The 71166-nt window shown below is 37.5% G+C and overlaps 5 protein-coding genes and 5 non-coding genes across 15 annotated transcripts; 4 read left to right on the forward strand and 6 right to left on the reverse strand.

Annotated features, from left to right (window-relative positions):
- Positions 1-10322: 10322 nt before the first annotated feature.
- Positions 10323-10395, reverse strand: TRNAA-CGC. The gene has a single exon. It is a non-coding gene; the product is annotated as a tRNA-Ala (tRNA).
- A 156-nt stretch (positions 10396-10551) lies between these two features.
- TRNAA-UGC lies at positions 10552-10624 on the reverse strand. Its single transcript has one exon. It is a non-coding gene; the product is annotated as a tRNA-Ala (tRNA).
- Positions 10625-24212: 13588 nt separating this feature from the next.
- On the reverse strand, positions 24213-24285 carry TRNAA-CGC. The gene has a single exon. It is a non-coding gene; the product is annotated as a tRNA-Ala (tRNA).
- Positions 24286-24374: 89 nt separating this feature from the next.
- Positions 24375-24447, reverse strand: TRNAA-CGC. The gene has a single exon. It is a non-coding gene; the product is annotated as a tRNA-Ala (tRNA).
- A 373-nt stretch (positions 24448-24820) lies between these two features.
- On the reverse strand, positions 24821-24893 carry TRNAA-CGC. The gene has a single exon. It is a non-coding gene; the product is annotated as a tRNA-Ala (tRNA).
- Positions 24894-32619: 7726 nt separating this feature from the next.
- Positions 32620-37703, forward strand: LOC111439045 (tetratricopeptide repeat domain-containing protein PYG7, chloroplastic). 4 transcript variants are annotated; one of them, XM_023076784.1, is made up of 6 exons: positions 32620-32830; positions 34309-34395; positions 34745-34796; positions 35860-36122; positions 36846-36992; positions 37269-37703. In XM_023076784.1, the coding sequence occupies exons 1-6, from the start codon at positions 32720-32722 to the stop codon at positions 37548-37550; spliced, it is 942 nt and encodes a 313-aa protein (XP_022932552.1). In that variant the 5' UTR covers positions 32620-32719; the 3' UTR covers positions 37551-37703. The 4 variants fall into 4 exon arrangements, with proteins under 4 accessions (XP_022932552.1, XP_022932553.1, XP_022932554.1 ...); XM_023076785.1 differs by having other exon boundaries at positions 32627-32830; positions 34741-34796; XM_023076786.1 differs by lacking the exon at positions 32620-32830 and adding an exon at positions 34534-34641 and having other exon boundaries at positions 34307-34395; positions 34741-34796.
- Positions 37704-39658: 1955 nt separating this feature from the next.
- LOC111439040 (dihydrolipoyllysine-residue acetyltransferase component 5 of pyruvate dehydrogenase complex, chloroplastic-like) lies at positions 39659-45017 on the forward strand. Its single transcript, XM_023076780.1, has 6 exons — positions 39659-40665; positions 40822-41013; positions 41106-41193; positions 44306-44376; positions 44458-44541; positions 44626-45017. The coding sequence occupies exons 1-6, from the start codon at positions 39793-39795 to the stop codon at positions 44728-44730; spliced, it is 1413 nt and encodes a 470-aa protein (XP_022932548.1). The 5' UTR covers positions 39659-39792; the 3' UTR covers positions 44731-45017.
- A 4343-nt stretch (positions 45018-49360) lies between these two features.
- On the forward strand, positions 49361-50078 carry LOC111439032. The gene has a single exon (XM_023076769.1). It carries the CDS (start codon positions 49486-49488, stop codon positions 50014-50016), a length of 531 nt encoding a protein of 176 aa, XP_022932537.1. The 5' UTR covers positions 49361-49485; the 3' UTR covers positions 50017-50078.
- A 4451-nt stretch (positions 50079-54529) lies between these two features.
- LOC111439036 (histidinol-phosphate aminotransferase, chloroplastic-like) lies at positions 54530-64399 on the forward strand. The gene is made up of 10 exons (XM_023076773.1): positions 54530-54664; positions 54751-54984; positions 57478-57561; positions 58593-58747; positions 58850-58947; positions 59108-59216; positions 60963-61120; positions 61222-61364; positions 62841-62981; positions 64043-64399. The coding sequence occupies exons 2-10, from the start codon at positions 54757-54759 to the stop codon at positions 64172-64174; spliced, it is 1248 nt and encodes a 415-aa protein (XP_022932541.1). The 5' UTR covers positions 54530-54664; positions 54751-54756; the 3' UTR covers positions 64175-64399.
- Positions 64400-65946: 1547 nt separating this feature from the next.
- On the reverse strand, positions 65947-69724 carry LOC111439039 (ubiquitin-conjugating enzyme E2 28-like). 3 transcript variants are annotated; one of them, XM_023076778.1, is made up of 6 exons: positions 69557-69724; positions 69384-69434; positions 68563-68679; positions 67021-67148; positions 66369-66473; positions 65947-66289 (listed from the first exon to the last, which is right to left on the reverse strand). In XM_023076778.1, exons 3-6 carry the CDS (start codon positions 68630-68632, stop codon positions 66146-66148), a joined length of 447 nt encoding a protein of 148 aa, XP_022932546.1. In that variant the 5' UTR covers positions 68633-68679; positions 69384-69434; positions 69557-69724; the 3' UTR covers positions 65947-66145. The 3 variants fall into 3 exon arrangements, with proteins under 3 accessions (XP_022932546.1, XP_022932545.1, XP_022932547.1); XM_023076777.1 differs by lacking the exon at positions 69384-69434; XM_023076779.1 differs by lacking the exons at positions 69384-69434; positions 69557-69724 and adding an exon at positions 69303-69326.
- Positions 69725-71166: the final 1442 nt, after the last annotated feature.

Here is a 71166-nt window from a genome sequence, read left to right on the forward strand (position 1 = left end):
TTTGGACTCTTCTCAAGAAGTACTTATAGAAATTGCTTGGATCTTTATATAAACCTTAAGCCAAGAATGAATTAAAGTAATATGATAGAAAAACACGAAGAACCATGAGTTAAGGCTTCGAATCGACTAAATTGCTCGTGATTTAAGTAACATTAAAATAACCCACTAAATGAACTCTTCTGCCCATGACTTTTTAATACTGAGCATAATATGACATGTTAAGAGTTTATATAAAATTTGGTGGTCATTGGGTAAAGTTAATTAGCTAAAACAAGTAATGGTGTAAAATGAACATAATGTACCTAAGGAAATTTACCATTGGTTCATGATCTAGACGACTGCATAATGCTATGAAACTTTGTATTAAACCTAGATACGAGTTTCGATTACGTCGCTTGTAACGCATGAAGTCATGACATAGGTTCAGACTGTGTCGGTTGAAATGTATGAAGCCTTGGACATAGGTTCAGATTGTGACGCTTGGAACGTATGAAGCCTTGGACACAGAATGTCAGGTTCATAACTAGTACCATAAAGACTAGGGGGAGTGTCTTAGAGAAGAAGACAACAATCAAGGACTAGAAAAAGGATCCAGATTCAAGTCAGAAGATAAGAACCGAAAATAATAGTACTAAGACCCTTAGACCATAACTAAGGTTGAGACCTCATAATCTAAAGATCAAAGTTGTAAAGATAGATCAGGATAAAAACTCACAAGTCAAAAACATAATAATAGTATCAAGACCCTAGGATCAAAGTCGTAAAGATAGATCATGATAAGAACTCAAAAGTCAAAAACAGAACCTCGTACCTCTCGCATGCAAAGTGAACGCTCTACCATATGAGCTACACCCCCTTAATAGAATAAACGTCCCGAACGTTCATGGTGAGGTAAGAACCATTTTAGACTCTTCTTAAGAAGTACTTTTAGAATTTGCTTGGATTTTTGTATAAACCTTAAACCAAGTATTAATTAAAGGAATGTGAAAGAAAAACACCAAGAACCGTGAGTTAAGGCTCCGAACCGATCAAATTTCTTAGGATTTAAGTAAAGTTAAAATAACCTACTAAATGAACTCCGCTGCGTATGAATTTTTAATACTGAGCATAATACGACATGTTAAGAGTTTATATGAAATTTGGTAGGTGATTGGATAAGGTTAATTAGCTAAACCAAGTAACAGTGTAAAATGATCATAATGCACATAAGTAAATTTACCTATGGTTCATGATCTAGATAACCTCCAAATTCTATGAAACTTTTATTAGACCTAGAAGAGAATTTAGACTATGTCGTTTGGAACGCATGAAACCATAAATTTACCTATGGTGAATGACTAGTACCATAAATACTAGGTTCATGATCTAGATAACCTCCAAATTCTATGAAACTTTGTATTAAACCTAGAAGAGAGTTTAGACTACGTCGTTTGGAACGCATGAAACCATAAATTTACCTATGGTGCATGACTAGTACCATAAATACTAGGGGAGTTTCTTACGGAACTAGAAAAAGGATCAAGATTCAAGTTATAAGAACCCAGACCCAGAATAATAGTACCAAGACCCTTAGACCGATCATGATAAAATAAATTTACCTATGGTGCATGACTAGTACCATAAATACTAGGGGAGTTCTTACCGAACTAGAAAAAAGATCTAGATTCAAGTTATAAGAACCCAGACCCAGAATAATAGTACCAAGACCCTTAGACCGATCATGATAAAATAAATTTACCTATGGTGCATGACTAGTACCATAAATACTAGGGGAGTTCTTACAGAACTAGAAAAAAGATCTAGATTCAAGTTATAAGAACCCAGACCGTTAGACCGATCATGATAAACCCAGACCGTTAGACCGATCATGATAAAAACTCACAAGTCAAGAACAAAACTAAAAAGTGCACGTATTTACAAGCAATTGTGTGTGATAGGCTAGAATCAATTTCAAGGATTTGAACCTAAGATTTCAAAACAAACACAATGAGGGTGCAGGGAATTGAACCATGTGCCTCTTGCATGTAAAGCAAGAACATTACCATATAAGCTACACCCCCTTTATAAAATAAAGGTACCAAACGTCCATGACGAGGTAAGTAGCCATTTTGGACTTTTCTTAAGAAGTACTTGTAGAAATTGCTTCGATCTCTGTATAAACCTTAAATCAAGTATGAATTAAAGGAATATGAAAGAAAAACACCAAGAACCGTGAGTTAAGGCTCCGAACTCATTAAATTTCTTATGATTTAAGTAACGTTAAAATAACTCACTAAATGAAATCTGCTGCCTGTGAATTTTTAATACTGAGCATAATATGACATGTTAAGAGTTTAAATGAAATTTGGTAGTCATTGGATAAGGTTAATTAGCTAAACCAAGTAACGGTGTAAAATGAACATAATGCACCTAAGGAAATTTACCATTAGTTCATGATCTAGACGACTGCATAATGCTTTGAAACTTTGTATTAAACCTAGATACGAGTTTAGACTATGCTGCATGTAACGCAAGAAGTCATGGCATAGATTCAGTCTGTGTCAGTTGAAATGTATGAAGCCTTGGACGTAGGTTCAGACTGTGTCGTATGAAACCTTGGACACAGAATGTCAGGTTCATGACTAGTACCATAAATACGAAGGGGAGTGTCTTGGAGAATAATACAACGATCAAGGACTAGAACAACGATTAAGAACCAAATTCTTAAGAAAAGAACTTAGAACAATAGTACCAAGACCCTTAAATCGAATCTAAAGTTGAGACCTCATAATTTAAAGATCAAAGTCTTAAAAGATAGATCATGATAAGAATCAGAGTCCAAACAATTACAACAAGAAAAGAAATAGTGTTATTGGCTAGAATCTTTATACTTATTCACTAATTTCATCTTTTAATTATATATGTATGTATAAAATAAATGTAGTGTAAATTATAAAATTATAAATGTATAAAATTTATCCATCTTATCGAGTCATCCGATCCTTACAATAATAAGTATTTGAATCTAAGTTTTCAAAACAAACAAAATGGAGTTGCACGAAATTGAACCATGTGCTTCTCAATATAAAGAGAGCGCTCTTCCATATGAGCTACACCCCCTTTATAAAACAAATGTCCCGAATGTCCATGACGAGGTAAGTAGCCATCTTACACTGTTCTTAAAAAATACTTGTAGAAATTGCTTGGATCTTTGTCTTTGTATAAACCTTAAGCCAAGTATGAATTAAAGGAATAAAAATATCAAGAACCGTGAGTGAAAGCTCTGAACCGATCAAATTCTTGGAGATTTGCTTGTAATGCATACGTACGAAACCTTGGGCACAGGATGTTAGGTTCATTACTAGCACCGTAAATACTTGGGGGAGTGTCTTGGAGAACAAGACAACGATCAAGGACTAAAACAAGAATCAATGTCCAAGTTCTAAAGATAGGGACCCAGAACAATAGTATTAAGACCCTTAGATGAGAACTAGAGGGTCCAAGTACTTAACGAACAAGAAATTTATACCCATGAAAAATTTTACGCACCTTTTTTTCTATAGTTTAGAGTCATCCGGTCACCCAATCCTTACAATTCCAAGGATTTGAACCTAAGATTTCAAAACAAACACAATGGAGGTGCACAAAATTGAAACTTGTGTCTCTCGCATGTGAAGTGAGCGCTCTACCTTATGAGCTACACCCCCTTTATAGAATAAAAGTCTCGAACGTCCATGAAGAGGTAAGAAGCCATTCATAATCAATGCCGGTAGAAATTGCATATATTCTTTATATAAACCTTAAACCACAAGTATGAATTAAAGGAAAGAAAAACACCAAAACACTAAGAACTCACGTTGTAGATAAACCATGTAGATAAACCAAGTAATGATGTAAGATGACCATAATGCACAAGGTCCTTTGGTTCAGGATCTAAATCAAATCCAAATGTGAGTTTAACAAAGAATTGAACCCTGTGCCTCTCACATGCGAAGCAAGCGCTCTACCATATGAGCTACACGCCCTTTATAATGTAAAGGTCTCGAACATTCAAGATGAGGTAAATAGCCATTTAGAATTCTTCTTAAAAAGTACTCGTAGAAATTGCTTGGATATTTGTATAAACCTTAAAAAGTATGAATTAAATGAATGTGAAAGAAAACACCAAGAACCGTGAGTTAAGGCTCTGAACCGATCAAATTGCTCGTGATTTAAGTAACATTACAATAACCCACTAAATGAACTCCGTTGCCTATAAATTTTTAATACTAAGCATAATATGACATGGACAAGGTTAATTAGCTAAACAAAGTAACAGTGTAAAATGACCATAATGCACATAAGGAAATTTTCCTTTGGTTCGTAATCTAGATGACCTCCAAATGCTATGAAACTTTGTATTAAACCTAGATGCAAGTTCAAACTACGTCGCTTTGAACACATGAAACCATGACATAGATTCAAACTGTATCACTTGAAATGTATGAAATCTTGGATGTAGGTCACCACTGTGTCGCTTTGAACGTATGAAGCCTTGGACACAGGATGTTAGGTTCCAAATGATACGAAACTTTGTATTAAACCTAGATTCAAGTTCAAACTATGTCGCTTTGAACGCATAAAACCATGACATAGGTTCAGACAGTGTCACTTGAAATGTATGAAGTCTTGGACGTAGGTCACCACTGTGTCGCTTTGAACATATGAAGCCTTGGACACAGGATGTCAGGTTCATGATTATACCATAAATACTACGGGAGTGTCTTGGAGAACAAAAAAATAATCAAGGAAAAAAAAAAAATCAAGATCCAAATTATGAAGATAAGAATGCATAATAGCACAAAACTAAATAGAACTAAAAAGTCCAAGTACTTACAACCAGAACAAGAAAAGAAATAGTGTGATAGGCTACAATCTTAAAACAAATAACAATGGAGGTGCAGGAAATTGAATCATGTGCCTCTCGCATGCGAAGCGAGTGCTTTACCATATGAGCTACACTCCCTTTATAGAATAAAGGTCTTGAACGTTCATGATGAGTTAAGAAGCAGTTTTGGAAGAAGTACTTTTAGAATTTTTTTGGATCTTTGTATAAACCTTAAACCAAGTAGGAATTAAAGAAATGTGAAAGAAAAACACCAAGAACCGTGAGTCAAGGCTCCGAATTGATCAAATTGCTCGTGATTTAAGTAACATTAAAATAACCCACTAAATGAACTTCGCCGCCTATAAATTTTAATATTGAGCATAATATGACATGTTAAGAGTTTATATGAAATTTGGTAGTCATTGGACAAGGTTAATTAGCTAAACCAAGTAACGGTGTAAAATGATCATAATGTACATAAGGAAATTTACCTTTGGTTCCTAATCTAGATGACCTCCAAATACTATGAAACTTAGTATTAAACCTAGATTCAATTTTAGACTACGTCGCTTTGAACGCATGAAACCATGATATACGTTTAGACTGTGTCACTTGAAATGTATGAAGCCTTGGACGTAGGTTAACACTGTGTCGCTTTGAACGTATGAAGCTTTGGACACAGGATGTTAAGTTCTTGATTATACCATAAATACTACGGGGAGTGTCTTGGAGAACAAGAAAACAATCAAAGAATAAAAAAAGGATCAAGATCCAAATTCTGAAGATAAGAACCCATAACAATAATACCAAGACTCTTAGATCAGAACTAAGGTTGAGTCATAATCCGAGTGTCTAAGTACTTACCATAAGAAAAAGAGAAGAAATAATGGGATAGGCTAGAATCTTAAAACAAAAACTACCGTTTTAAAACAACAGAGATGTAGGGAATTGAAAAGAAATAATGGGATAGGCTAGAATCTTAAAACAAATATAATAGAGAGGTAGGGAATTGAACTCTCTCGCAAGCGAAACAAGCGCTCTACCATATGAGCTACACCCCTTTTGTAGAATAAATGTCCCAAACGTTCCTGATGAGGTAAGAAGCCATTTTGGAATCTTCTTAAGAAGTACTTTTAGAATTTTTTTGGATTTTTGTATAAACCTTAAACCAAGTATGAATTAAACGAATGTGTGAAAAATACCTAGAATCGTGATTTAAGGCTCTAAACTAATCGAATTTCTCAGGATTTAAGTAACGTTAAAATAACCCACTAAATGAACTCTGCTGCCTGTGAATTTTTAATACGGAGCATAATATGACATGTTAGAAGTTTATATAAAATTTAGTGGTCATTGGATAAGGTTAATTTGCTAAACCAATTAACCGTGTAAAATGACCATAATGCATATAAGGAAATTTACCAATGGTTCATGATCTAGATGACCTCCAAATTCAATGAAACTTTGTATTAAACCTAGATGTGAGTTTAGACTACGTAATTTGGAACACATGAAACCATTGCATAGGTTTAGACTATGTCACTTGAAATGTATGAAGTCTTGGACGTAGGTTAATATTGTGTTGTTTCGAACGTATAAAGCCTTGGACTTAGGATGTCAAGTTCATGACTAGTACCATAAATACTAGGGAGAGTCTCTGGGAGAATAAGACAACAATCAAAGACTAAAAAAAGGATCAAGATTCAAGTTCTAAAGATAAGAATCCAAAATAACAGTACCAAGACCCTTAGACCAGAACTAAGGTTGAGACCTCATACTCCAAGGATCAAAGTCTTAAACATAGATCATGATAAAAACATATGAAAAATTTGATGGTCATTGTATAAGGTTTAGCTAAACCAAACACCTAGAACCGTTATTTAAGGCTCCGAATCTATCAAATTTCTTCGGATTTAATTAATGTTAAAATAACCCACTAAATGTACTCTCCTGCCTATGAATTTTTTATATGAGCGTAATCTGATATGTTACGAGTTTATATGAAAAATTTGGTGGTCATTTTATAAGGTTAATTAGCTAAACCAATTACCAATTAACGGTGTAAAATGACCATAATGCATATAAAGAAATTTACCTATGGTTCATGATCTTGAGTATATATGGTATGTTACGAGTTTAAATGAAAATTTTGCAAGAAATGTATGAAGACTTGAACATAGGATGTCAAATAATTGTGTAATAAGCTAGAATCTTTGTACTAAGGATTCAAAACAACACAATGGAGGCACAGGGAATGCCTCTACCATATGAGCCCTGTGCCTCTCGCATGCGAAGCGAGTGCTCTACCATATGAGCTACACTCCCTTTATAAAATAAAGGTACCAAACGTCCATGACGAGGTAAGTAGTCATTTTAGACTCTTCTCAAGAAGTACTTGTAGAAATTGCTTGGATCTTTGTATAAACTTTAAACCAAGAATGAATTAAAGTAATATGAAAGAAAAACACGAAGAACTGTGAGTTAAGGCTTCGAACCGACTAAATTGCTCGTGATTTAAGTAACATTAAAATAACCCACTAAATGAACTCTGCTGCCTATGACTTTTTAATATTGAGCATAATATGACATGTTAAGAGTTTATATAAAATTTGGTGGTCATTGGGTAAAGTTAATTAGCTAAAACAAGTAACGGTGTAAAATGAACATAATGCACCTAAGGAAATTTACCATTGGTTCATGATCTAGACGACTGCATAATGCTATGAAACTTTGTATTAAACCTAGATACGAGTTTAGATTACGTCGCTTGTAACGCATGAAGTCATGGCATAGGTTCAGACCGTGTCGGTTGAAATGTATGAAGCCTTGGACGTAGGTTTAGACTGTGACGCTCGGAACGTATGAAGCTTTGGACACAGAATGTCATGTTCATGACTAGTACCATAAATACTAGGGGGAGTGTCTTAGAGAAGAAGACTACAATCAAGGACTAGAAAAAGGATCATGATTCAAGTTCTGAAGATAAGAACCCAAAATAATAGTACTAAGACCCTTAGACCATAACTAAGGTTAAGACCTCATAATCTAAAGATCAAAGTAGTAAAGATAGATCAGGATAAGAACTCATAAGTCAAAAACAGAATAATTTACCAAGACCCTTAGACCATAACTAAGGTTGAGACCTCATAATCTAAGGATCAAAGTCGTAAAGGTCGTAAAGATGGATCATGATAAGAAAAGTATTTACATCAAGAACAAGAAAAGAAATAGTGTGACGCTAGAATCTTAAAACAAAAACAATGGAGGTGCAGAGAGTTGAACCTTGTGCCTCTTGCATGCGAAGCAAGCGCTCTACCATATGAGCTCCACCCCCTTTATAAAATAAAGGTCCCGAACGTTCATGATGAGGTAAGAACCATTTTAGACTCTTCTTAAGAAGTACTTTTAGAATTTGTTTGGATTTTTGTATAAATCTTAAACCAAGTATTATTTCAAGAATTGTGAAAGAAAAACACCGAGAACTGTGAGTTAAGGTTCCAAACCGATCAAATTTCTCAGGATTTAAGTAATCTTAAAATAACGTACTAAATGAACTCCGCTGCATATGAATTTTTAATACTAAGCATAATACGACATGTTAAGAGTTTATATGAAATTTGGTAGGTGATTGGATAAGGTTAATTAGCTAAACCAAGTAACAGTGTAAAATGATCATAATGCACATAAGTAAATTTACCTATGGTTCATGATCTAGATAACCTCCAAGTTCTATGAAACTTTACATTAAGCCAAGAAGAGAGTTTAGACTACGTCGTTTGGAACACATGAAACCATTGCATAGGTTTAGACTGTGTCATTATGTGTGAAGCTTTGGACGTAGGTTAACATTGTGTCGCTTGGAACGTATGAAGCCTTGGACTCAAGGTGTCAGGTTCATGACTAGTACCATAAATACTAGGAGGAGTTTCTCCAGTTATAAGAACCCAGAACAATAGTACCAAGACCCTTAGATCAGAACTAAGGTTGAGACCTCATAATCCAAGAATCAGAACTCACAAGTCAAGACCCTTAGACCAGAACTAAGGTTGAGACCTCATAATCCAAGAATCAGAACTCACAAGTCAAGAACAAAACTAAAAAGTGCACGTATTTAAAACAAGAACAAGAAAAGAAAAGAAAAGCAATTCAGTGATAGGCTATAATCAATTTCAAAACAAACAACAAGGGAGGAGCAGTGCCTCTAGCATAGCGTTCTACCATATGAGCTACACCCCTTTATAAAATGAGGGTACCAAACGTCCATGATGAGGTAAGTAGCCATTTTGGACTCTTCTTAAGAAGTACTTGTAGAAATTTCTTCGATCTTTGTATAAACCTTAAACCAAGTATGAATTAAAGGAATGTGAAAGAAAAACACCAAGAACCATGAGTTAAGGCTCCAAATTGATTAAATTTCTTAGGATTTAAGTAACGTTAAAATAACCCACTAAATGAACTCCGCTGCCTATGAATTTTTAATACTGAACATAATATGACATGTTGAGAGTTTATATGAAATTTGGTAGTCATTGGATAAGGTTAATTAGCTAAACCAAGTAACGGTGTAAAATGAACATAATGCACCTTAGGAAATTTACCATTGGTTCATGATCTAGACGACTGCCTAATGCTATGAAACTTTGTATTAAACCTAAATACGAGTTTAGACTACGTCGCTTGTAACACATGAAGTCATGGCATAGGTTCAGACTGTGTCGTTTGAAATGTATGAAGCCTTGGACGTAGGTTCAGACTGTGTCGCTTGAAACATATGAAGCCTTGGATACAGAATGTCAGGTTCATGACTAGTACTATAAATACTAGGAGATGTGTCTTGTTGAACAATACAACTATCAAAGACTAGAACAAGGATTACGATCCATGTTCTTAAGAAAAGAACCTAGAACAATAGTACCAAAACCCTTAGATCGAAACTAAGGTTGAGACTTCATAATTTAAGGATCTAGATCATAATAAGAACTCAAAGTTAAAGATCAAAACTAAAGAGTCCAAATAATTACAACAAGAAAAAGAAAAGAAATAGGGTTATAGGCTAGAATCTTTATACTCATTTCACTCGTTTCATGTTTTAATTATATATGTATGTAAAAAATAAATATATTGTAAATTATAAAAGTATAAAATTTACCCATCTTATCCTTACAATATTTGAAAATAGAGTTGCACGAAATTGAACCACCATGTGCTTCTCCATGCAAATAGAGCACTCACATCTACCATATTAGCTACATCCCCTTTATAGAATAAAGATTTTGAACTGAACGTCCATGACAAGGTAAGTAGCGTTTAGAGTCATCCATATGAGATATGCACTCACCTCTACCATATTAGCTACATCTCCTTTATAGAATACAGATCTTGAACGTCCATGACGAGGTAAGTAGCGTTTTTAGAGTCATCCATATGAGATATACCCTCTTTATAGAACCGTGAGTTATCAAAATAAACACAACAATGGAGGTGCAGGGAATTGAACCCTGTGCCTCTTGCATGCGAAGCAAGTGCTCTACCATATGAACTACACCCCCTCTATAGAATAAAGATCTCGAATATCCATAACTAGGTAAGTAGCCATTTTGGACTCTTCATAATCAATTCCCGTGAACCTTAAACCAAGTATGAATTAAAGGAAAGAAAAACACCAAGACACCAAGAACCGTGAGTTATCAAAACAAACACAATAATGGAGGTGCAGGGAATTGAACCCTGTGCCTCTTGCATGCAAAGCAAGCGCTCTACCATATGAGCTACACCCCCTTTATAGAATAAATGTCTCGAACGTCCATGACGAGGTAAGTAGCCATTTTGGACTCTTCATAATCAATGCTTGTAAACCAAGTATGAATTAAAGGAAAGAAAAACACCAAGAACCATGAGTTATCAAAACAAACACAACAATGGAGGTGCAGGGAATTGAACCCTATGTCTCTTACATGCAAAGCGAGCACTCTACCATATGAGCTACGATCCCCTTAGATAATAAAGGTCCTGAACTTCCATAACGAGGTAAGTAGCCATTTTGGACTCTTATTAAGAAATACTTGTAGAAATTGCTTGGATCTTTGTATTAACCTTAAAACAAGTATGAATTAAACGAATATGAAAGGAAAATACCAAGAACCGTGAGTGAAAACTCCAAATCGATCAAATTTCTCGAGATTTAAGTAACGTTAAAATATCCCACTAAATGAACTCCGCTACCTATGAATTTTGAATACTGAGCAGAATATGACATGTTAAGATTATATATGAAATTTGGTTGTCATTGGATATGGTTAATTAGTTAAACCAAGTAACGGTGTAAAATGACCATAATGCTCCTTAGGAAATTTACCTTCGATTCATGATTTAGATAACCTCCGAATGCTATGAAATTTTGTATGAAACCTAGATGCGGGGTCAGACTACGTCGCTTGGAACGCATGAAGCCTTGGACGTAGCTTCAAACTGTGTTGTTTGGAGCGTATGATGCAGACTGTGTCATTTGGAACTTATGAAGCGTTGGACACAAGTTGTCAAGTTCATGACTAGTACCATAAATCCTAGGGGGAGTATCTTGGGGAACGAAACAAAAACAAAACAACCTAGAAAGTGACCAATAACAAGACAACGATAAAAAAATAGAACAAGGATCAAGATCCAAGTTTTGAAGACAAGGACCCAGAACAATAGTATTAAGACCCTTAGATCAGAACGAAGGTTGAGTTCTCAAAATCCAGGGGCCAAAGTTCGTCTAAGTACTTGCAAACCAAGAACAAAAGTATTTAGACCCATAGATCAAAAGTAAGGTTGACATCCAAGGACCAAAGTCCGCGTAAGTACTTACAACATTTACAAGGAAAGAAGGAGTGTGACAGGCTACTTCTGAGTATACATTCAGAACAATAATACTAAGACCCTTAGATTAGAACTAAGGTTGAGATCTCAGAATCCAAGAATTAAAGTCTGCCTAAATACTTACAACCAGAACAAGAAAAGAAAGAGTGTGGTAGGCTACTTACTAAATAGATAATCATACTTGTGGTACCTCTTGCATGCAAAGTGATAGCTGTAGCATGTGAGACTCGAATAAAGACTAAAACAAGGAAAGTGAAAATAATTAAAAAAAATTAAAAATATAAAATCGGCTAAAACTTAAATAAGAAAAACAAAAATAAACACCAAAATTAAATAAAAAATTAAGTACAATTATAAGACGATGTTGTTCAAAATATTACAAACCGGGAAACCATTATAAAACAAAAATATAAAAGCCTCAAAAATGTAAAAATGGGCTAGCAATCTAGAACAACCCCCACTGTGACCACACAACTCTTGAATGCTCCTTCACCTTGAGCAGCAGCCTATAAACACCTAAAAAAGAAAAGAGAAAGTGGTGAATATAATAATACAACCTACTCGTAGGCTCTCAATGCATCCTTAACTTAGTAAGTATCACGGACTTTACTCTCTGTTCTAGGAAGTTTGGGCTTAGGTTTCAACGTCTCTAAGCAACTGGATACCCCGACTTTCGAGTAGGTCTCTTAAATGAAGAATACACATAGGGGTCTGTGCGAGTTTTCCATTTTTTCTTTTCTTCGACTTAAGTGGCTTGTCTTGTTTATGTAGTGAATGATCAGTGTTCTAGGACTAGGTTGAGGCGAGAACTCATAAGTTGCAAAACGGTATGGTTGAATTTGAATCTAAACAACAATTTGAGCATCATCCATGGGGTTACCTGACAACTCTCCCATAGGACCATAAAGTCTCCAAAGTTTGGGGGAAACGATCCCCTGTGTGTCGGTTAGCTATTAAGTCAACCTACGCTCAGGGAAGGGTTTATAGCACAAGGAGACCCTTGGTCATTTACACTAGGTTGGGGCACATGTCGCATGAACCTAACAAGCAACACCTAGATCCAAGGTATGGAAACCGAAGTAGAGTTTCGACGATACAATACCGAAGTGGAAAGGGTAGTGAACAGACATGTGACACTGTTCACACTGCTATAGCTTAATGAGCTACCTTAATCATTCTTGGTTGTCGTGGAGGTCTACGAGGTTCTTAGGGACTTCTAGGTAGTTTAAATCTCATCTCTTGTTTCTAGGATGTGGAGGCCTACGAGGTTCTTAGGGACCTCTGATCGCCACTAATGATACTAGGGTGCAGGGTCTAATGGAACACATTTTGAATTTGGTCAACGTTTAAGTCGCACTAGCTATAGCGCCCTAATCTTAACTGAGTTCTCTCATGCATGCTTTTCTAGGTAGTTACACCTTTCGATCACCTAATTGCATAATCCATAATTTGAACTACACCTTGGTCATATCTAGGAGCTGAGAAGGCCTATTGGGTTCCTAAGGCGGTTAGGTAGCTTAACACGGTCTTCTAGCTCTAGGTTGTTCTCTTTTGACTCCTTGAATATTTCTTAGTCTTGAAGCACTAGGGTCTATATCCTCTGACTGTCGCTCACGATCATAAAGTGCTCAGTCTATTAGAGACAGCCTGACCTAGGTCATCATCTAGCCAACCTAACTCTAACGCCCTAGTTTTGTGCAGATAAACATGTTCTACCGAGAGAACACATAGTCAAACACCTGAAGCTAACACATACTTTATCATGCAAACATACAAGCAAATAAGCTCAACGGTGAGATAATATCCATTAATCCCTTGTAGATAAGATCGCAATAGCCTATCTTTCTCTCTAACACAATGAAAAGCATGTAAAGCAACATTCATAACAAATCTCATCATAGGGGCATTTTGATAATTTCTTACATCATGTTGGTCTTTAGATATTTGTTTGTAAATATAACCCAAACTCGTTCTCATTTGTAATAAACTTGAACATCACTAAGTTGTAATCGGATTGTGTTTTGATTTAACTGTGGTATAGTTTGCTTACCTTTGATTTATATTTTATTTTATTTTACTTTTATTTTATGTACTTTAGTCTCTGTCTTTATAGTCAATCTAATTTTCGAAACCTTAAAAATGAAGTCCACATTAGGAAATAGATTTAGCATGTTAGACTCTCATGCAAGGTTATGAAACCAATATGTTGTCTAGTTTTCAATAACAAACATGATATTAACGAAATCGTAAGACACATAACAAAAACGGTAAAATAGAAGAGAAAGAGAGAACTATTGTCGTGTGTTGATTTTCAGTCATGTGCGAACTCCTAAATCACGAGCTTGAAAATTCTTTCATGGTATCGAAAGGTTTTCTAGTTTTTAAAAAAGATTTATAAATCATAAAAACGAATTTTCACGTGAAATTGGTCTCCCTCAATTCGACTATAAAAAGAAGAATATATAGGAAAATATGTGCATTGTCAAGGTGCTATCCAAACATGGGTGAATACTATAGAAAATTTTGGGTAGCATCAAGACGTTGACGTTATGGACAAAAACGTAAGACACATGCTTTTTTGCATTGAAGAGTGTCGTGGCCCCTTAAGGGGCATTGAGCTTAACACTAACTTAGCATTGAGATATTGTAACACACAAGTCTTGACACGAGTAAATTTCTCGTTTAAAATTTTAAATTAAAGAATTTTTTTAAAATCTTAGAAGCCAAATTTTCAAATGTGGTAGAAGAGAAAAATGCTTTGTAACTAAAAATGGTATAAAATAAAATGGTAGAAAAATGAAAGAAAATTCAAAGTCAACCCTCAAGGGTTGAGGGTTATTTTGGTCATTTTAGTGCCGCTTTGTTAATTAGGTACATGAAAGTAACATAAACAAGAATGAATGAAGAAGGTAAAAGAAACAAGAGATAGAAAAAAGAAGAAAGAGGAAAAAAAATGGTTTAAAGTAGATAAGTGTCACCTGATCCTAGCCATTTGAGTTATTTTCGGTCAAAAATCATTAGGAGTAATAAATGAATACAATATATTTTACTATCATAAAATGACAAATATGATATTTATAGTAAGCGGTAATGGGAGTCAAGTATCATACAGGATATTTGCTTATAATAAACGGTCAAATATGATATGTGATAAATCATAATTCAAGGCTAAATATCCTTAACACCACCCTACAAACTGAGCATTGGACTTGAACGAACGTAAAACTTGTTTCTGAAAAAGTTCAAAAAGAAGTCTAGAAACACTATTTGTGAAGATATCAGCAACTTGGAGATGGGAAGGTACATGCTGTCTACTTTTCAGAAGAGAGTGGAAGAGACAACAGAGCTAATGGATTGCAGTTTCATGTATGTTGAGGTCTGAGTTAATCATAGAGTGACCAGAAACACTACTGTCGACTCTAGAGCCACCCACAACTCCATGACGAAGACCAAAGCAAAATGATTGAATATCCTTTGGCATCGAGATGCAGGAAAGATGAAGATCATCAATTTGACAGCTTTACTCGTCTTAGGAGTTGCGAAAAGAACTCCCATTAAGCTGGGGACTTGGGATTGGACGAACTGACTTTGTGATAGTCAAGATGGACTAATTTGACATCGTGTTAAGGACGAACTTCCTACTAGAACAAAAAGTTATTCCCATGCCCCTAGCAAAAAACTTGGTAATAACAGGATCGAACCCGATAATTATCTAGAAAAACACCCATTAGCCTAGAGGGATGAAAATGGTGTTAGCAGTACAGTTGAGAAAGGACCTAAGTCATGATGAGCATACACTTGCTACCATTACCGTATTTGGAGAGGAAAGCTTGAGTGAACGGGGTTGTAGTACATGATAATGAAAATGAAAAAATGTTGTGACCTCATGCACTATTGTGTGTTCATGCATCGGGGGATATCCCTTCTCCTTTTACGATAGTATGGACGCATATAGTACGAGGCAGGAAAACGATTATTATGTTTACCATAATGCTACCATAACGGCCACTACTCCTAATGGGTGTCTAGTATCAACAACCACTAGAGAATGCTCGCCCGATCAAAAAAAGGCCTAGGAGGTATGCGAATATACTGGTGGGTCCACATTCGCACATATAAACCATGGGTTGGAAAATTAAGTACACATCCAATTCCCCGCTTAGGATAGTCGCCGAAGAAAAATAGACTGATATGATAGGTCCCATTCATGATTCTATGTGTTTGCATTTAACCTCAACAAATGGGTCACTTACTAAATATTTTTTAAAATACTCAAGCCACCTGCTTGTTTCAGGTAAAGGCCAGGCATCCCTATACTACTGACCACGACATCGCAACTCGAGATCATTTTACATGCATAAAGTAGTCGCATTTATTTTCTTTGACTTAAAAACGTCTTATTCTAGCCTTTAGTTTATTATTGTGTTGTTTTAAAGATATTTTCAAACACGTAAGTCCATGACATTATTTTAATTACGTTATTTCTGCATAAAAATGATTACATTATGAAATTGATAGCAACCTACTTGGTGGAGTGAATGGGCAGTAAAAAGAAAAAAAAAACATAGAGCCATAGAGGTGCAAGAACTTGAATCCTGTGCCCCTGGCACGTAAAGCAAACACCTAACCATATGAGCTAAGTGTTTGCCAATTCTGCCCCTATGCCTGGGCTACACTCTATCAAGTGAGGGTGTCCTCATATAAAAAGTGAGTATAAACCCTATGCCTCGGGGGTGCCAAAAGTACCTTGATGCCTCTCACATACAAAAGTACCTTGATGCCTCTCACATACAAAAGAGCTTTACCAAATAAGCTATACTTAAATTCGATAGGTACGAACTTTTTATTATTAAATTCAATGATTTTATTAAAGATTTTAGGGTTGAATTTCAGGATGTGGTAGGAGAGAAAAATGTTAAAAATATACACCGGGACCAAAGAAAATATAAAATAAAATGATAAAAAAAATCAAAGTCAACCCGATAGGAATTAGACATTTTTGCACTTTCTCCTATTTAGAAATTTGTAAGACTCTAGATTTCTACTTAGCTAGAGTCATTACCATCATCATAGCATAATCATTTCTATGCATAAATTAGTATTTAAACTTCTTCATAAAACATAAACTCCATCTTAAAACACGGTCATGGACTTCCGTATTCGAAAACATGTTTAAAACGACACAATGAAAGACTAGATAAAATAAATAAATATTTAAATTAAAAATCTCATATTCTACCCTAAGTCTAAGAAAATAAATTCATCTACCCTATGCATGTGTCATAGCCTTGAATTGTGATGTCGTCATCAATCATACAATGATGTCTTACCTTTATGTGAAATATAAGTAGCATGTGGCTTGAGTATTTTAAGAAATACTCGGTAAGTGACCTCACTATTGAGGTTAAATGCAAACACATACAATTTCATGAATGGGACCAATCATAAGAGTCTATTTTCCTACGGCGGCTATCCTAACGAACAATTTAGATGTGTACTTAATTTTTTTACACATGGTTTACACATGTGAGTATGGGCCCACCAATCGATTTGCAATACCTCCTAATCCTCTTTCTAGTCGAGCGAGCATTCTGTGGTAGCTGCTGATGCCAGATGTCACAACCTTATTATGAAGTGAGTAGGTTGTGATCCTCACGCCATGACAAGCAAAGGGGCGTCCTTTAAGAGACGCCCATCCGGCCATATGCGGGCCAACGTAGAAGAATGCCATGATGCGATCGAGGAGGACGATGCATCATCCAACACACCACCACGCAAAGTGGGCATTGAAGACATGTTGAGACACAAGCATAACAGAGACATCAGTATAGACATGAAGGATAAGATAGGCTTGTTGAAGGGCCGGGTAGGGCCCCGGGCCTTAACCTCAAAAGTCGAGGTTTCAGAAGGAATTTGGTCATGCGGTTCGGGAGTTAAGTCCGTCCATATGAAATATGAATGCTCGCCAAGTTTGGTGTCAATCGGACATTGGACGGACAATGCACGACACCGTATGACACCTCACGAAAATCATGTCTACTCCTGGTAGAATGAAAATGGCTCAAAATGTACTATAGGGGTACCATGGTGTTAGCTCTCCACCACCCCTGGGCCCTGTGGCCTAAGTGAGCTACCCTGTGGCACATACGTGTGTCACAGTGTGGGCGAGCGTGCTGAGACGAGTGTCTCGGGGCGACTTCCTTTGAAATGGGTTTTTGAAGGACAGTACCGGACGGCACGGGTGTGCCGGTATTGCGCCCTAGCCCGCATGTTAAAGGTTGCTACATACACCCGCTATCCGGTACAGTATCTGTAAATGACTCGGCATGGGCACGGGAGGGTCTATGCCTCGATAGAACCCAGATGGATGGATGTTCGGGAAGCCCCGATGAGATGAACGACACGCGGGCCCATTCTCGATGGCATGACCGAACGAGTTATGATGAGCGACGACATCTCGAGACTCGGGATGGCGTCAAGACATATGGACCCTGTCGATGGGGATCGAGATGGCAAGATGAGATGCGACGTTGTATTGAGAGACCTTGGTCCGAGCAGAGGCAAGGTCGAGCAGAATGAGTTGGCCTAGCGTAGAGGCAAGTCGGATGTGTCGCAGATGATTGAACATACACGCACAGGCGGCGTGTGTGGTTGAACAAGCTTGGATTCTGCACAAGCGATGTTCGATTGGCGAAGACAAACCTCGCCTAAGGTCCGATGAAGCCACAAAGCCGGGGCGAAAAATATAATAGGGCTTAATTCCCCTTAAGACTGGTCGTGAGCGTGTATAGATCACGACACCGCATGGTCAAGAATGCAGGACCGTGACACCAGACACTCGTTAGGAATAGTGACCCAGTATTATGATAAACATAATGAGCGTTCCCCTGCCTAGTAGCATACACGTCCATAATATATTGAAGAAGAAGGGGTATCCCCCGATGCATAAGCGCACAATAATGCATGAGGTCCCAACATTTTTTCGTTTTCATGGCCATTTAATGCAACCCAACTAGCATCTTCCTTCATATTATATCATTTTGTCATATCATTTTTCATATCGTTTATCATATAATTATCATATCTTTCATGCATATGTCGAAGTTGTATTTCATGCTAGCTCGTCGTTTTGCATGTCAATCATATCATAAAATTTAGCATGTTAAGATTATATATGAAATTTGGTGGTTATTGGATTAAGTTAATTAGCTAAACCAAGCAACGATGTAAAATGACTACAATGCCCCTAAGGAAATTTACCATAAAGAAATTTATCGTAAGGTTCAAAACTATATTTTATTTTTCATGAAAAATTTATCAAGAACAGAACTAAAGAGGGTAAGTACATACAACAAGAACAAGAAAAGAGAGAGTGTGGCTAAGTACTTACCCTTTTGTTTTAAAAAGTAATAATTCCTTATGTATGTATAAAATAAATTGAACCCTGTGCCTCTCGCATGCGAAGCGAGCGCTCTACCATATGAGCTACACCCCCTTTATAGAATAAAGGTCCCGAACGTCCATGACGAGGTAAGTAGCCATTTTGGGCTCTTCATAATAAATACTTGTAGAAATTGCATGTATCTTTGTATAAACCTTAAACAAAGTATGAATTAAACAAATATGAAAGAAAAACACCATGAATGGTGAGTTAAAGCTCCAAAATGATAAAATTGCTTATGATTTAAGTAACGTTACTCCACTAAATGAATTTCGCTGCCTATTTATTTTTAATACTTAGCATAATATGATATGTTAAGAGTTTATATGAAATTTTGTGGTCATTGGATAAGGTTAATTAGCTAAACCAAGTAACGGTGTAAAATGACCATAATGCGCCAAAGGAAATTTACCTTTGGTTCATTATCTAAATGACCCTCAAATGCTATGAAACTTTGTATTAAACCTATGGAATTGAACCCTGTGTCTCTTGCATGCGAAGCGGTCACTCTACCATATGAGCGACACCCCCTTTATTAGAATAAAGGTTTCGAACGTCTATGACGAAGTAAGTAGTCAATTTGGACTCTTCTTAAGAAGTACTTGTAGAAATTGCTTGGATCTTTGTATAAAGTTTAAACCAAGATGAATTAAAGGTATGTGAAAGAAAAACATCAAGAACAATGAGTTAAGTCTCTGAACCGATCAAATTGTTCGAGATTTAAGTAACGTTAAAATAAATCACTAAATGAACTCTGCTGCCGATGAATTTTTAATACGGAGCATAATATGACATGTTAGAAGTTTATATGAAATTTGGTGGTCATTGGATAAGGTTAATTCGCTAAACCAGTTAACTGTGTAAAATGACCATAGTGCACATAAGGAAATTTACCAATGGTTCATGATCTAGATGACCTCCTAATTCTATGAAACTTTGTATTAAACCTAGATGTGAGTTTAGACTATGTCGTTTGGAACGCATGAAACCATTGCATAGGTTCAGACTGTGTCACTTGAAATGTATGAAGCCTTGGACGTAGGTTAATATTGTGTCGCTAGGAACGTATGAAGCCTTGGACTCAGGATGTCACATTCATGACTAGTACCATAAATAATAGGGGGAGTGTCTTGGAGAATAAGACAACAATCAACGACTAGAAAGAGGATCAAGATTCAAGTACTGAAGATAAGAACCCAAAATAACGGTACCAAGACCCTTAGACCAGAACTAAGGTGGAGACCTCATACTCCAAGGATCAAAGTCTTAAACATAGATGATGATAAGAACATACAAGTCAAGAACAGAACTAAAGAGTCCAAGTACTTATAACCCCTATGCCCTATGGCCTAACTAAGCTACCCTGTGGCACATACGTGTGTCACAGTGTGGTGAGCGTGCCGAGACGAGTGTCTCGGACGGCTTCCTTTGAAATGGATTTTTCAAGGACAGTACCGGGCGGCACGGGTGTGCAGGTATTGCACTCCAGTCCGCGTGTTGGAGGATGCTACATACACCCGCTATCCGGCACGATATCCATAAATGACATGACATGGACACGGGAAGGCCAATGCCTCGATAGAACCCAGATAGATGGATGTTCGGCAAGTCTCGATGAGATGAGCGACACGCAGGCCCGTTCTCGATAGCATTACCAAGTGAGTTTTGATGGCTGACAACACCCTGAGACTCGGGATGGTATCAAGACATATTGGCCATGTCGATGGAGATCGAGATGACAAGATGAGACGCGATGGTGCATTGAGAGTCCTTGCCCCGAGTAGAGGCAAGGTCGAGGCGAATGACTTGGCCTAGTGTAGAGGTAAGTTAGTTGTGTCGCATATGATTGAACATGCACACGCAAGCGGCGTGTGTAGTCGAACAAGCTTGGATTCTGTAGAACCAATGTTCGATTGGCGAAGAAAGACCTCGCCCAAGGTCTGACGAAACCACAAAGTCGGGACGAAAAATATATATGGAGCTTAATTCCCCTTAAGACTGGTCGTGAGCGTGTCTAGATCATGACGTCACATGGTCAAGGATGTAAGACCGTGACCGTAAGAACAAGAAAAGAAAATAAATTGTGTAATAGACTAGAATCTTTGTACTCATTCAATTTTTTAATTACTTATGTATGGATAAAAACAAACCCATCTTATGTGATCCTTACCATTTCAAGGATTAGAACCTAAGATTTGAAAACAACGCAATGGATCAAGGATTTAAATCTAAGATTTTAAAACCCTGTGCCTCTCGTATGCAAAGCGAGCACTCTACCATATGAGCTATACCCCTTTTATAAAATAAAGGTACCAAACGTCCTTGATTAGGAAAGTAGTCATTTTGGACTCTTCTCAAGAAGTACCTGTAGAAATTGCTTTGATCTTTGTATAAACCTTAAACCAAGTATGAATTAAAGGAATATGAAAGAAAAACACCTAGAACCGTGAGTTAAGGCTTCGAACCTACTAAATTGCTCGTGATTTAAGTAACATTAAAATAACCCACTAAATGAACTCCGCTGCCTATGACTTTTTAATACAGAGCATAATATGATATGTTAAAAGTTTATATAAAATTTGGTGGTCATTGGATAAGGTTAATTAGCTAAACCAAGCGTGTAAAATGAACATAATGCACCTAAGGAAATTTACCATTGGTTCATGATCTTGATGACTGCCAAATGCTAAGAAACCTTGCATTAAACCTAGATACGAATTTAGACTACGTTGCTTAGAACGCATTAAGCTATGGCATAGGTTTAGACTGTGTCAATTGAAATGTATGAAGCCTTGGACGTAGTTTCAGACGGTGTTGTTTGGAACGTATGAAGCCTTGAATACAGGATGTCGAGTTCATGACTAGTACCATAAATACTAGGGGGAATGTCTTGGAGAAGAAGACAACAATCAAGGACTAGAAAAAGGATCAAGATTCAAGTTCGGAAGATAAGAACCCAAAGTAATAGTACCAAGACCCTTAGACTATAACTAAGATTGAGACCTCATAATCCAAGGATCAAAGTGGTGCAGGGAATGGAACCCCGTGCCTCTCGACCTAGCTGGGCTTAGACAGGCTAGGGTGGGTGGTTGCCTGGGCTAGAATCTTAAAACAAATTATAATAGAGGTGCAGGGAATTGAACCCCGTGCCTCTCGCATGCGAAGCGAGCGCTTTACCATATGAGCTACACCCCCTTTATAAAATTAAGGTCCCGAACATTCATGATGAGGAAAGAAACCATTTTGGACTCTTTTTAAGAATTACTTTTAGAATTTGCTTGGATTTTTGTATAAACCTTAAACCAAATATGAATTAAAGGAATGTGAAAGAAAAACACCCAGAGCCGTGAGTTAAGGCTTCGAACCAATTAAATTGATTGTGATTTAAGTAACATTAATATAATCCACTAAATAAACTCCACTGCATATGAATTTTTAATACTCAGCATAATATGACATGTTAAGAGTTTATATGAAATTTGGTAGTATTGGATAAGGTTAATTAGCTAAACCAAGTAACGGTGTAAAATGACCATAATGCACATAAGGAAATTTAACTTTGGTTCATGATCTAGATGACCTCCAAATGCTATGAAACTTTGTATTAAACGTAGATACGAGTTTAGACTATGTCGCTTGTAACGCATGAAGTCATGGCATAGGTTCAGACTATGTCGGTTGAAATGTATGAAGCCTTGGGCGTAAGTTCAAACTGTCGCTTGAAACGTATGAAGCTTAGACACAGAATGTCAGGTTCATGATTAGTACCATAAATACTAGGTGGATTGTCTTAGAGAACAATACAACGATCAAGGACTAGAATAAGGATTAAGATCCAAGTTCTTAAGAAAAGAACCCAGAACAATAGTACCAAGACCCTTAGATCGAAACTAAGGTTGAGACCTCATCATTTAAGGATCAAAGTCCTAAAGATAGATCATGACAAGAATTCACAAATTAAAGATCAAAACTAAATAGTCTAAGTAATTACCACAAGAACAAGAAAAGAAATGGTGTTGTTGGCTATAATTTTTATACTCATTCACTCATTTCATCTTTTAATTATATATGTATGTATAAAATAAATGTATTCTAAATTATAAAATTATAAATGTATAAAATTTACCCATCTTATCGAGTCGTCTTATCCTTACAATAATAAGTATTTGAACCTAAGTTTTCAAAACAAACAAAATGGAGTTGCACGAAATTGAACCATGTGCTTCTCCATGCAAATAGAGAGTTCTACTATATGAGCTACACCCCCTTATAAAACAAATGTCCTAAACGTTCATGACGAGGTAAGTAGCCATCTTGCCCTCTTCTTAAGAAATATTTATAGAAATTGCTTGGATCTTTGTATAAACCTTAAACCAAGTATGAATTAAAGGAATAAAAATACTAAGAACCATGAGTGAAAGCTCTAAACCGATCAAATTCTTGGAGATTTGCTGGTAATGCATACGTAAGAAGCCTTGGACACAGAATGTTAGGTTCGTTAATAACACCGTAAATATTTGAGGGAGTGTTTGGGAGAACAAGACAACGATCAAGGACTAGAACAAGGATCAATATCCAAGTTCTAAAGATAGGGACCCAGAACAAGGATCAATATTCAAGCATCTTTTTTTCCTATAGTATAGAGTCATCCAGTCACCGAATCCTTACAATTTCAAGGATTTGAACCTAAGATTGAAACTTGTGCCTCTCGCATGCGAAGCGAGCGCTCTACCATATGAGCTACACCCCCTATATAGAATAAAGATCTCGAACGTCCATGACGAGGTAAGTAGCCATTTTAGACTCTTCATGCTCTACCATATGAGATACACCCCATTTATAGAATAAAGATCTTGAACGTAAGTAGCCATTTTGGACTCACGAGGTAAGTAACCCTGTTGGACTCTTCATAATCAATGCTTATAATCAAAGCTTACCAAGTATGAATTAAAGGAAAGAAAAACCCTAAGAACTGAGAGTTACCAAAACAAACACAACAATGGAGGTGCAGGGGATTGAACCCTGTGCCTCTCGCATGCGAAGCGAGCACCAAAACAAACACAACAATGGAGGTGCAGGGGATTGAACCCTGTGCCTCTCGCATGCGAAGCGAGCGCTCTACCATATGAGCTACACCCCCTTTATAGAATAAAAGTCTCAAACGTTCATGACAAGGTAAGTAGTCATTTTTTACTCTTCATAATCAATGNACCAAAACAAACACAACAATGGAGGTGCAGGGGATTGAACCCTGTGCCTCTCGCATGCGAAGCGAGCGCTCTACCATATGAGCTACACCCCCTTTATAGAATAAAAGTCTCGAACGTCCATGACGAGGTAAGTAGCCATTTTAGACTCCTCATAATCAATGCTTATAATCAAAGCTTACCAAGTATGAATTAAAGGAAAGAAAAACCCTAAGAACTGCGAGTTACCAAAACAAACACAACAATGGAGGTGCAGGGAATTGAACCCTGTGCCTCTCGCATGCGAAGCGAGCACTCTATCATATGAGCTACACCCCTTTTATAGAATAAAAGTCTCGAACGTTCATGACGAGGTAAGTAGCCATTTTAGACTCCTCATAATCAATGCTTATAATCAAAGCTTACCAAGTATGAATTAAAGGAAAGAAAAACCCTAAGAACTGCGAGTTACCAAAACAAACACAACAATGGAGGTGCAGGGAATTGAACCCTGTGCCTCTCGCATGCGAAGCGAGCACTCTACCATATGAGCTACACCCCCTTTATAGAATAAAAGTCTCAAACGTTCATGACAAGGTAAGTAGTCATTTTTTACTCTTCATAATCAATGCTTGTAGAAATTGTATGTATCTTTGTATAAACCTTAAACCAAGTATGAATTAAAGGAAAGAAAAACACCAAAAATCGTGAGTTAAACTCCGAACTTATCAAATTGCTCATGAGTTTATATGAAATTCAGTGGTTAATTAGTATTTGGTCCTTTGGTTCATGATCAAGCTTAATATTAGGGGGAGTATCTCGCTTAATATTAGGGGGAGTATCTCCACAGTATTTGGTCCTTTGGTTCATGATCTAGCATAAGATTAGAGGGAGTGTCTTGGAAATCCTTACAATTCCAAGGATTTGAACCTACGATTTCAAAACAAACACAATGGAGAAGGTGAATTGTGTGCCTCTTGCATGCAAAACGAGCACTCTACCATATGAGCTACACCACCTTTATAGTATAAAGGTCCCGAATGTCCATGATGAGATAAGTAGTCATTTTAAGAAGTACCGGTAGAAATTGCTTGGATCCTTGTATAAACCTTAAACCAAGTATGAATTAAAGGAATGTGAAAGAAAAATACCAAGAACCATGAGTTAAGGCTCCGAACCGATAAAATTTCTCATGATTTAAGTAACATTAAAATAACACACTAAATGAACTCCGCTGCCTATGAATTTTTAATATTGAGCATAATATGACATGTTAAGAGTTTATATGAGATTTGGCAGTCATTGGATAAGGTTAATTAGTTAAACCAAGTAACGGTGTAAAATGACCATAATGGGCATAAGGAAATTTACATATGGTTCATAATCAAGATGACCTCCAAATGCTATGAAACTTTTTATTAAACCTAGATTCGAGTTCTTAGTACTGAGCATTATATAACATGTTAAAAGTTTATATGAAATTTTGTAGTCATTGGATAAGGTTAATTAGCTAAACCAAGTAACGGTGTAAAATGACCATAATGCACATAAGTAAATTCAACTTTGTTTCATGATAAATGTATGAAATCTTGGACCTAGGTACGCATGAACCCATGGCATAGGTTCAAATTTTGTTACTTGAAATGTATGAAATCTTGGACGTAGGTTAACACTATCGCTTTGAACGTATGAAGCCTTGATAGGATGTCAGGTTCATGACTAGTACCATAAATACTAGGGGAGTGTGTTGGAGAACAAGACAACGATCAAGGAGTTTTGAAGATAAGAAGCAGAAAAAAAGTACCCAAACCCTTAGATCAAAACAGAATTGAACCTTGTACCTCTTGCATGCAAAGCGAGCGCTCTACCATATGAGCTACAACCCCCTTACATAATAAAGGTTCTGAACGTCCATAACGAGGTAAGTAGACATTTTGGACTCTTCTTAAGAAATACTTGTAGAAATTTCATGGATCTTTGTATAAACCTTAAATCAAGTATGAATTAAAGGAATATGAAAGGAAAATACCAAGAACCGTAAGTGAAGACTCCAAATCGATCAAATTGCTTGAGATTTAAGTAATGTTAAAATATCCCACTAAATGAACTCCGCTGCCTATGAATTTTAAATACTAAGATAATATGACATGTTAAGATTGTATATGAAATTTGGTTCTCATTGGATGTGGTTAATTAGTTAAGCCAAGTAACGGTGTAAAATGACCATAATGCTCCTTAGGAAATTTACCTTCGATTCATGATCTAGATAACCTCTGAATGCTATCAAATTTTGTATGAAACCTAGATGCGGGGTCAGACTACGTCGCTTGGAACGCATGAAGCCTTGCACGTAGTTTTAGACTGTGTTGCATGGAGCGTATGATGCAGACTGTGTCACTTGGAATGTATGAAGCGTTGGAACAAGTTGTCAAGTTCATGACTAGTACCATAAATCCTAGAGGGAGTGTCTGGAAAAATGAAACAAAAAGAGAACAACCTAGAAAGTGACCAAGAACAAGACAACGATAAAGGAATAGAACAAGGATAAAGATCCAAGTTCTGAAGACAAGAACCCAAAACAATAGTATTAAGACCCTAGATCAGAACTAAGGTTGAGATCTTAGAATCCATTGACCAAAGTCCGTCTAAGTACACTTACAAACCAAGAAAAATAGTAATTAGACCTTTGAATCATAACTAAGGTTGACATCTCAAAATTCAAGGACCAAAGTCCCGTAAGTACTTACAACAATACTGAGTACACACGAAGAACAATAGTACTAAGACCCTTAAATTAGAACTAAGGTTGAGATCTCACAATAAAAGGACCAAAGTCCACCTAAGTACTTACAACAAGAACAAGGAAAGAAAGAGTGTGGTAGGCTACTTACTGAGTAGATGATCGTACATGTGGTACCTCTTGCATGCAAAGTGAGAGCTCTAGCATGTAACACTCGAATCAAGACTAAACAGACAAAAGCGAAAATAATTAAAAAATTAAAATAAAATAAAATCCGCTAAAATTTAAATTTTTTAAAAAAAAAGTGAACACAACAATTAAATACAAAATTAAGTCCAATTATAAGATGAAGTTGTTTAAAATATTACTAATGTCCCCATTATAAAACAAAAATATAAAAGCCTAAAAAATGTAAAAACAGGCTAGCACTCTAGAACAACCCCCACTGTGACCACACAACTCTTGAATGCTCATTCACCTCGAGCAACAACCTGTAAACACCTAAAAAAGAAAAGAGAAAGGGGTGAGTATAATACTCAATAAGCGGCTCTCAACGCATCATTAACTTAGTAAGTATCACGGGCTTTACTCTTTGCTCTAGGAAGTTTGGGCCTAGGTTTCAATGCTCTCTGAGCAACTGGGTACCCCAACTTTCTAGCAGGTCTTTGAACTGAAGCATATACATAGGGGTCAGTGCGATTTTTTCGTTCTTTCTTTTCTACTACTTAAGTGGCTTGTCTTGCTTATGTAGTGCATGATCAATGTTCTAGGTTGAGGCGGGAACTCATAAGTTGCAAGACAATATGGTTGGATTTGAATCTGAACAACAATTTGAGCATCATCCATGGGGGTTACCTGACAACTCTCCCACACGACCATAAAGTCTTCAAAGTTTGGGGGAAGCGATCCCCTATGTGTCGGTTAGCTACTAGGTTAACCTACATTCAGGGACGGGTTTACAGCACAAGCGTCCTGTTTTAGGAGACCCTTGGTCATTTACACTAGGTTGGGGCACATGTCGCATGAACCTAACAAGCAACGCCTAGATCCACGATATGGAAACCAAAGTAGAGTCTCAACAATACGATACTGAAGTGGAAAGGGTAGTGGACAGACATGTGAGACTGTTCACATTGCTATAGCCTAATGGGCTACCTTGATCATTCTTGGTTGTCGTGGAGGCCTACGAGGTTCTTAGGGACCTCTGATCGCCACTAATGATACTAGGGTGCAGGGTCTAATGGAACACATTTTGAACTTGGTCAACGTGTAAGTTGCACTAGCTATAGTGCCCTAATCTTAACTGAGTTCTCTTATGCATGCTTTTCTAGGTAGTTACACCTATCGATCACCTATTTGCATAATCCATAATTTGAACTACACCTTGGTTATATCTAGGAGCTGAGAAGGTCTATTGGGTTCCTAAGGCGGCTAGATAGTTTAACACGGTCTTCTAGCTCCAGGCTGTTCTATGTTGACTCCTTGAGTATTTCTTAGTCTTGAAGCACTAGGGTCTAGATCCTTTGACCGTCACTCATGATCCTAAAGTGCTCAATCTATTGGAGGCAATCTGACCTAGGTCATCATCTAGTCAACCTAACTCTAACGCCTTAGTTTCGTGCAGATAAACATGTTCTACAGAGAGAACACATAGTCAAACACCTGGAGCTAACACATAATCATGCAAACATACAAGCAAACAAGCTCAATGGGGAGATAACATCCATCAATCCCCTATAGTAGAGAACGCAATAGCCTATATTTCTCTCTAACACAATGAAAAGCACGTAAAACAACTTTCATAACAAATCTCATCATAGGGGCGTTTCGATAATTTCTTACATCATGTTGGTCTTTTGATATTTGTTTGTAAATATAACTCAAACTCGTTCTTGTTTGTAATAAACTTGAATAGCACTAAGTTGTAATTATATTGATTTATATTTTACCGTATTTTTATATTTTATTTTATTTTACTTTTATTTTATGTGCTTTTGTTTATGTCCTTTTAGTCGCAGTCTAAGTTTCAAAACCTTGAAAATGAAGTTCGAACATTAGAAAATTGATTTAGCACGTTAGACGCTCATGCAAGGTTATGAAACCAACATGTTGTCTAGTTTTCAATAACAAACATTATATTAACGAAAATGTAAGACACATAACAAAAACGGTAAAATAGAAGAGAAAGAGAAAACTAATGTCGTGTGTTGATTTTCAGTCGTGTGATCTCCTAAATCACGAGTTTGAAAATTCTTTCATGGTATCGAAAGGTTTTCTAGTTTTTAAAAAAGATTTATAAATAAAAAATACGAATTTTCTCGTGAAATTGGTCTCCCTTAATTCAACTATAAAAAGAAGAATATATAGGAAAAATATGTGCATTGTCAAGGTGCTATCCAAACATGCGTGAATACTATAGAAAATTTTGGGTAGCATCAAGACGTTGACGTTGACAAAAACGTAAGACACGTGCATTTTTTCACTGAAGAGTGTCGTGGTGTGTTAAGGGGAGTTGAGCTTGACACTAGCTTGGCATTGAGATGTTGTAACACACAAGTCTGAACACGAGCAAATTTCTCGTTTAAAATTTTAAATTAAGGAATTTTTTTAGAATCTTAGAAACCAAATTTTAAAATGTGGTAGAAGAGAAAAATGTTTAGAAAATATTCGGTAGTAGAAAAATCAAAGAAAAATCGAAGTAACATAAACAAAATTAATGAAGAAGGTAAAAGAAACAAGAGATAGAAAAAAGAATAAAAACGGTCACATGATCTTATTAGCCATTTGAGTTATTTTCGGTCAAAACTCATTCATAAAAAACTTCAAATGATATGGGAAGAACAATAAATAAAAAGAGTAATAAATGGATACAAGATATTTGACTATAATAAAAGCGAAAATATGATACTTATGGTAAGCCGTAATTGAAATCAATTATCATACAAAATATTTGCCTATAATAAATCGTCAAATATGTTACCTATGATAAATCATAATTCAAGGCTAAATATCCTTAACACCACCCTACAAGCTGAGCCTTTCATTTGAACGAACGTGAAGCTTGGATCTAAAAAAATTAAAGAGAGATCTAGAAACACTTTTTGTGAAAAGGTCAGCAACTTGGAGATGGGAAGGTACATACTATGTGTAAAGTTTGCCAGCGATAACAAGTTCCCGAAAAAAATGATAATCTAGTTCAATATGTTTGGCCCCTTGTGAGAAACAGGATTAGAGCTCAACAAGATAGCACTTTGTTATCACATAAGAGTAAGGGCGGCTGTGAAATAGAGACCTTGAGGTCATGCAAAAGATGTGATCCAAAGAAGTTTAGCAACAGTCGTGGCAAGAGCATGATACTCATATTCACAACTGGAGCGCGAGACAGTAGGTTGCTTTTTGGCACTCCAAGAAATGAGATTGTTACCAAGATAAATAGAATAGCCAAATGTAGAACGACGATTTCGGGACAACCAGCCCAGTCAGCATCCGAATAAGCCACTAGTGCACTTGGAACAGTGGATGGATGAAAGGTAAGATCAAAGTAGAGTGTTCCCTTGACATAACGAATAATACGTTTCACAACAACAAAGTGATCTACAGTAAAGGCATGCAAAAATTGGCTGACAAAATTGGGCAATATCTAAGTACTGAAGGGCGCCAATAAGAGATCGATAGAGAGTAGAATCAGAGAAAGGAGAACCATCAGTAGTCAGTTGTTGAGAAACAACCATGGTTGTGTGGACTGGTTTGTTATCGAGCAACTGAGCACGAGAAAAAATATCTAGAGCATATTTTACTGACGAATAAAGAGACCATCCGGAGTGGGTGAAACTTCAAGACTAAGAAAGTAACTGATAGAACCCAAATCCTTCGTAGAAAACTCAGAATGAAGCTGGTGAGTAAAGCTATCAATAAGAGCTGGGTTGTTGCCAGCAACAATAATATCATCAGCATAAAGAAGTAGGTACATAAGGTTAGATTGCTGATGAAAGACAATAAAGAACGTGTCAGCGTGATTGCAAGATAAACAAGTGTGAGAAGAAATGAGTCAAAAGGTTGAAACAAGTCGCGAGGAGCTTGCTATAAGCCATGGAGGGCTTTCTTTAATAAACAGACATGAGTAGGAAATCGAGAATCAATGTATCTAGGAGGTTGTTCCATGTGAACATGTTCAATAAGAGCGTCATTGAGGAAAGCATTCTTGACATCAAGTTGCCAAAGAAGCCATTTAGTGGTGATTGCAATATAAAGCACAACATAGACAGTGGTGGTAACATTGACGACTGGACTAAAAGTGTCAGTGTAGTCGAGACCAGGAATCTGAGTATAATCTTTGGCATCAAGACGAGCCTTGAAATGCTAGATGGATCATTCAGGAAAATATTTAATGTAAAATACTCATTTAAAGCCCACGATGTTGGTGTTGGCAGGGCGAGGAACCAAAGTTCAAGTGTCATTTTGTTGTAAAGCTCAATTCCTTCATCCATGGTAGCAACCCAAGTAGGATTCTTAACCGCAGATTTGAATCCTTTTGGCTAAGTGGATGCAAGAGGAGTAGAAAGAAGTCCAGATGAGCCCAAAATATCAAGATTTGTTGGATGACGAGTCTTGAAGATATCAGCTTTGGCTCATGTGATCGTATGATGAGAGCTCAAAGAAGAAGAGGAATTGTAGTAGGTTCAATAAAGGTCGGTTCAAAAGTCGAGGGTGGCAAAGAGGAACCTGTAAGAGAAGTATCAACCTGCACAGACTCTTTCAAAAAGTCGGAACAAATATCACACGAAGATGACTTGGATCGAGGAATGTGCAGTGAAGAAGTGGTAGGGGGAATGAATCAATATGGTAAAGATGTGGTTCAAAGAAATTTGAAATGTGACGAGAGGAAAGAGGTTGGGCATGGGAGCTAGGGACAACATGAAAGTAAGTTTCCTCAAATTGAGTGTGGCTGGTGATATATAGCTCAGCGGTGGCGGGATCAAAACATCGAAGCCCTTTATAAGAAGGCTATAACTCAAAAAAATGTAAAGAACGTTGCAGGGAGAAAGCTTCTTAGACATATATGTTAGGATCGCACAATAACGCTCACAATCGATCAAGATGAACACAAAGAAGAGAAAATTCAAAGAGAAATATTGGCTAAAGGTTTTATTAATGACTTCAAATATATACAGAAGAAAGTACGAGCACTAACTAATGAGGTATATATATGGTTTGATATATGGTTTCAAGATTTAGCCGTCTACCAAAAATATCGATACCAAATCTCTACCGGATATTTATGAAATATCTGGCGTGTATATTTTAATGAAATTTTAGTGTATCCCAATAATAAAAATATATTGCCTAATATTTAAAGTTAATAAATAAATAAATACAAATATGGGCTCATCCACTAAAATTGCAACATATTATTTTTCAAAATATAAAATTTATTTATTTATTTATTTATTTTGTCTTTTTCCCATGTGGATGATAAATTAACGGCCCAGATTTTAGCAGATATAATAAACGGTTGCCTTCCTTCCATCAATTTGATTTTTACCATTATCTTCTGGACACTCACACCTTCTTTCTGCCAAAACCATATCAACAATTTTCAGAAGTTTCAGATCAACAAACCTCAAATTGAGTGCTGAAAATCGCAGAAAATGGCTTTACAGACGAGTTTGTGTCTTCATCGTTCACCATCTCTTTCTCCTTCTCATTCTTTCCTTCCATTTGGGTCCCTCCAGCTCAAGCCTCAGAATCTCGTTCTTCAGGTGAGATTTCATCTCTTCTTCTTATGGATTATTGGATTTCTCTCATGGATGATTGATTCTGTTTTCTTTAACTTATAAAATATGGTGTTGTTCTTGTATTATGAATCCTGGTTGAAATTTGAGGAAGTGGGATAGGTTATGGCTGGAAATTTGAATTCTAGTTTTGAATTTTCGTATTTTGGATAGTATGTCAGTAGGGATACTGCGTTGTGTTCTTGAATTTTATTCATAAGTCCTGTTTGATATGAACTCTTTGTAGATTTCTATCCTGACAAAATGAAAATCTGCCGGTTCTTAAAAAGTTGGAAAAGGTTATGAAACTTTGAGGCAGTTTGAAATGATCGTTTCTGAGTATTGATTTTAAAGAAGAAGCACTTTTTCCGGAAACATTTTTTAAACTCTTTCCACTGAATGAAGGTGCATTGAAGTGTTTTTAGAATTTTCAAAGTTACTTTGATCGTAAAAAAAAACTCAACATGACTCTGTTTGTGTTCACTTAAGCACAAAATTTCTGTTTTGGTCATGATATGTTTCAAGTTCTTAGTGAAAATTCTTCTGATGCTACGTGATCTGTCAAGTTAGGTTATGAATTTTGTAATGGTCGAATTCCTGAAATCATTTTAGTCCGAATGAGCTTGATATATTAATTGTTTGTTCAAAACATAATATGTTTAAATTCAACAAGAGCGTGAAAATTATTTAATTCTTTGTTTCTTGGTAGCACTTGTTTTTATTACAGTATCTGTAGTGTTTTTTTGGTTAAATTATAAAGTTAGTCTCTATGGTTGGGAGAAAGTTCAAGTTTAGTTCACATGGTGTAACACCCCAAACCCACCACTAGCAGATATTGTCCTCTTTGGGCTTTCCTTTCCGGGCTTACCCTCAAGGTTTTAAAACGCGTCTACTAAGGAGAGGTTTTCACATCCTTATAAGGAATGCTTTGTTCCTCTCTCCAACTAACGTGGGAACTCACAATCCACCCCCCTTGGGGCTCAGTGTCCTCACTGGCACACTGCTTGGTGTCTCTGATACCATTTGTGACAACTCAAGCCCATCGCTAGCAAATATTGTTCTCTTTGGGCTTTCCCTTCTAGACTTCCCCTCAAGGTTTTAAAACGTCCACTAAAGAGAGGTTTCCACATTCTTATAAGGAATGCTTCGTTCTCCTCTCCAACTAATGTAAGAACTCACACATGATTTTAAAAGTCAAAATTTCGTTCATATAGTTTGATAAAACCTCATAATTGATCCTATAATTTGATAAAACCCTTATAATATCATCACTATTTATGAGGATTTTATCAAACCATTGGGATGAATTCAAACTTTTAAACCATGGGACTAGATTTTAAGTTTTGACCGATCATTGGGATGAAATTTGTAATTCAACGTATCCTTTGCCTCTGTTTCTCCAAGCCTGTTCTCTAATCAACACTTTCACCATTTCAATTGCTTCTAATGATGTTGTTCCTATGTAGGAAATTGTGCATCATTTCGACGTACCAATATTGCGGAACTTTAGGAAGGGCTGTAGACTTAATGTTGAGAGGTTTTCTAAACTTCAGGTATGCATTTGTTCAAAAAGCATCCACTTATTAAGTTCATATTTCTGTAACTACTTAGATTAAGTGCGAAAAAGTATATCTCTGATCACAATAATTTTCCATAATTAAAGACCAACCAGCTAAAATGAATTTTTAAAGGGTTCTGTAGTTGCTTAGGTGGAAAATTTATCCCACTTTTGAGTCTTTGACCATAGACTCCTGAGTCATTCGGTTTCATAGTTGTCTAGAAGATTGTTGGGTCAATAGGTAAATGTTTCATAAGATGAAGTATTTTTCTCTATTGAATTGAAAAATCTTCGAATTGTCTCATTATTAACTTCTTTTTTTCCTACACTCTGGATGAAGGCAGATGTTTCAAAGGGAATTGGCAATGGAATCTCAATCATCGACAATGTTTGAGAGTAATTTGTTCTCTGATTCAACATTCTTTATAATCAATGCATTTTCATTAATTTTGTGGATGATATGTTTCGAGTGATCCGTACGTTATGACTTAAAGTTCAAAATATAGACATGTTGATTCACAAATTTATCAATACATCTGTAAACTAGATTTGATACATAAATTAATAATCTATATTCATACAGACAGTGCAAGGTATATCAAACTAGATTCAACACATAACTCATTAAACTAGGTGACTCAATGAACCTCCAGCCCATGAGCAACAGTCGGTATCCGCTGCCATAGTCATTGTTTTCGACTGTCATGAGCATTGCTGTTCTTGTCACCATCAGCTCTCGTCGTGGGGTTTTCATTTTGTTTTTTTCTCTCGTCTTTGGGTTTTACTTTCTTTGTTGTCTTGCCGTCACCTTCTTCCATTGTTCTTGCATTGTGTTTGCAGTTGCTGCTAGTCGGTGTCGTCGTCCTTGTCGCCATCTGCTGTAGTTGTGTTTTTCAATGTTTTTTGGGTTTTCCTCTCCCTTATCTGTTTACTTCCCTTGTTGCCAGATGTTCTTCTATGCCATCCTTCACTGTCTCCAAATTCTTTTTTACTGAAGGTCAGATCATTGATTTTCTGCTTCGGTTGGGCTCTCCTTATCTTTAAGTCACCGTGCTTTGGTTTTCTGCATTTGGTTTGAAGACGAGCGTTTCAAAAGCTCTAGTTTCTTTATTTCAAGATTGTAATAACGAGCCTTCTCTTCCTCCTCCAGTTCCATGCAATTTTGATTCATGTGTGAAGTTCTTACCTTTGTCGATGGCATCCGTGGTTGGGCTTCATTTTGTTTATTGCAGTTTCGTATCGTTGGTTAAGTTCTTTCTTTCTCGAGGCTTTTGGATCAGTGCTTTTGTGCTGGGTGCTAACTTTTATGTTGGTCGTCTCGTTCTCCTTGTGAAATATCGAAAAGCATAATGTTTGTTATTCATGTTGTGTTCGTTCTTCGGTATAATCAAAACATATACTCAACAAAACTTAATACTCTTTAGTGGTGAATGTTTGAAGAGCATTTCTTATTTTGCAGGTTGTCAACCAGAAAAAGGCCTACCATTATTTGTATCTGCTTTCTCATCAGGGCAACTTTTATGGCTGATTTCTGCTGAATCAGTATTTGCTAGGGAAGAAATCAAAACGAATGCAGTTTACGAGATCGGGGAGTTATTTGAATTAGGAATACAGTTATCTTATCTATTAATACTATTAGGTCTTCTTGGGGTTGGAACCTTCTTCGTGATACGTCAAGTTCTTGTTCGTAGAGAACTCGATCTTTCTGCTAAAGAACTGCAAGTAAGAATCCACATTTATAGATTGTGTAATATGTAAAAAATGGAAAGAGATCTAAAAGATCTTTTTCATCTGAACAATGGAGGTGAACTTAGATTAATCAAATATTGATAATTTTATGTAAGGATATGAATTCATCCATTTAGATTGGGATGATTCTAAAGGGAAAGAGAGGTGCCCCAAGTCCACTGCTAGCAGATATTGTCCTCTTTGTGCTTTCCCTTTTGGTCTTCTCCTCAAGGTTTTTAAAACGGGCCTGCTAGGGAGAGGTTTTCACACCCTTATAAAAAAATGTTTAGTTCTCCTCCCCAACTGATGTGGAATCTCACAATCCACCTCTCTTCGGGACCCAGCGTTCTTGCTGGCACACCGCCTCATGTCCACTCCCCTGCGGGACTTAGTCTCCTCGTTGGCACATTGCCCAGTGTCTGGCTCTGTACCATTTGTAACGGCTCAAGCCCACCGCTAGCAGATATTGTCCTCTTTTGGCTTTCCCTTTCGGGCTTCCCTTCAAAGTTTTTAAAACGCGTATGCTTGGGAGATGTTTCCACATTTTTGTAAAGGATGCTTAGTTTTCCTCCCCAACCGATGTGTGATCTCAAGTATACTAAGTTTTTAAACGAAAATTATTCCTTTGAAATCACCCCATAAAGTAGGTGATTGGCTGAGGTCATTGATTGTCTAGCTTTGCTAATGCGCTTTCCTTTCTCATTATTTGTTGGACAGGAACAAGTGAGAAGTGGTGATGCCAGTGCTATGGAGTATTTTGAACTTGGTGCAGTGATGCTGAGGAGGAAGTTTTATCCCGCTGCCACGAAGTTTTTGCTTCAGGCAATCGATAAGTGGGACGGGGATGATCAAGATCTTGCGCAGGTTTGATACGCTCTAGCTCACTGATTTCTGATTGTTGGAATATCAAGAACATCCAATCATTTGATAATCTGCTATGTTTTCATTGATTTTAATCGAAACTGGATAGAATGTATCAAGAACACGCTTCCTCGTGTTTAGCTTTCAAAATCTTTTGTTCTCTCATCCAGTTTCATATTTCCGTGTGTTCTCAGTCGAGCATTAGTTGACTTGTTGAGTTGATCGAGGGTCGATATTTAATGATATCATTGTTACAGCTTGTATCGTCTATGTTTGCAGGTTTACAACGCGCTCGGGGTTAGTTATGTGCGTGACGATAAGCTCGACAAGGGAATTACCCAATTTGAAACTGCTGTTAAGCTTCAACCTGGGTATGTTACAGCTTGGAACAATCTTGGAGATGCATATGAGAAAAAGAAAGAATACACGTCTGCTCTGAAAGCTTTCGAAGAAGTTCTTCTATTCGACCCGAACAACAAACTTGCTCGACCAAGACGAGATGCGTTGAAGGACCGTGTGGAGATGTACAAAGGAGTTCCTGTGAAATCTAAGAACAAATGATGATCATGTCCCTGGTTTTCTGCCGATTTTGTTGAAAATGAGAATTTACATTCATTAATGTATTAGATTATATTAGAGTTATGAATCCTATGTTGCTGTGTATGGTAACTAAAAAAGTATACATAATTGAATGAGTAGCTTTGTTTTCTAAAATATTTGCAAGGGCACCTGGAAAAGGGACATTACCAAATCATCAGAGGCCTTAGGTACAAATAGTCGAGGGTCGACGCAATTGTTTGAGAGCTTGGATACACATCGTCGAGGATCAAATGTTGAGCTACATAGAAAATCATTGAGGTCGAAGCATATAGATGGTCGAGAGTCGATGCGTCAAAGGGTTAGTCTCGTTGAGCTTTTGGTGAGGGCTAAATATGAGCATTGAGTGAACACGTGGAGCTCGAATATATTAAGTATGCATAGTGTCACGGTCATGCGCGTACATGGCATGTTGTCCGTGGTTGCATGGCTCATGCTACGTCGATCCCTTTATTTGATTTCATGTTGTATTGCATTACTATTGTATTTTCTGTTTGTCTGATTATTTGGTGAAATTATATCTAGGTGTGCTAGACTTGAATCGTCTCAAAATGTGTTATAGGAGGATTCGACTAGTCGTTAACTCCTCCCACCTAGATTTTGTATGACCATTCGGCGAAATCACGTCTAGGCTTGTCACACTTGAATCACCTCAAAATGTACTATAAGGGATGCGACTAGTCGTTAATTCTTCCTACCTCAAGTTATATGATACTTAAGTCGTGGTGTTTCTTATAACGATTAGTCGCATCCCCTATAGTACATGGTCGAACAATGTACTATGGTCGAACAACGTATGCTCAAGTCTCTAACCCTGATTGTGACACATACCATAATGTGTTTGGTTTGTTTGTTTCTATGTATAACAAATCTATTTAGTTGGTATGTAAGAAACATAATTTATGTTGTTTCGTTTCGTGGCTCCTTAAATGTGAGCTACTTAAAACGCCTTATAGACAAATAGAACAACAAAATTTGCTAGTGATCGACAAGAAAAATGAGATATGAGAAGTGATAAACATATAGCCATTTTTTGTTATCTAACTTTGGGTTGGTCTAGACTTTGGGCTACCTTAATCGTTCGTTTTGGTAGCATACCACACTGTGTCGGGGAGATTTCGTTCGTTGTACTCTCAATCCGTCGATTTGTTCCTTGTTTCTATCCTTCCCAATTCTAAATAACAATTCTAACACAATCGATATCGTTAAATCTCCATAACTTTCGATTAAATTTGTGTCTTATAGAATTTATAGTTTTTTTAGTCCAACCATCTTAGATACATATTCAAACCTCTTGCATTTTCGTCTAAAAGGTATGTTTAATATTAGTTGAGCGGTGATGAAATTGATGAAATTGATGTATAGAACTTATGTTAATTATTTGATGTTAAATACATTGTTATATTGCAATTTTTATGAGTCTTTGTAATCTCAACCACTTGTCACAATCGCACTTTTGATGGTAGCGGACTTGACACTCACTTTCCAATATTTGCACTTTTGATGGTAGCGGACAAGTGAGCTAAGTCAATTCGTTCTCACGTCGCCTACGATCCAGCAACGTATGCTCGAGCCTCTGGCCTCGGTTTAAGAAAAAAATTTTAAAAAACGTGGGCAGAGAGAGATTTTGAAAGAAATGTTATATATGCAAGCAAGAGAGTAACGACAACGGCTCATAGTATATAATTATTGATCGGGAGAAGTTAACAAGAATCAAATGAATTTAGATTATCCAACTTAAACTATGAAATGTTGAGTCGGATTAGATTTTTTTTCAAATTTTTTAAAAATTGAAAAATTCAAGTCCACTCACAGGACTGGCAATCGGTGGACAATAATCCAATGAATTCATACAACTCTCCACAATGGTATGATATTGTCGACTCATACCAATGATATGATATTGTCCGCTCGTACGAACAGAGACAGTATTCTTTGATTATAAACTCATGATCATTCCCTAAATTAGCGGATGTGGGACTTTCAGATTTTCCCCGATGATTGAATGGAGCGTAAACATTTAGCAATTTTTTTAAAAAAAATTGAAAAATATTTGCCAACAAAGTTAGTAGGGAAAGTGAGCAGGGAAGGTCGTCGAGACCTCCGCCCAATTTCGATGAGTTCGAGAATTTCTTTCTTCATACAAATCCTTTCATAGAAACTCACTCTGTACATTCCATTCCATTCCATTCCACGATTCAATTCAATGGCTCATCTTCTCAACACTTCCTTCGTCGCCGTTTCCTCTCCATCTCTCCGGCGGGGGCCATTTCTCCGACCGCCATTTCATCCCAGAAGGCGGTCTCTCCAAGTCCAGGCCAAGATCCGTGAGATTTTCATGCCTGCTCTCAGCTCCACCATGACCGAGGGTAAGATTGTGTCCTGGATCAAGACCGAGGGGGATAAGCTCGCCAAGGGTGAGAGTGTTGTCGTTGTCGAGTCTGATAAGGCTGATATGGATGTCGAGACCTTTTATGATGGCTATCTTGCTGCCATTATGGTCGATGAAGGAGGCGTTGCGCCTGTTGGATCTGCAATTGCGCTTTTGGCTGAGACTGAGGATGAGATTTCTGTGGCTAAGTCCAGAGCTGCCGATCCTTCTTCTGCTTCTGCTTCTGCTTCTGCTTCTCCAGCTTCGGAGAAGATTCCTGAGAATGTAGGTGCTGCGACGGCGGCGCCGGTTGCGGTGGCGAAGGCGGCTCCGGTGGTAGTGGCTTCCACTCACCCTGCATCTGAAGGGGGTAAGAGAATTGTGGCGTCTCCGTATGCGAAGAAGCTGGCTAAGGAGTTGAATGTGGAGCTGGCGACGGTGGTGGGAACTGGACCATTGGGGAGAATTGTAGCTAAGGACGTTGAAGCTGCGGCTTCTGCAGCTGTTTCGGTATCTGATGCCGCTAAGCCAGTTTCGGCTCCGGGCAGCAGCACGAAGCCCGCCCCATCCCTGGAGTTGGGAACCACTGTGCCGTTTACCACAATGCAAGGGGCGGTGAGTAGGAACATGGTCGAGAGTCTCGCAGTGCCCACTTTCAGAGTGGGGTATACCATTACAACAGATGCGCTTGATGCTCTATATAAAAAGGTAAATTAATCGATTCATATGAAACTGGCTTTCAAACATATGTTGGACATGTTATTAGTTTGAAGGAAATTGAAACAACTTTATTCTTGGAATGATGATAGAATTAGAACTTGCCCTCTGCACTGCTAATAACTTGTAGTGATTTATGTTTCTTAGATTAAGTCAAAGGGAGTGACCATGACAGCATTGCTTGCAAAGGCTACAGCTCTGGCACTGGCTAAACATCCTGTAGTAAATTCAAGTTGTAGGGATGGTAAGAGCTTTACTTATAATAGTAGCATCAATATTGCAGTTGCTGTCGCCATTGATGGTGGCTTGATCACACCAGTGCTTCAGGATGCAGATAAGGTTATGTTAGTCTCCTTAAGTTGTTCTGTTGTTTTTCGAATGATATGTTAATTATTTAATCTTTGATTGTTTATACTTGATTTTCTCTTTAGGTGGACATTTATTCTTTGTCTAGAAAGTGGAAGGAGTTAGTAGACAAGGCCAGAGCCAAGCAACTGCAGCCTCAGGAATACAACACTGGTATTTTTTTTATTTGTTCTTATTTTAAACTCGTTTCGATATGGAGTTGTTAGTGCTTCACTTGCATTCATTTCTAAGGAGGAAGTTATTTTATTTTATTCATTTTTATGAGAAGGAATTATATTTTCATGAAGAAATATCATTGTAGAAGAGAGGACTCCAACACCAAAAAGTGGAAGAAAGAATTTCCTAGAAAGCTTTAGAGTTGTGTAAAATAATGTCAAAGGAAAAGAAATTCAACTCTGTATGGTCAAGATGAACTTGAGGAAATGAATGAATCAAGATACAAAAAAAGGATGTGTTGAAAATGAATTTGAAGAACGAAGTGTTCAGAGTCTATCTTCCTTCTTCTCCCAATTTTTCAGAAACAGTAATGAAATGAGTCGTAGTGGTTCTTTCCAGTATCTATCTGTACCCAAGAAAGTTTTCAGGGGGCAAATGGAAAAACCTTAGCAAATATATGCTTTGAATCTTCGAATGTGCCGTTACACATAATGCGCTGACTATGGCCAAGGATAAAGAGGTTCTATGAATTCAGTTCATGGTGTTTATTCTCCCTAAAAAACCCAACACTAGTTAGGCTTTCCTGCACCGTATCATGAATGTTGTCCCTCCGAACTCCAAGCCCCATGAGAAAAATTACACTTTTTTAGGGTATAATTTCAAACGGCCTTTCATATAAAAAGGATAACTGAGGAATCGGATTTATCAATTTGCTAGGCTTTCTTATCGTGATAAGTGTGGTATGGCTTGTGGAGTGCAGAATATGGTGCTGGATTCTATGGTATAGTAGAGATGTTGCCTTTCTCTTCTTTATTTCTTTTTCTCTCTATTTCTGTCATTCCTTAACCAATGGGAAATGACAGATGTTCTGGACTTATTATCTTTGTTGGGGGACTTTCACCTTTAGCTCGATCAGAGTGACATTCACTCTTGGAGCTTCTGTCCATCCTAAGGGGTCTCTAGTAATTATTTCTTTCGGTGTTTGGTCAGTATTCTACCGCCTAGCGTTTCCACTTTTACCTTTGTGTGGAAGCTTAGGATTTTCAAGAAGGTTAAGTTCTTTGTTTGGCCAATTTTGTAAGGAAGAGTTAATGCCTTGGACCAGATCTTTGCTAGGGGGTCCTTGGTGATCAGGTCATTTTGTTGTATTCCTTGCAAGAGGGCGGCAAAGGACATGTATCATCTTCTTTGGGGGCGTGCTTTTCCAGTTGTGTTCCTAGTCATTTCTTTGAGGTGTTTGAATATTGTTTTGCTGGATTTTGGGATTACAGAGAGGCGATTGAGGATCTCGTTCTCCAGTCTCCTCTTCGGGTTGTGGTAGGCAGGAGTGTGTGCTATTTTATGGAGTCTCTAGGGTGAGAGAAATGATAGAATCTAATGGGGTTGGGAGAGAACCTCGAGTGTAGCTTGGTCCTTTGTTAGATTCTATGTTTCTCTATGGGATCTTGTGACCAACTTTTTCGTAATTATACTGAGTCTTCTTTTACTTGACTGGGACCCTTTTGTGGATCTTTTTTTGTAGGCTTATCTATTCTTTCATTTTTTCCTCCAATGGAAGTACGATTTTCCATTTTTAAAAAACGATTCTTTTGAATTCGTGTTCGTTTCCATAGTTGGAGTTTGGATATGTATTGTGGCCTTGTCTCTCTTATGCTTTTGATTGTACATGGTGTTTGAAATTAACAACAGAATCGAACTTATCTGGGAAGTTATGAAGTTCCGTTCTTCCATAGGACCCTTTTTTTCCCCCTTATAGAATTAGACCAAAGCACCCTTGCTTTAAAATCCAGCCACCAGCCACCAGCCACCAGCCACAATCATCTATTCTATTAGGAGCAACCAACCTTAGTTGAAAAAGTTGGAGATAGATTACAACCTTTGGCTAGCCAAAATTCTATTTCTTTAGCACCTTTTTAGCACCTAGTCATGCATGCTGACCGAAGCACCTGTACTTCAATCGATTAACCAAGTACTTCAATCGATTAACCAAGCATGGGATGCCTCTATTCCTATCCCATCCTTGATTTCTGATCTCTGGGTCTTCCTGCTATCATTTCCAATGCCAAAACATGTGAATGCGGAATCCATTTGACATTTATTATCATTCTATACGTAACTGTGATTTGAGGCGAGACTTGAACCACAGGCTTACCCATTTAGTAGATCATGCCTCTGTCTCTGTTCCTTAGAAAATGAAGACCACAGGGCGAGTTTAACTATTTTGCGATTCATTGCGCATGTGGAGAACCTGAGGAGATATGATGGAGAAATGCGGATTTCATCTTTGAATCTTACCAAAATTCCATACTAAGACCACCATGAAAAAGGGACCATATAAAGAATTTGGTTTTCTTAGACTAGTGCCTTTCCAAATGATCTTACAAAGATTCTGGTTTCGGAAGTTGAGGCCTTGTGAGAGATAATGATTGCCGACTTCACCGAAACGTCCTGATAGAGTTAGGCATCTAGATAACTTCGTCTCTGATGTTGATTGGGGAAAAATCTTGGAGCACATGTACTAAGCTAGACCATTCTTCCAGCTCTCCGTCTGGCAAACCCCTTCTCAACTGGAGATTATTACAAGTCTTATGAACAAATAGAAAGCCAAGAAGCTTCAAACGGACAAGAACTCACTCAATGGTCCTCCCAAACTCTCATAATTTTACCATCGAGTATTCTGTGTTAGGAATCACGACTCTCCACAATAGTATGATATTGTCCACTTTGAGCATAAGCTCTCATGGCTTTGCTTTGGGCTTCTCCAAAAGGCCTCATACCAATGGAGATAGTATTCCTCACTTATAAACCCATGATCTTCCACTAAATTAACCAATGTGGACTCACTCCCAATAATCCTCAACATTCTTAACATTCTCAACATTCTCAACAAAACCAATCGATCATAAATTTTAAACATAGGATAAGCAATGAGAAATTTTCGTTTAATAAGTGTATTTACACAATTCAGAGTGCTTGTCTTGTAGCTTGGTTAAAAATTTCATATGTACGAGAATAATTTTTGTTGGTTGTTTTCCAAGTTCATCAGCCATCCATCCATATACTCTTTCAATCTTCTCTTATTTCTCCATTCTTCGCCTTCGTTGCGCAGGTACATTCACTCTTTCTAACCTCGGAATGTTCGGTGTGGATCGATTTGATGCAATTCTGCCACCTGGAACTGTTAGTATTGTTACTCTTCTTTCTAGCATATACCTCTCTCCTATCAGCCTAGTTACTAATATCATGAACTAATTTATGCAGGGAGCCATCATGGCAGTAGGAGCATCTATCCCCACGGTTGTGGGCACCAAGGATGGTCGGATTGGCAAGAAAAACCAAATGCAGGTAACAAACTCAGATTAATCTTAATGTACATTTTTACAGAATAGACCTCTGTATCCTTATTTTATGGATCTGGAAAATTGGTAGGTAAATGTAACAGCGGATCATCGGGTAATATACGGGGCGGATCTTGCTACTTTCTTGCAAACCTTGGCGAAAATCATCGAGGACCCTAAAGACCTTACACTATAGTGTTAGTTGCATTTTTTAACCCCAAATTTATCCTTCTTTTTCACTAGTTTTCCTATGATTTGATGTTTCTTTTCACACATATTTGAGTCGGATGTGGTAGAAACTAGAAAGTAAGAAATTGTTTTCTGAGTCTGCTGTTGCCCATGTCCTGTGAAGAACGAGAGGAGGATGTTCTGGAAAGACCTATTTTTGGACAGCTCCAAAAATAATTCTCGTAATCTACCCTTCATATTGTTCGTTGAACACAACTCTCCACAATGTTATGATATTGTCCACTCTGAACATAAGCTTTCATGGCTTTGTTTTGAGCTTCCCAAGACAGTATTCATTGATTATAAACCTATGATCATTCTTTAAATTAGCTAACGTGGGACTTTCTTCAAACACATATTACTCAAGAACTTGACCAATTTGGAACATGAATTTTGGGAAAATAAAAAAATAGGGTCGGTTTGTAGTTAATATTTTTTTTAGGTCAACCCAACTAACACGAAAATAAATCGATGTTACTAATGTGTTGTGAGTATTTGACTCATGTTTGGTATTTGAGTTTTATGAACTTTTAATTATTAATGTAATGTATGGTAAATAAGTATGGTTTTTTTAAAATAATTATAAAAAAACATTTAGGCTGTTTGGAATAATTATAAAAAAATCGTCAATTCAATCCAACTTAACTCTCTATTTAGGTTGTTTAGGTGACCAACATAACCAACCTAAAAGTTTTGACCCGACCAAAAGTTGGGTGGGTTGGATTGGTCTTTGAGTGGGTTGGATTAGTAACTCAACCGAAACTTTTCAAAACCCAATCCTCTATTTTCGGGTTGGGTTTCAATTTTTTTTTTAAGTTTTATTTATCCCCAGTTTATAAGTTCTATACAATCTTAGATAAAATATATTAGAAATTCACAAACAAACACAAAAAAAAAAAACAAGTGAAAATTGTAACAACATAGTTCAATAAGAGTAAAATTGTAACAATTCAATATTGTCATCAAGCTTAAAGACAACTAAATACTGACATTTTTTAAGAATTGGTTAAAATAAAAAATATATGTTTATACGTAACTTGTTATTTGCCTGGCGTCAGAACTCGAACGTGAGTGGCCCTAACCGACCTCAATACCACTCTAGCAAACCCATTATTATAAAATAATTCTTAATATATTTTATATATTATTTTTGGCTCGGGTCAACTCGAAGGTTTTGACCATGAACCCGAAACCGAACCAATTCAGTTCGTGTTAAAAAAAATGAACCCAACCCTACCCGAAATGCTAATCCAACCCAACCCAACTCAACCCTTATAGTTCAGGTTGGATTGGTCCGGGTTATCGGGTTGAATGTACACCCCTATCAGAAGACATGGAGCCATACAAATATTGATTTTTCGTACATGGAAAAATTTGAATTTTCAACCTTTAGTAGGTAGTATATAACAATTATCGTTTAATTTATTCTCACTTTTACGGCAAGCAATATAGTTGTAATGTTTAAGCAATAAGGTCTACGTCTCTTTAGACAAGTTTGATTCAGAGCAAGTCACGAGCAAATGACCTATTCTAAAAATAAATTAGTTTCTTTATGGCCCCTACACGTGTCATAGTTACGATTGTTATGTCTTGCTATACTATGTTGTATTGTGTTATACCATGTTATGTTATGTTGTTCTATGTCATGTTTATAAACTATGCTATAATGTGACTGAGTCATGTTGTAGAATCATGTTCATGATATTGATATTCTATGGTGCATAAACCTCTGTATACTCTACCATGTAAGCTATTCTAAGTACGAAAGATTTGATCGAAATTACATATGCATAATTCATAGGCTCATTATGTTAAAATGAATGGAGATTTGATTTTAAACCATAAACTCACTACATTTTTGTGTGTTATATTCATCGGGATACTTCACCCGTTATGTTTAGTACGAACGTGTACCTTACCACATTTATGTTTGCCATGATGCTATGCGGGCTCTTTCCCTTCGTGGTGTTTAGCAGCCCATTAGTGAGTGCTACCCCGACAAGCCATCCCTAAGGGGTACGTATACCAACTCTCTTAGTGGGTTCATGTGCGCATGTATGGGCTGTGTGGGGAAATACTACTCATTCAACCCTGTCTCGATTGAAAAGCAGCTTAAGCCATAATTACCTATTGAGTATTTCTTAAAGTACTTCATCTACGTGCTACTCTTATTTTGAAGTAAAATTAAGACACCCATTAATGAGATGACGACAATAAATGCTTTCCGCATGCACTAATCATGTTATGCATTTAAAACAACCAACCCGACCCAACCCTCTATTTTCAAGTTTTATTATCCACAAATTTATAATTATTCAATAGACGTACTTGCCCGGATTCGAACTCAAGCATGGATATTCTTAGACCGGCCAAAGTACCACTCTGGCAAACCTATTATAAATAAAATTTGTTTATATTTATATATTTAAATTTTTCTCAAGTCAATTCACGAATCTAAAACCAAACCGATTCAGTTTGGGTTCAGAAAAATGAACCTAATCCTATCCGAAATGCTAATCCAACCCAACCTAACCCTTATAGTTTGGGTTGAGTTGGTCCAGGTTGTCGGATTGTCGGGTTGAATGTACACCCCTATTAAATAATAAAAAATAATATATATATGGTATAATAAACAAAATTGTATTTTTTAAAATTAAAAATAAATTCAAATAAATTCGAATAATTCATGAGTCAACTCAATTCATAAAATTCTCCTTCATTTGAAGTCAACCCAACACAAATAAGTTCATAATCTAACCTGATACAAGTTGCATTAAGAAGTTGATCCAATTTTTTTGAATGATCATAATGGTTCCACTCCCTAATTTCTCCGACATTATATCCCGAGCTTAATGACACACACACACATATATATATTATTAAAAGGAAGAGAGAGAAGAGAGGAGAGAGAGAGAGGGAGAAATAGAGGTGAGACACGAGAGATCCGTCCCAAAAATAAATGCAAAAACTTAAAAGAGAGAGAGAGTTGGAAAGTGAGATTGAGAATAGACGTTTCCACGTTGGCAAACGGTGGTTGACAAGTCATCAACTCCAAACTCAAACACCCCTTAAATTTCAATGCCACGTCCTCCAATTATTGCACCCAATCCGGCGCCACATCGGTCCCTTCATTTCAATTTTTTTCTTTTTTTTTAATTGAGCCAATTAAATTGAGTTATTAATTTATTTAGATTAGATCGAGTTCAAACTGGTTAGGTTATGAAGCCTGATCAGTAAAAAGCTTTATCTATATATACCGTATATAGTTATATATATAATAGATGGTTATATCTGACAAAAATAAAGATATATTTAGCCAGCTAAACCATATATATATCTGAGTTAGAGTTTTTAGAATGTATTTCTATATTCTCTGTTACTATACATGTCTGAAGTCATTAATACAAAACTTTTAGCCAATATTACTGTTATTTATGTTCATCTAGATCGAGGGTGTGTTGTTGTTGTGTAATCCTAACACAACTAAATCGAAAGTTTATAAATTCTTCTAAAATTAGATTATATTGAATTGAATATCGAAATTTTATTAATTAGATTGGTCTATATTGGATTGAATTGAATCGAATTAATCCGAATTTATTATTTATTTTATAACTATATACATATTTCTATTTAATTTTATAATTATGATTTTTTATTAATTATTTTTAACTAAATCTTAAAATATTTTTTTTAATTATAATTTTTTAAACAAATTTTAATTAAAATTTGAAAAATAATTAGATTTTTATTAAAAACGAAATTTTGAATAAATAATTACCGAACTCAAAAAATTATGATTAGGTTGGGTTGAGTTCATTATTTAATAAGAGTTGTTTGAGTTGAAAATTTTACCAGTCAATTTACTAACCCAACTAATTTTAATATGTATATTTTCAAAATACTATTTTTATTTTTAGGTATTTGAGAAAAGTATTTTATTTTTATCTTAAAAAAAATTACATAAATCGAAAATATTTTAATAGACCTAATATAACACTCGAATACACGAGAGGTACATAAATCAACTAAGGTCAGGTCCGAATGAAGGTACTGAAGATATGATAACTAAGAAATGTTTTAAAAAAATTGAAAGTTACTCTCCATACTAATAAGGAACGTAGACACCATCGAGTACCACATCTGAACCTTAGACCTTACGGAAAATAAAATTTTAGAGAAATATATTGTTCAATTATGAGATAAAAACAACCTAATTGAATTGATCCGGTCATGCAGGAACAAAGTTAAGCCTATTGGTCTGTTTAGATGCTGCATACATCACTACACTTCCACTTGACACTTGGTCGTGATGATAAGTGGCTCATCTTGTCGTGACCTTCTCTTGAATCCTCAAAATTTTTGTCGCTCCATCCTCGTAAGGGCAAAGAACCCGTTGTCTCGACTGTGCTATCAGAAGCTCTAGGGAAGTCGGAATAAGAGAACATCATTTTGAGGCGGGCTTACTATTTAGATGCTTTCCGCACTTGTCCACTCCTCAGTTTGGTTATTAATTATAAAATAAATTGAAAAAAAAAAGAATAATATATCCATAATTGTCCAAATAAATAAGAAAAAAAAATAGAAATTATAGCATTGAAGCAGTTGAACTGCAAATTCCCCAAACCCAAAACACACACAAATCACCGCCACCAAATCCTCAATTCTCTCTCTCAAACTTCCAATTTCTCATCACAAATTTCACAATCTTCATCCCAAATCCATGGCGGTTGAAGACGACTTCAGTTTCCCCACCGCTTTAGAGCCTTACAGTCGCTGCGGCATCGATTCGCCGCCGCTCTGGCGCCTCTCTCCCACCGCATCGCCGATTTCTTACCGTCAAAAAACAGCCTCCAATCGGAGTTTCAGAGACGATCAGAAGAGCGATCGGTTTGCGTCGGTGAGATTCTCGGCGTCGTTGCAGAGGAGGAGGAGATTTTCGAGCGATGCGGCGATGGACGGCGAGGAGGAGGAGGAGGAGGTAGCGGCGGAGAAGATGGACGTGCTTTGGGAGAATTTCAACGAGGAGTTGTCGAGGAGTGGGAGATCTAGGTTGATGAAAACGGCGGAAATGGAGGAGATTGAGATTGTGAAAGCGCGGCGGCGGATGGCGGAATTGAATCTGTCAGAGACTTCCAGCGCGGTGGCAACGAGGAGGAAGGCGACGGGGAAGACGGCGTTTGTTAAGGCTTTGAAGAAGCTTTTCTTGTTGCATAACAAATCCCGCCGGAATCTGCAAACTCGATCACGGTGAGAAACAGAGGATTTTTTTTTTTTTTTTAGCCAAAAAATGTAAAAATTATTAAGAAATTACAATTAAAAACAGGGTTTTAATTTAATTTAAATTTTTTTTGGGAGATTCTAGAATTTATATTTTTTTTATCTAAAAAATTCTTAAGATCTAATACAAAATTTTGGGTCCGTTGGATTGGTGACTCGAGTGACCGAGTGACCAGACCGACTTCACAATCCCAACTCAACCCTCTATTTTTGAGTTAGTTTGGATTGGGTTGTCGGATTGATCTATATAATACATAGTAATACATGTTATATTAATAATTAAATTTTTTAAAATATTAAACAGTGTCGCAATGCATGCTGCATTAACATCGGTCACAAAAGGTTAATTTTTTTTTTATTTTCATAATAATTTCAAAAAAAAAATTAATTTAAAATTTTGGGTAAGTTTAATTTTCAAAAACTAATAATTATTAAATAAAACAAATTTAGTTTAGGTGTAAATAAGACAAAAAAAAAAAATCAAACATAATTATTTATCGATAATCATTACATCATTGGCGTACCATAAAGATATTAGGTAACGAGTTACTTGTTTCATTAAGTATAAGTTCACGTGGCAAGTATATCATTGGTGTTTATATTGATAGCCAAAAGGCACCTTTAGAAGTAGATATGTCACACGAAATGTGGCATAGAGGCAAGCTCGGTCTAAATCTAAATTTTTTAAAAATACCTATAAAAATGGTATATTTATCGTAAAATGAGAGCAAATTTTTAAAAATACCTATAAAAATGGTATATTTATAGGGGCATGAAGATAGTGTGTAACGACCCTAGATTTCTAGTGACTTAAAGCAGCTATTGTTATCATAACTTATGCTCTTATGCGGAATTAAACATTTAAAACTTTATCGTAAAACACTATCATGGACTTACACGTTCAAAAGTATCTTTAAAACAGCATAAAGAAAACCGAATAAAATATTAAAGTAAAAACATCATATACTAACCTAAGTCTAAGAAAATGATATACCACTATCCTATGTATGTGTCATGGTCTCTACTCGCAATGTCATCGTCAATCGTACAGGGGTGTCTTGCCTTTACCTGAAATAGGTCAATCGTACAGGGGTGTCTTGCCTTTACCTGAAATAGAAATATCACACAGCTCGAGTATTTTAAGAAATACTCAGCAAGTCACCCAACTATTGGGGTTAGGAAATGTAAACACATGCAACTCATGATTAGGGACCTGTCGTTAAAATCATCATTGATGTGACCTCCGATTCGGATAAAATTGGATGTGTAACACTTCTTTACACAAGACCCACACGTATGAGCGTGGACCTCTAGGCAGTTCGCACCTCTGGACCCATCGTAGTTGGGCTAGCTATTCGTAGCCGACGTCTGAAGGTCAACAGTGTACATGTCCGTACTCAATATCATAAATGGAGAAGTAAGAGCATTGGTTATGATGATGGAGAAGTAACACAATGTATACAAAATGCGTACTCGTGCATGTGTCATTTATAAAGCATATAATATAGTCACATCATTATATAATATAAAGCATAAATGACACATGCACGAGTACGTTGAATTCTTCATAAGAGCATTGGTTATGATGATGGTAGCGACTTTAAGTTAGTAGAAAAGTAGACTGATATGATAGGTCCCACTCATGATTGCATGTGCTTGCATTTAACTCCGATAGGGGATCGCTTACTAAGTACTTCTTAAATTACTCAAGTCATGTGCTACTCTTATTTTTCAAGTAAAGGCAAGGCTCCTTTGTACGGCTGGCGATGGCATCGCAACCTAGGAAACCGTGGCACATGCTTAAGGTAGTTTTGCAATTTGAATTTAGTAGATTATAGGCAAGTATAGGTCATAGTATAGTGCATTTTCATTTTATTTTATTTAAAGGTGGTAGAGAATGACATGTAAGACCAAGGTCATGTTTTATTATAAAGTTTTCAATGAAATATTTTCACATAGAATGCTTATGATATGTAAATAGTAGCAACTTTAGGTTAAATAGAAAATCTAGGGTCGTTACATTAACGTTGATTTTTGAAATTCCGAATAATTTAAACGAGCTAAATCTAATTTTGCATAAAATAATTGAAACTAACCAAAGGTAGTCATATTAACCCATTTAAACTAGCTAAAAGATAGTCATACAAACCTTAAACGCTTCCGAAGAGTTGAAACTAGTAAGAAAGGGTCGGGTTCAAGTATATCAGACCCAAGCTGGATCAGCCAAAATGTAGGGTTGGGTTCAAGTGTATTAGACCCAAGCTGGATCAGCCAAAATGTCGGCTTAGAGCCGTCAGAAAATGTATTCTCCAACAGGTTTCAAATTGCTCGATAAGATGAAAGGAAGATCAAGGGACCTCCATTTTATAACGGAGTCCAATTCCTCATTTTCTCAACCAAAGCGGGACAACTTTCATTTTTTTTTCTTTCTAATTTTGGGTTATTTACAATTTAATTTTGTTTAATTCTAAATAAACTCGGATTATCTTGATGACAACGACCAAGAGAGTAAAGAAAACTTATTTCTAAACTGGTGATTTGAACCAGTACACTACACGAGAGGTTCCATCAACACCACTTGAATGACTTTAGCATGCAATTTAAACACAGGAATTTTTAATATAAAAAAACTAAAATAAACTCTATTTATTTCAATTCTAAATATGGTATCTACCTGGAAAGAAAGGAAGCCTTTACATTACCTTTGATATCTTTGATATCCTTGGCTACTTAGTTGTCACGATCGAGTTTTGAGGTTTTAGTTCTTAAACCGTGACAGAGAAGACGATGACAAAAGTAAATAAAATAAAAGTGAAATAAAAATAAAATATGAAAATTTGATAAAATTTAAATCGAAATAAAGATAGACAATCAACACATCAGTTAAATTCAAAATGAAATTTCATTACAAGATGGTGTTGTTCAAATGATTACAATTGGAGAAGTGTGTTTGGGATACAATTACAAATGACTCAAAATGTAAAAACATATCGACGCTCTAGAACGACCCATTTTGTGACCACATAGCTCTCGAACACTCCTCTACCTCGACCGTCAGCTTGCGACCACCTGAAAAAGAGAGGAGAAAAGGGTGAATATAAAAATACTCAGTAAGCAACCTATTTGTAGACTCTCATCGTATCCTTAACCTAGTAGGTATCCACGAGCTTTACTCTGGGCTTTAGAAAGTTCAGGTCAGTCTTTACAACTATTTAAGTATTTGGGGTGCCTCAAAATTTTGAGTCGTTCACTCATGGATCCACGCTGGGTGCAGAAGGTGGTTCACCTTTTTTTTTTTTTGGCATTGTGGGTCTACCAAGCGACAAATCGCAAACTACTCTTCAGTTTTTTAAATTGGGTAGCTTACTTTGCCTATGTAGTGTGAAATCGATGTCTGGGTCGATATGCTACCTCATAAAACTCTCTCTAGAGGTGACAATATGATGTGTGCTAACCTGCTCATCAACCATGGGACCATTAGTCACCTAAGATCGGGGGAGCAACCCTCTATGCTTGCTAGCTACCATAATTACCAGTGTGATCCCACACCCTCTTTCAGGATGGATATACATTACATGCGAGATTTCACGCCCTCTCTCAAGAAAAATCTGCATTACCCACGTGATCTCATGCCTTTTCTCAGGACAATTTTTTGTGCGGGACAATCCAACTGAACTATCAAGTCTCACAACCTTAATCAGCCCTATGCCTAGCTTGACGATACAAGTACCAGAGTAGAACTCAACCGTACAAGTATTAGAATGGAAAGAGTAGCGAAGACTTTGATGGCACTATCAAAACTGGGTTGATTGAAGGAGGAAAAATGCGTGAGGATACGAGAGGAGAAAACCCATGATGCTAGTGAGTTCAAGCTCCAAACTGCGACTATAGGAGGCGATGTCGAAATCGCGACTTAAGACCCATCCTCACTAGAGTTTGCTTTGTCCTCGAGATCACGACGTATTGGACGTCAAACCAATAAATTTTATACTTTAACCCTTCTTATCGTCAACGGTGTAAATTTCATGCAATATTTAGACTTAATATGAAAGATCAAGTACGTTTTATATTAGAAAAAAATTCAAGAGCGGAGCATGTGAAGACTCACAACTCATATTATCCTTATTTTAGTCCTCTACTCTATCAACTGAGTTATACCAGCCATTTTCGACACATTAGATTTATTTATTTTAATAGCAAACCAGCAACACGAAGATATTCAGTCCTCTGCTCTACCAGCTAAGCTATACTATACTGGCCATTTCCGACACATTATCCTTATTTTAATAGCAAACCGATGACACGAAAATTTTCCATTCATGACTTCGTTTTTAGTCATTTACTTATATATCCATGATTGGTGAATAATGGGGGCGATGGGTCCCACGTCTCCTCCATTTATTTCATATCCAATTTGATTTTTTTTTATTAATATAGAATAGTAAATATGTAAAAGATCACTTTATTGATCAAATTGACCAAATTAAGAATCTAATCAAATCCTATTCCAAATATCCCTTTCCTCTGATTAGTGGTTTAGGGTTAATCTTTCTACTCCGTTTTTGAGCTCATTGTACCACTTTGTATTGTTCGTCATCATTTCATATCCATTCGGACAACGGGTAATCGCTCTTTGACACTCCCTCATCCTATCGTTCGCTAACCATCATGATTCAATTTCATCGGTTATTGATCATTTTTCTTGCAGAGATTGATGGGTGTGATCGATTTTTCAAACCCTTGCACCCGTATCCTTCCTGCATCTGAGGCATCGCGTCGAGCCAATTGCTCAGTTGCTGGGCGAAGGAAGTGGGCTGTTGCTATGACATCTCAAATTCCAGTAGAACAGGTTCATGTGAGTCAACAAAGGTTGGCTGGTGACTCTTTTATCCGACCCCATTTGAGGAAATTGTCTCCTTATCAGCCCATTCTTCCTTTTGAGGTATAATTTGTTGACCTTTGCTCTGTTGTTCCCATTTCTAGCTGGTTTGTTTGTTTGCATTATTGTGTTGGTGATAACACCTCGGGTTGATCTGGCAATGGGGCATTTGACTGATGTGAATAGAATTGAAAGCGGCAGTGATTTGAACCCTGTGGTGTGTACATGCTTAGGTTTGAATAGTTTATTGACTTGGGTCAGAAATTGTTTGTGATTTTAGTTGAGGAATGTATAATTTGGCCTAGACACTCACTGTGAGACCCCACATCGGTTGAGCAGGAGCACGGGAGTGGAAACCTTTCCCTAGTAGACGTGTTTTAAAAACCTTGAGGGGAAGCCCGAAAGAGCTTTTCCAAAGAGGACAATATCTGCTAGCGGTGGGTTTGGGCTGTTACAAATAGTAGCAGAGCCAGACACTGGGTGATGTGCCAGTGAAGAGGCTAAGCTCCAAAGGGGGTGGACACGAGGTGGTGTGCCAGCAAGGATGTTGGGCCCTGAAAGGGGTAGATTGGGGGGAGGGGGGGAAGGGAATGAATGCCAGCGAGGACGTTGGACCCCGAAGGAGGGTGGAGTGTGAGATCCTACATTTGTTGGGGAGGCAAATGAAGCATTGTTTATAAGGGTGTAGAAACCTCTCTCTAGTAAACGCGTTTTAAAAACCTTGAAGGGAAGCCGAAAATGGAAAACCCCAAAGAGGACATATTTGCTAGCGGTGGGTTTGGGCCGTTACAAATAGTAGCAGAGCCAAACACTGGGTGATGTGCCAGTGAAGAGGCTAAGCTCCAAAGGGGGTGGACACGAGGTGGTGTGCCAGCAAGGATGTTGGGCCCTGAAAGGGGTAGATTGGGGGGGGGGGGGGGAAGGGAATGAATGCCAGCGAGGACGTTGGACCCCGAAGGAGGGTGGAGTGTGAGATCCTACATTTGTTGGGGAGGCAAATGAAGCATTGTTTATAAGGGTGTAGAAACCTCTCTCTAGTAAACGCGTTTTAAAAACCTTGAAGGGAAGCCCAAAATGGAAAACCCCAAAGAGGACATATTTGCTAGCGGTGGGTTTGGGCCGTTACAAATAGTAGCAGAGCCAAACACTGGGTGATGTGCCAGTGAAGAGGCTAAGCTCCAAAGGGGGTGGACACGAGGTGGTGTGCCAGCAAGGATGTTGGGCCCTGAAAGGGGTAGATTGGGGGGAGGGGGGGGAAGGGAATGAATGCCAGCGAGGACGTTGGACCCCGAAGGAGGGTGGAGTGTGAGATCCTACATTTGTTGGGGAGGCAAATGAAGCATTGTTTATAAGGGTGTAGAAACCTCTCTCTAGTAAACGCGTTTTAAAAACCTTGAAGGGAAGCCCAAAATGGAAAACCCCAAAGAGGACATATTTGCTAGCGGTGGGTTTGGGCCGTTACAAATAGTAGCAGAGCCAAACACTGGGTGATGTGCCAGTGAAGAGGCTAAGCTCCAAAGGGGGTGGACACGAGGTGGTGTGCCAGCAAGGATGTTGGGCCCTGAAAGGGGTAGATTGGGGGGAGGGGGGGGAAGGGAATGAATGCCAGCAAGGACGTTGGACCCTGAAGGAGGGTGGAGTGTGAGATCCTACATTTGTTGGGGAGGCAAATGAAGCATTGTTTATAAGGGTGTGGAAACCTCTCTTTAGTAAACGCGTTTTAAAAACCTTGAAGGGAAGCCCGAAATGGAAAACCCCAAAGAGGACATATTTGCTAGCGGTGGGTTTGGGCCGTTACAAATGGTATCAGAGCTAGACGCCGTGTAATATGCCAGCGAGGAGGCTAAGCCTTGAAGGGGGATGGACACGAGGCGGTGTGCCAGCAAGGATGCTGGGTCCCGAAGGGGGGTGGATTAGGGTGGTCCCACATCGATTGAAGAAGGGAACGAGTGCCAGCGAGGACGCTGGACCCCAAAGGAGGAGTGGATTGGGGGGTGCCACATCGATTGGAGAAGGGAAAGAGTACCAGTGAAGACGCTGGACCCTGAAGGAGGGTGGATTGTGAGATCTCACATCGGTTGGGGAGGAGAGTGAAACATTCTTTATAAGGGTGTGAAAACCTCTCCCTAGCACACGCGTTTTAAAAACCTTGAGGGAAAACCCGAAAGGAAAAGCCCAAGAAGGACAATATCGGATAGCGGTGGAAGCTCTTTGTTTTCTTTGTTTTGAGAAACAGATCCCCACAAAATGATATTCATAAACCTTTGAATTGTTTTATACTACAACTGGTTGATATATTATAAGCGTTCTAAGTGGTTTTATCTATTTTTCTTCCCTGCTTCAAGGATTTTGTTATCTCTTCATGGTTTTTAAATCACATTGTAAAGTAAGCTATCAGTAAATTCAGCTTTGAACTTGATTGCACCAGTAAGAACTTGATGTTCTTTAGATAGATTGAGGGGTTTACTCCCACAATATCATGAATATCTCTATATTACAACTGATTGGCATGTTATAAGCTTTCAAGATGGTTCTTAATTTTTCTTTTTCTGGCAGGTTTTGTCAACACGTCTTGGAAGGAAGCCCGAGGACATTATAAAATTAGATGCAAATGAAAATCCTTACGGTCCTCCCCCTGAGGTGAGATACACTTGTAAACACTTTGGTTATAGCGATTGACTACCACCTATGGATGTAGGGGAATTTCTTCTCTCCGGACCACGTAAATTTTGTATCTTTTTGTTTAATTTCTGTATGTGGGTGTGTGAGTTCGATGAATCTTGCTTCCGCTTCCACTATAATAATTGGTGTAACGGCCCAAACCCCACCACTAGCAGATATTGTCCTTTTTTAGCTTTCCCTTTCGGGCTTCCCCTCAAGGCTTTAAAATGCGTCTGCTAGAGAAAGGTTTCCACACTCTTATAAAATGCGTCTGCTAGAGAAAGGTTTCCACACCCTTATAAAGGGTGTTCCGATCTCCTCCCCAACTAATGTGGGATTGTAGGATGTCACAATCCACCTCCCTTTAGGGCCCAGCGTCCTTGCTGGCACTCGTTCTTTTCTCCAATCGATGTGAGACCCCGCCAAATCCACCCCTCTTGGGGACCTAGTGTCCTTGCTGGCACACCGCTTCGTGTCTACTGCCCTTCGGGGAAGAGCCTTCTCACTGGCATATTGCCCGGTGTTTGGCTCTGATACCATTTGTAACGGCCCAAGCCGACCGCTAGCAGATATTGTCCTCTTTGGGCTTTCCCTTTCAGGTTTCCCCTCAAAGGTTTAAAACGCGTCTACTAGAGAAATGTTTCCACACCCTTATAAAGGGTGTTTCGTTCTTCTCCCCAACCAATGTGGGATTGTAGGATGTCACAACTGGGTATCAGTACAATTTGGCTAATTTGGCTGTGGCATTTAGGCACAACAAGTGGTATCAGAGCTTTTTGGTTGTGGCATTCTGCTACAACAATTGGATACCGAAGCATTTTTTGTTGTGGCATTATATGGCCCAAAAAGTGGTATCAAAACTTTGAAGGTTGTGTCATTTCGGCACAAGATTCCCGGCCCGTTTGTTGATATTAAATACAAAGAATCTTGGTTTACTGAATCTGTTTTTCAAATTTTTTTTTCAACTTTGTTTTGCATTATGTTGGACTATATTTTTGAGTTGTTTGTAGGTTCTTGAAGCCTTGGGAACAATGAAATTCCCAAACATCTATCCCGATCCTGAAAGTCGTCGATTGCGAGCAGCACTCGCCATAGATTCTGGTCTCGAATCAGATTATATTCTTGTGGGATGTGGTGCAGACGAGCTTATCGATCTGATTATGCGGTTAATACCGAATCATCTATGCCTCGTTTATGACTATTTAACTTTGATTTCTTACTTCCAAACATGTTTTTTTTTTCCATTCCCTCAAATATTTTGTTGTAGATGTGTGTTGGATCCTGGTGATAAAATTGTAGACTGCCCTCCTACCTTCACAATGTATGAATTTGATGCTGCTGTCAATGGTGCTCTTGTGATTAAAGGTATTATCATAAGTTCTTCCTTTTAAGGAGCAATCTTTAAGGTTGTGAAAGTCATGATTTATAGCTCGTAATGGTCGGTCTGTCGGTTGAATCAACTTATCTGGATATGTTGTTTTCCTCATAGTTCTTGCAATATCTGTTGCCTATGGTGTTCTTGCAGTTCCAAGGAAGCCAGACTTTTCTTTGAATGTGGATCTCATAAAAGATGTTGTTGTGAAGGAAAAACCAAAGTGTATATTCCTCACGTCTCCTAATAATCCTGATGGGAGGTAATTCTTTGTTTGTATCCCTATTTGTGATCTTGCACGTTTTCGACCTAACTCGCGTATCACTCAATCGAGCTACATGATTGAGAACGATATGACAATCGGTTGTGCTCTTTTCATGCTTTATGTGAAAGCTATCATTCCAGAGAATTAAGATTTAGGAGCTATTTTGTAACGGCCTAGGTCTACCGCTAACAGATATTGTCTTCTTTGAGCTTTTCCTTTCGAGTTTTCCCTCAAGGTTTTTGAAACGTATCTGCTAGGGAGAGGTTTCCACGCCTTTATTAAGGGTGTTTCGTTCTCCTCCCCAACCAATGTGGGATCTCACAATCCACCCCTTTCGGGGCCCAGCGTCCTCGCTGGCACTCGTTCCTTTCTCTAATCAATGTGGGACCCTCCAGTTCACCCCCCTTCGGGGCCCAAGGTCCTTGCTGGCACACCGCCTCATGTCCACCCCCTTCGGGGCTCAACTTTCTTGCTAGCACATCGTTCGATGTCTGACTCTAATACCATTTATAACAGCCCAAACCCACCGTTAACAGATATTGTCTTCTTTGAACTTTCTCTTTTGAGTTTTCCCTCAAGGTTTTTAAAATGCGTCTGCTAGAGAGAGGTTTCCACACTCTTATAAAGAGTGTTTCGTTCTCCTCCCAAATCGATGTGGGATCTCACAATCCACCCCTTTCGGGCTCAGCGTCCTTGCTGGCACTCGTTCCTTTCTCTAATCAATGTGGAACCCTCCAGTTCACCCCCCTTCGGGGCCTAGAGTCCTTTCTGGCACGCCGCTTCATGTCCATCCCCTTCAGGGCTCAACTTTCTTGCTAGCACATCGTCCGGTGTCTGGCTCTGATACCCTTTATAACAGCTCAAGCCCACCGCTAGCATATATTGTCCTCTTTGAGCTTTCCTTTTTGGGCTTTCCCTCAAGGTTTTTAAAACGCATCAGTTAGTGAGAGGTTTCTACACCCTTATAAAGGGTGTTTCGTTCTCCTCCCAACCGATGTGGGATCTCACAAACCACCCCCGGCGTCCTCGCTAGTGCTCGTTCCTTTCTCTAATTGATGTAGAACCCTCCAGTTCACCCCCCTTCGGGCCCAAGATCCTTTCTGGCACACCACCTCATGTCCATCCCCTTCGAGGCTCAACTTTCTTGCTAGCACATCGTCCGGTATTTGGCTTTGATACCATTTATAACAGCCCAAGCCCACCGCTAGCAGATATTGTCCTCTTTGGGCTTTCCCTCAAGGTTTTTTAAAACGCGTCTGCTAGAGAGAGGTTTTCACACCCTTATAAAGGGTGTTTGGTTCTCCTCCTCAACTGATGTGGGATCTCACAATCCACCTCTCGGCGTCCTCGCTGATACTCGTTCCTTTCTCCAATCGATGTAGGACTCCCACCAAATCCACCTCCCTTTAAGGCCCAGCGTCCTTACTAGCACACTACCTCGTGTCTACCCCCTTCAAGTCTCAACCTCCTCACTAGCACATCACTCAGTGTCTAGCTCTGATACCAACTGTAACGACCCAACTTTTCTTTGTAATAGCCGTAACCACCATGTGTAAAAAAAGTCGAATCATTACATATTTTCTTAATAAATTTAGCAAATTATCAACAATGAAATTAGTTGTATATTACGTGAAAAATAGACCATTTTGCTTGATTCTTAAAACATGTTAAACTTTGTATCAATTCAGAGTCCTATTTATTCCATTCTCATCATCTTAAGACTTACTTCTTACTTGTTTACAGTTTAATTAGTGATGAAGTTCTGTTGAAAATTCTTGAGCTCCCCATACTAGTTGTTCTAGATGAAGCATATATAGATTTTTCTTCAGTTGAATCAAAGATGCAGTGGGTGAAGAAATATGACAATCTGATTGTACTTAGAACTTTTAGCAAAAGAGCAGGTGTATGATCTTCTTCATTTTTCATCTTATTTTCTGGATGTATAGCTTTATTTTGAAACGTTTATGTGAGATCATCAAGATCTTTGCTTGTAAAACTGCAGGTTTAGCTGGACTTCGTGTCGGGTATGGAGCGTTTCCGTTGAGTATCATTGAATATCTCTGGCGAGCTAAGCAACCATATAATGTGTCTGTTGCTGCTGAAATTGCTGGGTGTGCAGCGTTGCAGAACCCTTCCTACTTAGAGGTTAACTTTCTCAATTAATGCTTGTTGGATGGATTCTTTTAGCTTCATTGTTACTCAGTAACCACGACGGATTGACTTAGTGATATTACATTGGTTGGGGAGGACAACGAAGCATTTTTTATAAGGGTGTGGAAACTTTCCCCTAGCAGCGTTTTAAAAACTTTGAGGGGAAGCCCGAAAAGGAAAGTCCAAAGAGGACAATATTTGCTAGCTGTGGGCTTGAGCTATTACAAATGGTATCAGAGCTAGACACCTGACGGTGTGCCAGTGAGGACGTTGGGCCTTGAAGAGGGGTGGACTGTGAGTTCCCACATTGATTGGAGAGAGTAACGAGTGCTAGCGAGGATGTTGGAGCCCAAAGGGGAGTGGATTGTGAGATCCCACATCGGTTGGATAAGGGAATGAAGCATTCTTTATAAGGGTGTGGAAACCTCTCCCTAGCAGACGCCTCTTAAAAACCTTGAGGGGAAGCCCGAAAGGGAAAGTCTAAAAAGGATAATATCTGCTAGCGGTGAGCTTGAGCTATTACAAATAGTATCAAAGCCAAACACCAGGCGGTTTGCCAGCGAAGGACGCTGGGCTTCGAAGAGGAGTGGACTGTGAGTTCTCACATTGATTAGAGAGAGGACGAGTGTTATCGAGGATGTTGGGCCTGAAGGGAGGTGGATTGTGAGATCCCACATTGGTTGGATAGGAGAATGAAGCATTCTTTATAAAGGTGTGGAAAATTTTTCCTAGCAGATGTGTTTTAAAAACCTTGAGGGGAAACCCGAAAGGGAAAGCCCAAAAAGAACAATATCGGTTAGCGGTGAGCTTGGGTTATTACAAATGGTATCAGAGCCAGACACCAGGCAGTGTATTAGCAAGGACGCTAGGCCTTGAATAAAGGTGGATTGTGGGTTCCCACATCGATTGGAGAGAGAAATGAGTGCTAGTGAGGACGTTGGACCCAAAGGGGAGTGGATTGTGAGACCCCACATCGGTTGGATAGGGAATTAAGCATTCTTTATAAGGGTGTGGAAACCTCTCCATAGCAAACGCGTTTTAAAAACCTTGAGGAGAAGCCCAAAGAGGAACAATATCTGCTAGCGGTGGACTTGGCTGTTACAAATGGTATCAGAGCCAAACACTGGGCGAGGCGGTGTGCCAACAAGGACGTTGGGCCCCAAAGGGGGGTGAATTGTGAAACCCCACATCAGTTGGGGAGGAGAACGAAACATTCTTTATAAGGACGTGGAAACCTCTCCATAGCAAACACGTTTTAAAAACCTTAAGGAGAAGCTCGAAAGGGAAAGCCCAAAGAGGACAACATCCGCTAGCGGTGGTGGGCTTGGACTGTTACAGAAGTTATCACGTTAGATTAGATGAGATTCACGAAAATGGACGTGGATACTCACAATATTAAAAAAAAAAAACGATAAATTAATCGTTAACAAGCTCGATCCATGTCTAATCCGAGCTTTCTATCTGTTGCAGAAGGTAAAAAATGATTTGGTACAAGAACGTGAGAGGCTGTTCAATCTTCTAAAGGATGTGCCATTTTTAAATCCATATCCAAGTCACTCTAATTTCATCCTTTGCGAGGTGACTTCAGGAAAGGATGCAAAGAAATTGAAGGTATGACTCTCTGCACTCTTCATTCTTTTTATAAACATCATCATCCACTCCGGGACGTAAATTATTTTTCGCACACGTACCGATCGGATAATTTAAAATACATGAAAACGTGCTACAGACAATTTTAAAAATCGTGCTCGGGTACCCTTTTTTAAATAATTTAAGATAAGAAAATGACATGAGCGGTGGTGTTCTAACAAAACCTAAAGTAATAGAATTAGTTCAATGTGGAAACGTCTTAAATAGTAAATTAAAACATAAAACTCTGAGTTGTCCCATGATCATGATCATTGTTTCCACCCTGTTCGTCACTCTCATGCTATAGCCTTGTCCTTACCTAAAAATCATTTAAAAAACAAGGTGAGTATTAAAATACTGAGTAAGGTTCTCCTCGGTTGGGGTTAGATATGCAAATTATCATTTCAATCAAAATCAACAGACCTTGGTGGTTGATTACCCGTCACGTGTAATCTACTCACCTAAAATAGTTTTCAGTCATCACTCGACCATTAGTGGTTGGTTACCGATATACACAGTGTGTCATCTTTTCTACAAAAGTAATTTTCAACAATCACTCCTTAGTGACCATTGGTGGTTGGTTACCGATACACACAGTGTATAACCCTTGCAACAATCACCCATCTGACCAATAGTGACTGGTCATCTGAAACACATAGCATGCAGCAACCCTCTACATTAATTTAATTCAAAAATCATAACATGCACATACGGAGTCCCAAAAAAAATTGTTTTCATGATCAATAGAATTGGTGACAAACAACGAACATCCGTATAATAATCTGTATAACAGCATGCACATCCAACTGTATTTTATAAAAACAAAACGGTTTAGAACCTACATTCAAACATCTAACAAATCGATCTAAATTTTCACGACATAATGATTTAAACATAGCAATGCTTTAATATTTACCGTCGTCTTGGGTAAATGTTGGGTCCTATTCCGTCTTTCTTCAAGAGTATCGAACTTTGTTTGTTGTAGCGTCGAACCTCCAACTTGTTTGCTACTTTCTGAAAATGACTGCAAAATTTCAATGCAGGAGGACCTAGCAAAAATGGGGGTGATGATTCGTCACTACGATAAGAAAGAGTTAAAAGGCTATGTTCGTGTTACCGCCGGGAAGCCCGAACACACCGATGCTTTGATGGACTGCCTTCGACGTTTATCGTAATTGGTCCCATTTTTTGGGAAGCTTTAGAATCCAAAGGGATTTAAGATTGATCTTACTTTGATTAAATTATTTGTCACAGCTTCTGTGTTTAAAACATGACATTGATCATGTTGGTTTTTCTATTTGTAGTCATTGAAGGAAAACCAGAACATGGGACATTGGTTCGTGGGATTTTGCTAAACCTGACAAATGTTTGATCACACAGCAGATTTTGTCTTTTGCTCATTAAGGCTTCTAAATGATCATATATCTCTTGAAATGTTCGAGGCCTCGGCTTTGGGATTGACATTTTGAGATCCCACGTCATAAACATTTCGTATAGGTAGATTATTTCACAAAAAAAAAAAAAAATTGGACCATCGAAAAAGAAGGTGAACCTTGTTGGTATAGGTAATAATTTTTTTTTTCTTTTAACTATTTCTTAGTTATTTTATTCTTAGGAATACGCATTGATGTGGTTTCGGTTCATTCATGTACTTCTCATGTATTCGAGTGTCACATGTTCACTAGCTTCTACCTTTATTCATCTCCAAACCATGTCTTACTAGAGTGTCACATGTTCACTAGCTTCTACCTTTATTCATCTCCAAACCATGTCTTACTAGAGGAGGTAACGCTTTGATACCATTAGTAACGATTCATGTCCAACATTCTAAATCCATATTCGAGTCTTGTACATGGGTTACTACATGTGAAACATTCATAAGAAGAGTTCATCCGTGTTACTTTCATACACAACCCTCCAGACTCAAGGAAAAAAGAAAGTATAATTTTTCATACCAAAATGAATCGTACACAAAACATGAGATCCCTCGAGTAAAAATGTAAGAACATCATAAATCCTTAACAGAATGAACTCATCTCGAATCAATACTAAGAACCCTTTTCATTTACCAGGCAAGAAATCCAAGCAACGACGTTTGTTTGATGGTGTATGGTGGTGCCTGAACGTGAAGATTAAACAGAAGGAGAGAGTACGAGTTGTGAACCATGAGCTTATTGTGTCTTTCATCTTCTTCTTCATTTTTTTTTTTTCTTTGGCATTGTTGCCAATAACGACACCTACTAAAGACAACCAAATACAAGATGATGATTGTGCAGTGATCGTGATCAACTAAAAGTTTTTGTCGACCTCAATTTGATAAGCCAAACAACCTTAAATCAACCATACTTAGGATAGATAGATATTAAGTCCTATAACTTGTTTACTACAATCATGTATAGAAAATTTGATTTTATAATACTTATACGACATCCAAAGTTACCATCTAACTTATGTTGAGCGAAACGTAGTAACGGCAAATCTCTCAATTTCTCCCTTCATTTCGAAGAAGTTGATTTGTTTTGGGTAGCTCTGTTCAGTCCAAGCCCAATAACTCTTTTCCCAATAGCCCAATTCCTATTAAGAGTCTACTCAAGTTCTAAATTAAGAAATTTTGAAGCAAATGAAACAGGAGTCCCAATAGTGTAGAGCTACCACGTTGTGAACTCTATTTTCATATTAAGTTGGTCGAGTTAACCAAACCCAACCAAACCCGGATGGTTTAAGTTGAGTAGTCTTGTTTTCATTTGTTTTGCATTAAATGACATAAACATGCATATGATAACAATAACAAGCACGGGTCTAAAATTTTGGAAAAGCCATGAGTCATCGCCAGAGCCATAGCCAGAGCCATAGCCACCCACCTCAATCAACCCTATAGAATTAAAATTATTTAAATTTTCAACCAAACTCAAATCCATAGCATAGCAGAAGATGATCATCACGCAAGAACAGTGAAAAGAGAGAGCTTCAGATATAAAAGCAAGCTGATATGGAAATATTATGAAACAAAGGCATTGCAATGTTAATGTCCACTAAGTTTCAGCATAATATATATAAAAGCCTTTGCATTCAAAATCCAGAAAGGTGTCTGTCTATCCAGAAAACAGAAGGATGATGAGAACCTGGATGCGGTGCGTTTGTTTAGTTTAGCCCATCGCATATTTCTGTGTCCAAGTTCGGGCGTTATGTTCGTACTTGGCTCTGTCGGTTTTGTACATGTGAGCTATCTCAGGCACCAGAGGATCATCTGGATTCGGGTCTGTAAGCAGTGAGCATATGGACAACAACACCTGCACATAATTCTCTATACCTTCACTACAACAACTTATTGAAAGTTGGACAAATGTAGAAGAAGCAAGGTAGTAGTACCTTGGAAACTGTAAGAGCAGGGCTCCATTGCTCTTTCAAAATGTCAAGGCAGATACTTCCATTGTTGTTGATGTTCGGGTGATACACTTTGGTTTTAAACGAAACCTGCTCAAAACACAATATATCTCTCATTACTATCGTATGGACGTTTCTTCGTGAGATTTGATTCACTTTTTCGCAAGGTTACAAAGAAAGAAATCCTGATTCGGAGATGAATAACATATCTTGGTCAACGAGTTAACATCGAAGCATGTAAGAACAAGTAAAGGGACTCTGTAAGAATGGCTTAAAGCTAAGCTCCCTACCCACCTAGATATTAACATCTTATGTATTTTGTAGCAAGAACTTGATGTAAGGTTGTCAGTTGCGATACGAGAATTGTGTATAAACGAGCCAGATCCTCATAGATAACAATGTAATAATGTACAGAGGCAGAAACAAATTTTGAAGTACTTGAGGATAACTTTTTTTTTTCTTTTTTTTTTCAGGCATCAGTATCAATGGAATAAAAATATCAATAAAAATTTGTTATTTTGGTGCCATAAACCAAGAGCCATTGCACAGAATCACGAACACGTTCCCATGGAGAAAATACTATACAGTCATGAGGGAAAGAAAATAAAAGCAGAGTGCACAAGAAAGGTATTGATACCTTAGGTGGCTTAAAGGGATAATCTGGTGGAAAGTGAATGTTCACTGAAAATATACCCCCAGAATAAGGACTGTCTGCTGGACCCATAATTGTTGCTTGCCAGTGGAACATGTCTTGACCAACAGGACCTGAAAATAATGTAATCAAGAGAAAATGCTCAATGGAGAATGCTGGGAATGAAGTGTCTCATAAGTTACGGATTTAGATGAGCCATTATATAAGTCAAAAAACTCTGTTATGCTCGAATATCAATTCCCCAAGAAACCCCATCCAAAAAATACAATCCTATATTACAATATTCATGAACCCACATCACCTTACAATATCAGAACCATGTAAAAATCCAAAAAAGACATCAGGACATGGCATAAGTCCACGACTGTAATCAAAAGTACTTCCCAAACATAGGCAAAGCCATTATTCATATATGAATTAGCATTACTACTAATCATGGCCCAATAAAAAAGCCTAGAAAACACCTAAGATTAATATCTAGCAACATCTTATAGAAATATGAAACTATTGTGTTAACATCATGAAGAAATCTTCTCATTGGGAATACTAGGCTGAATTTTAATAGGCCAAATTAATAAAAATCCCCCTGAACTTTGCATTTTATCTCAAAAATACCCTTTTGACTTCTAAAAGTTTCAATAATACCCTTAAAGTTTAAAAAAAAAATCCCAATAGTACTCTTAAACTTTCAAAAAAAGTTTTAAAAATGCCCTTAAACTTTCAAAATAGTTTAAAAAGATATCCTTACCGTTAGTTTTGAATGAAAACCGTTAATACTTTGTTACAAAATTACCCCTGAACTTTCTAAAATGTTTCAAAAATACCCATGAACTTTCAAAAGTTTCATTAATACTCTTCTTTAAAAACTTAGAAAATACCCTTTTGAATGTATAATAAATTTCAACACCCTAATAGACAATTTATTTTTAAGTTAGTTCTTTCCCAACTCGAGATAAATTTACATAAATCGGCTACTTAAGAGTGTAGATAAATGATTAATAAAATTTATAACTCTTTTTCTAAAACTTCATGAATACTAATGCTACTTTGAAAGTTATGAGTATATTTGAAACGTAATACTAAAAATTCTGTCTATATATTAATCGTAAGGATATCTTAAAATTTAAAAAAAAAAAATTTAAGGGTATTTTTTAAGTTTTTAAAAAAGTTATAAGTGTATTAATGAAAATTTAAAAGTTGAAAAATATTTATGAAACAATTTTCAAAGTTCAAGGTACTTTTAAAACAAAATACTTCCGTTCAAAACTAATTATAAGGGAATATTTTAAACTTTTTTGAAAGTTTAAGAGTACAATTGAAACTTTTGAAAGTTAAAAGAGTAATTATGGGATAAAATACAAAATTTAGGAGTTTTTTTATTAATTTAACCTATTTTAATATTAAAGAGAATACCCAAAAGCATGAACAAGAGTAACAAAAAAGATAGTTTCAAATTAACTCATCATAGCTCCAAATGAAATGATTTTGAGATCAAAATTAGAAAAAGATTGGTTGTTCAATACATACCAGCACTGCAAGAAACTGGAGGGTCCTTTTGCAGGTCTCTTAACTCCTTGGCAATACGTTTGGAAGCCATTGCACCTTGTAAACAGGGTAGAGGCCTCTGACTACTGAACAAGATGTCTTCAAAAAGAAGAAGAAAACTAAACAACGTATGATAATAACTCAAACATGAAAACATTGCAAAAACTAAAATACCAAAATAAAGAACAAAAGAAAAGGAGACGCCAAGAACATCAATTAAATAAGACAATGATTAAATGCATGTATTGGGATGCATACGCCCTTGAAACTCTGTTGATCATTTAAGTGGCTACATGCTCACCAGTTGAAAGCATTAACACGCCATTTGTACTGAATAAATTATTTCATCACCATTCTTGATTACCAAAAATAACATGAGAAACAGAAAATCAAGACTTGAAAATGCATAAAGTTTGATTTCAGCTAAAGAATCACAATCAGAGCAAAGAAATTATTATTATTATCAGAGAACTTGGCTTGTCAGTACTTCTAGAAATTTGCTTTATGATATCAGTATCATCCACTAAACAAATATTCATAACAGGATGATCAAAAGGAGCTAACATATAGAAGACAGATGAAATCATCAAAAGAACAAAAGAGATAGACAAGCAAGCATGATCAAAAGGAGCCTCCAGCCTAGTAATTGGTACCATTGCAAGTCACAAAACATGTATTGATTGCAAAAAGACTCCAGAATAGTGATATAATATAATCTTAAAGAGTTAACTCGATGATCAGGAAGCATACAACAAAAACAACGATTTGGACTAAAACTCAAAATTGCTAAAGGAAAAACACACAAATTTCCAAAACTCGATGATCAGGGAGAACAAAAGAACGATCGCAAAACCCTAGAATGAAAAGCAAAAAGAGAAGAAAGCGGCATCAAAATCAGAGCAAAATCAACAGAATCCATGAAGCAGACGGTGGGGAAAACAGAGAAAAAAAGGAAGAATTGAGAGAATTTGGTTACCTTTGGGAGATGAATCCGTAGGGTTTTGAAAAGCGATCGGAAGAGGAGAATCGGGGGTGTGGAAGAAGAGAAGAGAAGCGAAGCGTGTTTATATAAAGAATCTTGGCGACCCTCCAACCCTGCCTAGAGCTGTATTTCTTGCATGCACACGGTTTCCGCTTCGGAAATTGTTCAAAAAAGTTTATTCTTTTTGTTCGCTTTTATATCATTTCGTTTCATGCATCTCTCTTGGGCTGGGCTTTTTATATATATATATATGGAACCTTACAGCATTAAGACGGGCCCTTGTTTTGAGTGGTAAGCGGTTTAGCGGGATGAGCCGCCTTGTTTTGCGAAAGAGATCGGGGGACAAGTTCCCCGAGCCTCCTCTAGTAGAGACGAGTCTCAATTGAGATCGAGAGAGATCCCCTTTTCGGATTCTTAGGAATATACAGATTCGCGCTCTGAATCTGAATCGCGAAATGGAAATGGTAGAGGTGGCTCGTAGGCTATATATATGTATTCTCTGATATGAGTCGTGAGCATAATCAATTCCGGGACAGGGGCTTACCTTGAAGCAACTTTCAATGTCATACCTTTTATCTCCCCTGCTCGCTCTCTTTTCATTCGAAACCCAACTTCACCACTCTATCTCACTGTGGCCACCCTAATGGAGAAGATTACTGGGCCACTCTCCGTTCACTCCGGTTCCCATCTACGGATGTCAGGGTTAACCCAATTGTACGGTTCAACTACTATAGTAATCCGGGTGATGTGGAGGGTGTGTGAATGGCACCTGCAAGATCGATGATGTACTGAGAAGCCGTTCCATGGAGGATTTCCAATTCAGGGAATGGTTTGAGGGCCGAGATTGAAGATACGTGGGGCCTGCATTGTCAATTGATCAATCAAATGATCGGCTTATGGGAGAGTTTTGCTGTATATATACCCTTAAACAGTGATTTGAAGATGTAATTTCTCCGTTCTATGTATTCTCTCTAATGTATATAATTAAAGTATCAATATAATTCTCGAGCTCATATTTCTTTTTGCATTTTCTCTTCTCCCGTGTTTTTTGTGTTCATCTGAATCGAGCGTGTTGTTGTGTGATCCTACACATTTACTTCTACAGTATGTTGCTTGCGAATGCGTATATCATATTGTTAAACGTGCTTCATTTTTTCTATTGATTTTTGGTATCGTGAGCGTGCATTATCTCATAGTCATGCTTAGGGGTACGTACGAGTTAACACAGTAGGTTCATGCACGCATGTGTGAACTGTGTGTAGAGAAATATTATGCATCCTGTTGCATATGGTTGCATTTTTCAATCTCAAACGTGTGGTCACTTACGGATTATTTTAAATACTTAGCTATGACTATCATTTTTTCAGGTAAAGATAAGAGTCTCGGGTAACGATGACAACATCATGGTATCATTTTTATCTTTTTTTTTTCTTTTTTTTCAATTATGTTTTTACCATGTTTGCAAGGTTTACGAACCGTTTTGTTTATAACTTTTGATTTTATATGTCAACAAACTTCCATAATTTTCACCATAATTGACGACGGTAACCCTTCCAATTGTGATATAATAGCTAAGAAATATAATAAAATATGAAAAACAATTA

Source organism: Cucurbita moschata, unplaced genomic scaffold (assembly GCF_002738365.1).
Source record: "Cucurbita moschata cultivar Rifu unplaced genomic scaffold, Cmos_1.0 Cmo_Scf00085, whole genome shotgun sequence".
NCBI classification, from domain to species: domain Eukaryota; kingdom Viridiplantae; phylum Streptophyta; class Magnoliopsida; order Cucurbitales; family Cucurbitaceae; genus Cucurbita; species Cucurbita moschata.

Excerpts from the sequence above, each read along its gene's own strand:
- LOC111439045 (XM_023076784.1), top strand. The coding sequence starts at position 32,720 with ATGGCTTTACAGACGAGTTTGTGTCTTCATCGTTCACCATCTCTTTCT. Across the intron at positions 34,396-34,744 it reads AGAGGTTTTCTAAACTTCAG|ATGTTTCAAAGGGAATTGGC; the intron begins GTATGCATTTGT and ends GGATGAAGGCAG. Across the intron at positions 34,797-35,859 it reads ATCATCGACAATGTTTGAGA|GTTGTCAACCAGAAAAAGGC; the intron begins GTAATTTGTTCT and ends CTTATTTTGCAG.
- LOC111439040 (XM_023076780.1), top strand. The coding sequence starts at position 39,793 with ATGGCTCATCTTCTCAACACTTCCTTCGTCGCCGTTTCCTCTCCATCT. Across the intron at positions 40,666-40,821 it reads TTGATGCTCTATATAAAAAG|ATTAAGTCAAAGGGAGTGAC; the intron begins GTAAATTAATCG and ends TATGTTTCTTAG. Across the intron at positions 41,014-41,105 it reads TGCTTCAGGATGCAGATAAG|GTGGACATTTATTCTTTGTC; the intron begins GTTATGTTAGTC and ends TTTTCTCTTTAG.
- LOC111439032 (XM_023076769.1), top strand. The coding sequence starts at position 49,486 with ATGGCGGTTGAAGACGACTTCAGTTTCCCCACCGCTTTAGAGCCTTAC.
- LOC111439036 (XM_023076773.1), top strand. The coding sequence starts at position 54,757 with ATGGGTGTGATCGATTTTTCAAACCCTTGCACCCGTATCCTTCCTGCA. Across the intron at positions 57,562-58,592 it reads CTTACGGTCCTCCCCCTGAG|GTTCTTGAAGCCTTGGGAAC; the intron begins GTGAGATACACT and ends AGTTGTTTGTAG. Across the intron at positions 59,217-60,962 it reads CCTAATAATCCTGATGGGAG|TTTAATTAGTGATGAAGTTC; the intron begins GTAATTCTTTGT and ends ACTTGTTTACAG.
- LOC111439039 (XM_023076777.1), bottom strand. The coding sequence starts at position 68,632 with ATGGCTTCCAAACGTATTGCCAAGGAGTTAAGAGACCTGCAAAAGGAC. Across the intron at positions 67,149-68,562 it reads TCCAGTTTCTTGCAGTGCTG|GTCCTGTTGGTCAAGACATG; the intron begins GTATGTATTGAA and ends CATTATTTTCAG. Across the intron at positions 66,474-67,020 it reads ATCCCTTTAAGCCACCTAAG|GTTTCGTTTAAAACCAAAGT; the intron begins GTATCAATACCT and ends TGTTTTGAGCAG.